The 72,089-nt window shown below is 35.6% G+C and overlaps 1 protein-coding gene across 1 annotated transcript; it reads left to right on the top strand.

Annotated features, from left to right (window-relative positions):
• The first annotated feature begins 39,454 nt into the window (after positions 1–39,454).
• On the top strand, positions 39,455–41,764 carry LOC149554657 (late embryogenesis abundant protein At5g17165-like). The gene is made up of 2 exons (XM_089828718.1): positions 39,455–39,588; positions 41,177–41,764. The coding sequence occupies exons 1-2, from the start codon at positions 39,509–39,511 to the stop codon at positions 41,427–41,429; spliced, it is 333 nt and encodes a 110-aa protein (XP_089684844.1). The 5' UTR covers positions 39,455–39,508; the 3' UTR covers positions 41,430–41,764.
• The last annotated feature ends 30,325 nt before the right edge of the window (positions 41,765–72,089 follow it).

Genomic DNA, 72,089 nt, shown 5'->3' with positions numbered 1-72,089 from the left:
GACGCACATTGCGACATTTCCCTTTACAAGGTAAAGTGCCCCCATTGGCAATCATGACTTCAAAGCTAGAGCAGGGATGGATAAAGCAATCAGCCTGTTTGGCTATTCGTGGATCAATGAAGTTATGAGTGCTACCAGAATCAATGAGTATAGTAAGAGGGATCTTCTTGAAGAAACCCTGGACCCGCATGGTTTTTGGAGTAGTGACTCCTGCCAAAGCATGGACAGATATCTCTGGTGGAGCTTCTGGTGAAGGAGGTTCAGGCTGGTGAGGCGCAACCTCATCATCCACTGTTTCCTGAGCATCTACATATTCTTCCAGTTCCGGTGGAGAATCCACATCCAAGAGATAGAGCTTTTGCTGAACACATCTATGGCCCCGAGACCATTTCTCATCACAATTATAACAAAGCCCTTTGTCTCGCCTGACTCGCATCTCTGTTTCAGACAAGTGCTTGATCGGAGTAGTTCTGGGAGCTGGTATGACTGGAGGGTTGTGAGAACCTATATTTCTGAATGGAACAAAATTAGATCTGGAGCGTTGTAGAGCACTAATTTTGTCTTTCGCTAACTTAGCCAACCCAAGGGCTTCCATCATTGTAGTAGGTCGAAACATTTTGACTTCGGAGCGAAGTGTATCCTTCAGACCACTGACAAAACAACTACGGAAGAATTCATCAGACAAGCCCTCTGTGTGATTAGCTAATTTTTCAAACTCTGTCTGGTATTCTCTTACAGTGCCTGTTTGACGCAGTTTAGTGAGTGCTCCTGTGAAATCATCAAAGGAACTAGGGCCAAAGCGCTCCAAAATGAGGGTGCACAATTCTCTCCATGTTGGGCCTACATTAGCCTTGATGTACCAACGGAACCATTGAAGAGCTTCATGTTCCAAATGAAAAGATGCAAGGGGGACTTTGTGGGTATCCAAAGTATTATGCAAGCTGAAATACTGCTCTGCCCTATAGATCCATCCAGTCGGATCAGAACCATCGAAGCGTGGAAAATCAAGCTTTGGTCCACGGAAATTGCCAGAAGAGGACCCAGTATCTCCTGAATGGTTTCGGCTCATGGCGGACTGCTGAAAGTTAAGACCCAGAATTTTGTCATCCAGATCTTGAAGTTTGGTTTTGAGGGATGCCATTTCTTCTTCCATGATTTTTGCTCCTGTACGCGTAACAACCATAAAGCAAGGGGCTTTTTTTTTTTTTTTTTTTTTTTTTGATTTTTTTTTTTTTTTTTGAAATGGGTAGAAGATGAGAAACAAAAACTTTTTTAGTTACGGCAAACTTGGATTTGGGTAAAACTCAGATAGGAAATGGGTGTTCGACGGGTGGTGGGAGACTATCTGGGGACAAGGGAAACAGAAAAATGAGGGTTTCAAGGGTAGGGAGGCGAAATGAGGCGAACAGTCCAAGAGGGATAAGGGAGCAAAATGAGGAATTGAATCTTGTGGCTCAGTTTGGTGGCGATTGGATGAGAGGTGAAAAAGATAGGGCAAACCCTAAAATTAGATAAATGAGGGATTTAGGGCTTTGATATGTAAAATTTGGGGTTGGGTCGCCAAGGAAGGAAGTATGCGAAATGATATTGCAGACGTTCTGCGGAAGTATGAGCAGAAACAGAAAGCAAACAAGGAAGCTACGACTAAAAAACAGAAAAAATTTTACTCTTTTTTTTTTAAATTTTTTTTTTTTGAACAGTCGACTTAGAAAAATTCACTCATAGACAGAACAACTGAAAAGAGTTATTGCAATAACAAGAGATATTAGAAGTGAGAGGAACCTGAAGGCCACGACAGAAAAAAAATTGGATGTAATTTCCACCCAGCGAGCCCAAGAGAGTGCTCTGATACCAGATGTGATGAACCTCCTTATAGCAATATCGTGAGAATGCTCGAAATAACAGAATACAAAGTGATAGTAGAACTCAGAATGAATCTACTAATCGCAGGCCACTTCGAGGGGGTAACCTCCTTTGAGCAAGCTCAATACAATAAATTCGTCCGTGCCCATCAAGGGCCTCAACCTATTCTTATATACTGAGTACGATCTAGAAAAGTAATACTACCTATGCATGTGGGATAATAAAATATACTCACGGAATGACTTACAAAGCATATCCGTCCAACAACACTATTCTAACAAAATAAACAGAAGGAACACACAAGTTCCTAACATTTGTGTTCAATGATGTATGGTATAAGGTTGTGGTGACTATACAAGATCATATTTTATGACTCTATCTGTATGCAAGTTGTAGTAAGTTGTAAATCCAATAAGGCATAAAACGCCTATTGGTGATACACCATTTTTCGTGCCATAGTTGTACAACTAGTAAACAATTATAAAAAGACATTTCAGACTAAGCCAATGAGACACTTTGAGTGGCACTAGTCCCTAAGAGGGTTTCCACTAAGGAGATATTTTGTATTTAATTCACTTTAGTTGTTGCATAAAATTAGGTTTAAAATTTGATACATTGTTTCATATCACTAATTCACACATCCCCCTTCCTCCCCCCAGTAATATTGTACTCCAACATAAATATATTCCAAAAATCTTTGATGATTATTTACATTGGAAAATGTTCTTTTTGAATCTATGAGGCATATTATTTTAATTAATATATGGAAAAGCATATGCATGGTTAGGTTTTCAAACCATGATACTCATCAAGGAGGTGAAATGCCAAGATTTTACTCAAAGATTATATTTCAAATTTTTTTTATAATCAATCACTTGGATATGATCAAATTCCAACTTCTTCAACTTCACAATTATGACACTTAATGTTCCAGACAACTCCAAGAAATGTTAAAAATTAAAATTTAAGATGTGATAGTATTTTGTTGACTCTTTTTGAATTGTTTTTCTAATAGATACTTCGATGTCTAAGGTGTAACTTTGTACTTTGTATGTTTAAACTACTTCAAGAATTCTTAGGATTAGGTTTGATGGCTGTTGTAATTTTCAGACTTACACGTAATTGTGTTTGTCATTCTATATTATAATTTTTGTCAACAATGCTTATGATTAGGTTTAATGGCTTTTGTAATTAGCGTGATTGGCTTTTGTAATTGTCATGACTCACACATAGTTGTATTTTCCCTTCTATATTGTCATTGTTGTTTGAACTCTTAAGTTGGTCAACTAGTCCTATATTAGCAACAATTCAGTTTCCTTTTAATATGTAATTTATTTTCCTTTACTTTATTCAAAAAAAATTAACAAAAAAGAAAATTTGAACTTTAATAAATTAGGTTGATTTTAAAATTACTTTCTCCCCCCATCTAATAGGAAAAATGTACCACTAACTATTATAGCTTCATGCACTCATACAATGTGAAGTATACCCAAGATTTCAGTGACTATTTTGTTGTCTTGTATGATATATGCCACTTAGCTACTATATTTTATTTTCATTTTAGCTCTTTGGTATTAGAGAAACTCCCATAGAATTTGATAAATGGTAAAGGGTCAAAACGTGATTGTGTCCTGGGCGAATTTGGCAGCGTGGATGCTCCTTAGTCCTTGGCTCTTAGCCAAAAAGGTTTCAAGCACGCATGGGCCTATATCAGGTACCTAAAACTTGTTTCTAGATGACCTCCATAAAAATAAAATAAAAAAAGTGATCATTTAAATGCCACTCAATACATACTAAAAGATATCTAAAAATCATACACTTAAGATTGTAAATTTAAGAATTTAATGATGAACAAATAGACTAATTATGAACCAAAAAAACTAAAAATTAATCAATTATTAGTCCCTGCCTTATATAAGGCAGGGAACTAATGTTCCCAGTGACCCCCCTCTAATTAATTTATAAAAAAAATAAATGTCTTGTCCAAAGTTTCTAAAGTTTGATCTTTAAAATGAATTATTATATACTAATTTTGATTTTGTGATTGGTCCATCACTAATTTTTCAGGGTTTATTTGTATTTTAGTCAGTGGAAAATAGAAAAATTAAAAGTCAGTGCTCTAGAATCTTCCATCGTGCTTCATTTTTTAAAGAGATTCTAGCATCTTCCCTCTTGCTTCATTGTTTCTAGAGAGAGCAGGCATTGAAGCCATGGTATACCCTCAACCTTATGGATTTCAAGATTGCAGACTATGCATTAACAAGGTGTTGGTAAACAGATTTGTCATAGTAGAATATGCCCAACGGAGTGTGTGGCAAACCGTTCACAACAGTTGGCTAGGCCCTTGATATTTGGCCTTCCTCTGCATTTAGAGGGGCAACTCCCTCGTAAGATAAAATTTGAGCTTTTTCAATAAAGATAAGAAGAACTTAGAAAATAGTAAGGAAAACCATTGATAGCAAATGCACCACACACCTTCAACGTCTTCATAAAAATGATGTAATGGTTAATGAGAGCAATCAAATTTGGACCATAGGGGTGTTTCTCTAGTCGGCTCCTTAGGGTTTTTCCCTAGTCGGCTAGTAAGGAGGTTTTTAAAAAAAAAAAAAAAATTGTATATAAATATGAGTTTCATTTTTTACAATTTGCATTTATGTGAAATCAAGTTATTGGCTTTTGAATTGGGAAGAAAAAAATATTTGACAAACTTCAACCTATTTTTTAATTTTGGAGGAAGAATTTACGACATGGGAAATAAAGATAAAAGAGCAAGTAAATATGCACGAAGAAGAACTAAAGAACAAGAAGATGAAAATTGTCAAAAAAATGCTAGCAAGATACTATCTTAGATCAAGTACACATGCACAATCTTTTTTCCAATGTATTTAATTAGTTTATTTAGTTAGGATTAGGGTTTAAATCCAATTAGGAATATGATATTTATCTTAAATTAGCATTACTAGATTAACTTAATATTAAGAGTTTATTTGAAATTATGTTCATATTTAGGCCATTAGGGTTTATTCAATTATGTCTATATTAGTCCTTAGGGTAAATATTACATTATGAATAAATTTAAATTATGAATTTATTTAGTATGGGAATTACCTTGTTTATTCAATTATGTTAATAATTTATAGTCCATTAAGGTTTATTAGATTATGATTAAATTTAAATAAATGAATTTATTTAGGACGTAGTCAACCAGGACAACCTACCGACATTGGAGAAGGTTCATCCCAAGTTCAAATAGGTACATGTGCATCTCTTACAAGTATATAATATAGATCTCTCTAGAATTCTAGGTCTCTATCAAACTTTATATCTTTAATTTTTAAATTTAGTGAGCCATATTTCCCCTTATAAACTTACTTGATTTTATTTGTTATATTGTGCACATCCAACTCTAGTAGATGATGAAAATGTTGAACATGAGGAAATTGAAGATGAAGCAATGGATATTGAAGAAGGACCATCTGAAGGTTAGATAATTTAATCAAGTACATAGTATTTCACTCAAGTTAAACATGTATATATGTATGTACATATATGTCCCCTAAAGAGAGTGTATCTTAAGACTTTGTTTTATTTTTTCTTGTGCAGCTCGAGATCAAACAACAAATGAGAATGTTAATTTAGCTCAAAGATTGAAGAGAAAAATTAATCATAGAAACATAGATCATTTAATTGCAATGGATGTGGAAAAATTGAGAGAATATGCTAATCAACCTAAACATACTACGAAGAGGAAATTGAATAAAAAGTCTAAAGACATAATTGCACAATTTGAGAATCTATCAACAGTGGAGAAAACTCAACTATTATCAATTTCACTTCTTAAAGATGAATTAAAAGAGCCACTGAGACTATTGGGTATAGATACAAGTATAAAAAAGAGGAGGACTTCTAAAGTAGAAAAAGATATTGTTGAAAGTGTTAAGGAAGGGTTACATTCCATTGGGAAAAAAACTAGATCTGTAGATAAATCCATTGCACGAAGAGTGATACTGACATCTATTTTAAATAAGAAAACATCCCAAAATAGACAGATCTCTTCATTATCATCTCATTTCGAGTATAGTCAGAAGACAGTACTACATTATTTGAAAAGGAGAAACAATTTGAATGATAGCACATTAGAAGGCAATTGGGCACTAATGTGTAGAGCTCCTCAATCTGACGTGATTGGGGAAACAGTTAAGAACTTAGTTATTCAATTTTGGATTGATAATACTCGTCCTTCACCAAATAGAAGAGATATCATCAAGCAGAGGATTGGGCCTAAGGAATATATTCAACATGCAAAACATTGGTTGGATGTCACTCCACATGAATTGTATCTCTCATTTTATAATTTAAATCCTAACATAAAGATTGGACAAACAATGTTTGAAAGATTGAAGCCCTATTTTGTGAAGATAAATAAATCTTTTGAAACATGTTGTTGTCGATATCATGTTGAATTTGATCTATACTATGAAGGGTTTCGAAAGATGATAGAAGAAAGTGGTAGAACTTCTCAAAATACTTTTCCTAAATGACTGAGTCAATTCATAACATCAATCTTCTGTGACAAACCAAATGATTGTGGAATAGGTGAAATAGATTGCATAAGAGGAACTTGTGAAACATGTGGTAACTTGACTAAATTTCCTTTGAGAGAAGAAGATGCTAATATGACAAGGATGGTAAAATGTAAGAGATATAAGTACATAAAGTCAGAAACAAAAATTGGAAAAGAATCAACAAGGTTAGAATATGTAGAGGATGAGATATCGGCTGGAGAATTTAGGTCAAATTTTCGTAAATTGATTCAACCATATATATGCCATGCATTTTTTGCTAAGTGGCAAGTAGAACAATTTCAAACACTAAGAGAAACTTTCCCACTTGGAACAATTCTATTTGTTGTTGATTTTGCAGAGAATTACTCTTTCGTATCTCAAAAACAACTTCAAGCAGAATACTACTATACATAGCAGGTTACTATTATGGTTCGAGTGTCTTATCAACATGCACAAATTGATCTGGATGGTGTGGAAAGTACAGATCAAGCACGAGTCATTAAAAAAGAGTAACACTTTTATATTAGTGATGACAAAGAACATGACACACATTTTGTGGAACATTGTTTTAAGACATTTTTTGAATATTTGAAAAACAAAAACATTAAAATAGAAAAACATTTTGTATGGTCAGATGGATGTGCAGCACAATTTAAATCAGCTAGATCATTTTATGCATTATGTAGATATCATCGATACCTTAATATACCACACATTTGGAGTTTTTTTGAGAGTGGACATGGAAAGGGTGAGCATGAATGTGTAGGAGCTTGTATCAAACGTGATTTAAGAAAGTATCAAATGGACTATAAAGGATATCACATTAATAATGCTCATGATGTGGTTGAGTGGTGCAAAACACATTTTTTGGTGCCAACAAATATAGATAACACATCATCACAAGTGGATCGAGTCATACCATTTAGAGTGTTTTGGAAGGTATCAGGTATATATAAATTAATTTGTTCATATTTTTAAATTGAATCTTAAATTTATATTTAATATGTTACCTTAGATGATCTCTAACTAAATTATGGACCTTGTGTACATTCAGGTGTTGATAGAAGATCAATGCATGCATGCAAGAGGGTAGAGAAGACACAATCTTTGCATTCAGTTATGAGTACAAATAGTAATGTGTGGTCATTGTACACAGGAGAATACTCATGTTTTTCTCCTAATTGTATTGATTAAGACTATGGTGGTTGCATTAATCAGGAACATGGATATGTGGGTGAATGGACTTTGGTGCCACTAGTTGTTATTAATACGAATGACTTTGAGGACGAAAACTGTGATGATATTCCATTGATTTCTAGTGATTATAACCATATTTCAGGATTGAACAGAGTTGGTATGTATGAACTATATATATACCTGGATCATGTACATGTATACATTTTTCATAGTTTTGGTTAATTTTTATTATATATATGTACTTATGTAAATGACGTGTATCCAGAATTTTGACATATATAAGTTTGTGTAGGAAATGTTTATGCAGTCATGGAAAAATCAAAAAATGTAGAAGGTGTTAGCTATTATTTATTACGTTGCACCATGGAAAGAGAGAAGCTAACAGAGACTGAAATAAGTGATGAAATTATTTTTCCCACAGGTTAGTATATAGTTGAATTATGTATATATGTATGTCAAGTATCTACATGTTTTTAATGAATTCAAATTCTTTGACTTAAATTCAAGATTGTTGTATTTTTTAAATGTGTACATGTGCAGGTTTTGTTGTTGTACAAGGAACATATTTGAAGCAAATAAAAGTACTTAAAAATGGGATTCATTTCACTGGTTATCAACCTAACAATAAGGTATATCAATATAGTAACCATGTTATTGCCACTAGTCTAACTCTTCATCCAGTCAAAGGACCTAGAATACGTAAGTGGAGGCTCCATATTGATGATCATGAGAAAATATTAAATGTTATCCAAGAACGAGCTGATCCACTTGATATGAGATAGAAACAACTCCTAATTTGAAATGTAACTCAAGAACAATTTGAAATTTGGTTCAGACTATTTGAAATTTGGTTGAATAATCATTTGATCAATTTAAAATTTGGTAAAATAACTAATTTTCTAAATTGAACTTTTACTCTTTCATTTTGAATTTTCTAAAGTAACTACTTATAGAAATTATGACCTTATATGTATGTGTGTACACTAATTACCTGACATGTGCACCTTGAGGGAAAGAAATTCGAACACCACTTGTCTTAAGGGGATGAAATTAGGAGTTTGTAAAATTAATTATATTATATTGAACTTTCTATTTCACTTAACTTCTCAATTTTAGGACACATGTACGCTTTCAATTTAACTAATTAGGACATGTGCTTTCAATTTCAGGGCATGTGAGCTTTCAATTTTAGGACATGTGAGCTTTCAAGTTCAAATTGTAATTTGTTTAACTAAATTTTGAACATGTACATATTTTAAGTTGGACTTGAATTAGAACATTGGGCTTAAGGGGATAAAATTCTAGGATACATGTGTACTTGAATTAAAAATTTACTATAATTAAAATTTGAAATGTAACTCAACAACAATTTGAAATTTGGTTCAAACTATTTGAAATTTGGTTGAACAATCATTTGATCAATTTGAAATTGGGTGGAATAACTAATTTTATAAATTGAACTTTTACTCTTTCATTTTTTAACTCAATGTCTTGAATTCATTTAACTTTCTATTATATTGAACTTTTTATTTCATTTAACTTGTCAATTTTAGAACACATGTACACTTTCAATTTAACTAATTAGGACATGTGCTTTCAATTTAATTAGGACATGTGAGCTTTCGATTTAACTAATTACTTGACATGTGAGCTTTCAAGTTCAAATTGTAATTTGTTTAAACTAAATTTTGAACATGTACACATGTTTTAAGTTGGACTTGAATTTTAGAACATTGGGCTTAAGGGGATAAAATTCTAGGATATGTGTACAAATAAAAGGGATGAGTTCTATAGATTTACTCGAGTTAGGAATTATGTACAACTAATTACCTGATACTTGAGCATTTAATACATGTGATATATTACCAAACATTTAAATTACATGAACTATTTATATATATATATATATATATGTATATATATATATATATATATATGTATATATATATATATATATATGTATATGTGTATATGTATATATGTACATATATATATATATGTATATATATACATATACATATATATGTATATACATATATATATATATATGTATATGTATATATATGTATATGTATATGTATATATATACATATACATATACATATATATATACATATACATATACATATATATACATATACATATATATATATATGTATATACATATATATGTATATGTATATATATGTATATGTATATATATACATATACATATATATATATATATGTATATATATATATATAAAACATGCACGTACACATCTAAATAAATAACTTACATATCTTAGATAGAAACAATTTATAATATACTAGATCTAGATCTAGTATGTACATATTAGATTCCACAACATAATATAACATGTATCAATCATCTCGAGAACAAATAACAAAAATATGTATCTATCTAGAGATCTATCAGAAGATAATATCAAATATAAATAGCGTGCACACATGTAGACATGTAAATCTAGGTACATCTATATCAAATCAAATATAAATATAACATGCATTATGTGTGTATATAAAGTGTCTATCTAATATATATGAATGTCTCTCTAGATGAAAGTCTACAACAAATCATCTAGATAAAAAAAAAACTATAGATCATCAAGTGCAGGACTATCATCGCCACGCCTCCTCACAACGCACTCTAAAGATCGACTAGTATCAAGGTGCTCACTAAGATGTGCTGACCCCTATATATAAATTCAAGAGAAAGTGATATCAATACATACATACATTTAATCAAGAGAAAGTGATATTGAAATACATGTACACATAATCAAAACATAAATAAACATTACCTGTCCACTACTGACATCATCTAATGAGTCTCGACGACGTACATGATCTGACATCAAAGCTGGAGTAAAAAGAGACATGTCCCCCTACATTGTACATGTGCATGTGCAACATATCAAATTAAAATTTCTCTACAAGATTACATTTGAATCTACGTGCATGATATACATACATGTGCACACATGCACATGTCTAAATTAAATTAGTTTGAAATGATTGAAATTTTAACATGAACAAAAAAAAATTTACCGGTGTAGATGGTGGCATCTGATAATACTTGGACTGCCTAGCATCAATCGTGTCCACTAATGCATCCAGATTTTGCTGCGTCGCATCAAGGTCAATCTCTGCATCTACGCGAGCCCCATGACTGGTGATTGGTACATGTCCTAATAATGATGAGCCAAGTGGACTGTGTAGATGAGATGGCATAGAAGTAGACTCATCACGTGTCAACAAGTCCATCCATCCTGTGGTCGACAAGCTCAAATCAACATCATTAAGGCCCACACCTAAACTCTGAGCCTGCACTGTAACACTGGCTGAAGGGTCTGTGGTATGTATATGTCTCTCTAGAGAAAAAGAGTGGTCAGTAGATGGATCATCACGTGCACTACCACCATGACCACTACCTAATCAATGAGAGGAATATGGCTGAGGATGTGTCCTAGTACTACCATGGACATGACCTCGAACATATGATATGGGTATGCTAAGATGCTTTGATACAAATCTATATGTATCTAATAGATCCTCAGCCAGACCAATCATAGTATCTCGTGCCAACACTCCAGTGAGACCCTCTAAGCTAGCCACTGAAGGGATGCCTGCTGCACTTTACAAGTCTCCTAAAGATGAAGCATAGGATGATGATCTGGAATGCCGACGAGACATCAAATACTGACCAACCTCATCACTCGAAATAGATCTAATAGCTGCTACAATCTCTCCAACTCCCTGAAGGACCCCACGTAACTAAGTGCTACGCATGGCCTCATCAGCTGATGGACCTAACGAAGGGGAAATAGCAGGTGCCCTCTCTCTGACAATCGATCTATGTGCCAGTAGGGGATGAGTTGGTTGCCTATCAACCAATCTACCATGCTTGTATCCTAAATGTCCTGGTAAATCTATGTAGTTCACCGCCCTACGTAAGTGAACCTCTGCATAAAGCTGTCAGGCAAAATAGAGTGGAATTTGGTCGTTATTTGGATAACGACCATGGTCAGAAAGGAAGCATGGGTATATCAATTCAGCCATCTGTGGATCTGTACACTTAAGGGGAGAATACCCCTTCACATACTTTTGTGAAAGATAATGAGGGAAACATTCCCTCTTCAGGACATCTTTGGGCACCAAGCCCTGCACCTCCTAGAGTGAAAGACCAGAGGAGACCTCTCGTCTCTTACTGTTAAGGACAATCTGTATAGTATGTGCAGAATATGGGGCAGTTCCATGAATCTCATCTCAAATAAATTTCAGGCTGCGTAAGATACTCTGGCATGTACGACTATAAACACTAGAGCATGTGCCACTAGTCAGGGATTCCTAAAGTCTATGAATCTCCTGGTTAGTGCGATCATAGAGCTCCTCAGGTGGGATAGGTAGCTGATCACGGGGGACATAATACTGCTCAGGGAGCATAGGTTGCTGCTCAGGGCCAGGGATAGGCTGCTCGGGCCCGGGTATAGCTTGCTCGAGGGGGATAGGCTGCTCGGGGGGGATAGAAGGTTGTTGATCAGCCATGTCAATGTATGTAGGTGCATGTATAATGTGTAAACCTGAAAATTTAAATTAAAATGTATGGCATTTAATAAACTTGAAATTTATATTAACATACGTATTTACAATTTGACAAAATTAAAAAACTTGTATCTAAATTGTTTTAATAAAATTAAACATGCACGTACATGTCTACATGTATATAAAAGTCCTAAAACATAAATGAACATATACCATAAAAGAAAACTAAATTTTAAAACACACATGTTGTTATATATAATGTTTGTAACTCAAGGACCTTTTAAGAACTACATGTGTGCAAGTTATATTTCTATCTAAGTTAGATTGAATGTTCAAAAGTTTTAGACATACATGTGTGCACATAAACTTGTCAAGTGTACAATTTAGGTCCACGAAGTAAATATGTGTGCATATATATGTATATATATCTATATATGCATATATGTGCATGATATGTATATTTGCACATATATCTATCATGCACGTGTGTATATATGTGCATACGTGTGCATATATATACACACACATGCAGATGATATGTGCAAATATACATATCATGACACATATGCATGTATATAGATCTATTTATGTACATATATATATATATATATATATATATATATATATATATATATATATATATATATATATATAATGCACATTGTATCATTTTGAGACTTTGATATCAATGTTTAATTAGTTTTAAGATTAGGGTTCAATTTGGTTTGTACTGTTTGATTAGGTTTACATGCTTAGGTTTCAATTAGGAAAAGAGTTAATAAATTGAATTAAGTTTTAAAGTGCTAAATTTGGATTTCGATATAGAATTATAGTTAGAGCTTTTAGATTAATTCAAAAAAGTTAGGTTTGAATTTTGTTTTAATAAAGTGTTGACTATATTATTGAGTTCTAGTTTGTTGGAAATGATTGAAAAGATCTTGAGAAAAAATGCTGAAATAATCATATGGAACTGGTAAAGAATGTTCTCAATCATTGTTTTGTCATTGATGTCAAACTTGCTACTTGCAGGAATGAAAATTGCTTTAGTGATCCAAATACTATTAAGTGGTTGATTGACAAGGAGGAGGCAATCAATAAGCTGTAACTAGAACACCTAGAGAAAGGTTGAAGTTATGATGTTGTAATGAAGTACAAGGATCAACTAAGTCATTGATAAAATAGTGTATTGATGACATAGAGGATGGGCACACTGAAACATATCAAAGATGTAAGGTTTTAGCTAAGACATATGTAAAGCTAAAGTTCATTAGAGAGAGGGAGCCGAGCAAGCTAGTAGGTGCCGAACAAATTCCTAGTTGAAGCCGAGCAAGTTCAACTTCAGATGCCGAGTGAACTTCAAGTGTTGAGTGAACTTCAGATGTCGAGTGAACTTCAAGTGCCGAGTGAACTTCAAGTGCCGAGTGAACTTCAGGTGTCGAGTAAAAACAAATGCCGAGCAGATACAAGTGTCGAGCAGAAACGGATGCCAAGTATCAGAAAACCAATAGTGCTGAGTAACACAAAGATGCTGAGCATCAGTAAATCAATAATGTCGAGTTGCTACATTATTTTGAAAATTGAAGATTCACCAGATCCAAGCCAACAAGGTTGTTATCTAGAAATTTGTGAATTAAATGGAAGATAAGAATGATGAGTTGGTGGCACAGAACACCATGTAGAACATTTTTGGAGATTACAACTAGAGTCTAGACGAAGTTTCTAGATAAGAGCAAGATATAGGGTAGATACATTGTATCCTACCTAATCCATTTGAAACCCTAAAGTTGGAAAGGGAGAATCGAGCGGCAAAGGAAAACCAAATTTTTATTTAATAAGTCATAAGGTTATGAAGCAAATATAGAGGAGAAGGTGGTTGAGCATAAAAGCATGAAGTGCTGAAGGAGGTGCTAAGGAAAAAGAGAGCACAGTTACTCTATTTTGATAACAAGATCCCAGATATGATTGCATTGGCATGATGAGTAAGAAGACTCAAGGAGATGAAGCTTGAGAGGAAGACAAGCTATCAGAGCTGAAGTGATTAAAGCCAAGCAAAAGGATAGAACTGAAGAGTGATCTAAAATTTGCAAAGTATGTTGTAAGTTGTATCATATCAACATTTCATTATTGTTACTCTCTAGCAATTGTAACAGTTAGTTTAAATCCTATGGACTTAGGTTGGTTTAATAGCTATAAGGTAAATCCTTTAACATGGTGACATTCCAAGTGAATGTTCTAAAGTCCTTTGATCAGGCTCATTCCTTACAGTTTGGTGAAATCCTCTAACAAGGTCACATTTAACAGTTTGGTGAAATCCTCTAACAAGGTCACATTTAACAGTTTGTTGTAAGCCTTTAACAGGGCATCACTTTAGAAGAGTGAGAATCAAGTAGCATGTTACTGGTGGTTTTTCCCAAATTGGGTTTCCACGTAAATTATTGTGTCATGTGTTAATCTTGCATGTTTTATTACTTCATGTTGATTTACTGTAACTTGCTAGTATGGTTGAACTAAGTTTGGATGGATGAAAAGTGTATGGACTCATTAAAACTAGTGAAAAAGTATTATTAGGGAATTTGGACCTTGGATAACTGATTCACCCCCCCCCCCCCCCTCTCAGTTATTCTAAAGAATTCTAACATAGTTTACGTAGGTGATTTGGTTTAGTCTTAAGGTCAACGTTTAACTTGGTTAAATCTTAGGGTAACGGTTCAATTTGGTTAATGGTTGGGGAAAGAATTTAACAGGGCATGCTTTTAATAGGGCATCACTTTAGAAGAGTGAGAATCAAGTAGCATGTTACTGGTGATTTTTTCCAAATTGGGTTTTCACGTAAATCATTGTGTCATGTGTTAATATTGCATGTTTTATTACTGCATGTTGATTTACTGTAACTTGCTAATATGGTTGAACTAAGTTTGGATGGATGAAAAGTGTATGGATTCATTAAAAGTAGTGAAAAAGTATTATTAGGGCATTTGGACCTTGGATAACTAATTCAACCCCCCCCCCCTCTCAGTTATTCTAAATAATTCTAACAATTGGTATCAAAGCTTAACTGTTGTTTCAGTTTAAAGGGACTATAAGCAGGAAAGATCAAAATGTCTAAGAGAGAAGTCCCCAAGCTCAACAAAGACAACTTTGTTACATGAAAAAGTTTGATGAAGCTAAATCTTCGATCCATAGGAGATTATGCCCAAAATTCAATTATTACTGAACATGTTGATCCAACTGGTACTCTTACTGCAGAAGATATGAAAAATAAACAGGAACACAATCAGACAATGCTGAAAATTGCCTCCACACTCAATTATGCTGAATTTGATGATATCAAAGGATGTGACACTGCATTCAAAATGTGGAATGCCCTATCAGACATCTATGGAGGAGATCAGAATATCCAAAGAGCAAAAAGAGAAAGTCTCAAAGGAAAGTTTGATGATATGAAAATGGAGGAAAATGAGAATGTTGCTCAGTATGGCGCAAGAATAAAGGAAGTGGTAAGTGCAATAAGATGTTTGAATGGTCAATTGGATGAAGATATTGTTAATAGTAAGTTCTTAAGAACCTTGCTCCCTATCTATGCTATTAGAGTATCTGCAATACAAGAACTAAGATGTGTACCAGGAAACAATCTAAGTTTTGAAGGTATAGTGGGTAGACTCACTGCATTTGAGTTATCTAACTTTGACAACTACAAACCTGAGAATGTTGAATCAGCTTTCAAGGCCAAGCTATCATTGAAAGATGCTGAACAGGTAAAATCAAAAAAGGGAAGAAAGATGAAATATGTGTCCAGTGATAGTAGCACTGATGAGGAAGATGTGGAACAATTGGAAGCACTACTTGCTAGAAGATTTCACAAAGGTAAAGGAAAACTCAAAGGTAAGATGCCTATCATTTGTTTTAATTGAAATGAAGTAGGTCATATTGCTAGCAGATGTACACAGAAAAAGGATTACAAGGAAGGAAACAAATACAAATATGGAAGAGAAAACAATAAGAGAGATTACAAAGACAAAGGCAAGAAGTGTTATATTGTTGAAGAAAATTATGATGATAATGATGATGAAGTTGTTTATGTAGCCATGAAGGACCAATTTGATGAAGAAGAGCCTACAGCACTAGTAACATGTATGAAAAAGAATGACAGATGGATCATAGACAGTGGATGCTCACATCACATGATAGGAGACAAAAGTAAGTTTGTTAACTTTACTTAGTATGATGGAAATAGTGTTAGATTTGGTAATGATGCTCCATGTCAAATAAAAGAAAAAGGTTCCATTAAGCTTACAAAAAAAAATTCATGTGATAATGCATACTATGTTGAAGGATTAAACTACAATTTGCTAAGTGTCTCACAGTTAGGCAATATAGGATGCAAAGTAGAGTTTGGAAACAAAACTGCAAAAATCTATGATACTGATGGTAAACTGATAGGAAAAGGAGATCAAACAAGAAGTAATCTGTTTTACCTTGATATGGATAATGTCTCTTGTTTTGTTGCAAAATTTGATGATGAATGGTTATGGCACAAAAGGCTATGTCATGCCAACTTTGACAATCTGGTCAATATTAGTAAAATGAAGAAAGTCAGAGGTTTGCCAGAATTGAAGAAGCCCGATAATAACATGTGCAAGCAATGTCAGCTAGGAAAGATGACAAAGTCAAGTTTTAAAAGAAAAAACTATACATCTAAAGAAGTACTTGAGTTAGTTCATACTGACTTATGTGGTCCAATGGAAGTACAAAGCTATAGAGGAGATAAGTACATAATGTTATTTGTTGATGACTATTCAAGGATGATGACTATTATGTTCTTAAGAAAAAAATCTGATGCCTTTCAAACATTTAAGTGGTATGTGGCTAGAGTTGAAAAGGAAACATGAAAGAGCTTGAAATGCCTGAGATTAGATAGAGGTGGTGAATTCACATCAAAAGAATTCGAGATATTTTGTAATGATAAAGGAATCAAAAGACAAACATCAGCTCCTAGAACTCCCCCATAGAACGAAATTGCTGAAAGAAGAAATAGATCTGTGATTGACTGCGCCAGAACATTAATGATGGAAAAGACTGTTGCTTTAAAATACTAGAGAGAAGCTGTAAGTGTAGCTATTCATACACTGAACTGAGTACAAGTCAAGAAAGGTACAAATAGAACACCTTTTGAATTATGGTATGGTCACTCACCCAATGTAAAACATTTCAAAGTGTTTGGTTGCAAGTGCTTTATCCTTAAAGATGCTAGAAATGGAAATTTTGATGCAAAAAGTGATGAAGGCATATTTCTTGGTTACTCCACTAGAATTAAGGCATACAAGTGTTTGAATACTAACACTAACAAAATTGTGGAAAGTGCAAATGTAAACTTTGATGAGCATACAGAAGTCCAAGTTGAAGAACCAAAGAGAATGAATGAATACAGAACCTTTGTGTATTCTTATGAAGGAATGCCTATCAATCAAATTGGAACTCAACAAAAAATTACAGTTTCAGTCGAGTCATAACCAGTGAATGCCGAGTTGCATTCAGAAGCTGAGTTGCAGAGTGAAGAAAATGCACAATCTGATTCTGAAGTCAGTACACATGAAATAGATGAAGAACAACCTGACAACTCAGTACATAGTGACCTTGAATCAGAAAGATCAAACATGGAAAGAAGGACAGAACCAAGATTATCCAAATATGTAAAAAGACATCACCCTGATGAATAGATAATTGGTGACAAAGATGCAAGACCAATGACAAGGAACAGATTGAGAAATGAATCATGTCTGATTAGAAAATCTGAACCTAAAATAGTATATGGTGCATTACAAGATGATGACTGGTATAAAGCTATGGAAGAAGAGATTGATCAAATAAAGAAGAACAAAACCTGAAGTTTAGTTCCCAGACTAGTTGACAAAAATGTGATTGGCACCAAGTGGGTATTCAGGAACAAGCTAGATGAGAATGGCGAGATTACTAGAAACAAAGCTAGACTAGTATGCAAGGGTTATGCTCAAGAAGAAGGACTAGACTATGGGAAAACATTCGCTCTTGTTGCTAGAATGGAAGGAGTAAGAACTTTACTTGCATATGCTACATATAAAGATTTCAAAGTTTATCAGATGGATGTAAAGTCTACTTTTCTAAATGGTATACTAGAAGAAGAAGTCTACATTGAACAACCAGAAGGATTTGTTGATGAGAACAACAGGGATATGGTTTGTAAATTGCATAAAGCACTCTATGGTCTGAAACAAGCACCTAGAGCATGGTATGAGAGACTTCACAAGTATCTAGTGCAAATAGGATTTGAAAGAACAGATGATAATAGCAACATGTACATCAAAGAAGAAGAAGGTAAGGATATTATTGTATCTGAAATCTTTGTGGATGACATAGTGTTTGGAGGAAAGGAAGTACTTTGCAAAGGCTTTGCTGAAAAAATGAAACATGAGTTTGTGAAATGTCCTTTTTTTGATTTTTTTGATATTTCCAACCTCTAATCAGATTTTCAAGATCAAACAACTAATATCACAAAGATCCACCAAATTTCTCAAGAAACCCCAAATCGGGTATGCCAGAAATTGTGCCAAAAGCTTCACAACTTCACCTACTATTAATAAATCTGAAAGTGGAAATTTTTACAAAACTTTCAGCAGCATAAAAGCCTACAAAATAAAATTTCCAGATCCATATATCCTTTACACAATAGTTCTCAAATGTAGGACAAAAACTATGCTCATCAGGCTCCCGAAATTAACACAAAAATGCCCGGAAACACCACAAAAACACTAATAATCTATCTTATAATTTTAATCACATCCCAATACATATATTCAGCTCTATTTTAACACCTTAAAGTCTGAAATATAGCAGCAACCCAAACTGATATGAAATACTCAACTGGAAACACCAAACTCATACAAAAAACACACCCGAAAACTCACAAATCTACACTGTTCAGCACAAAGGCAAACTCTGTATGAGCATGCACATGGAATGGCTTCAAACTCCCATCCTTAGCCTTCTTGGAAACCTAAAAAATTCCATTCTTGGGTCTCCTTGGAAACCTACAAACTCCCGTTCTTGGGTCTCCTTCTCCATAGGTTTGGCAGCCTCTGAAGAATAACAAAGAATGAGCAAAAATCAAGTTCTGGAAATCAGCTCAAAATGCCTCCAAACCCCCTAAAAGAGGGCATAACTATAACTCACGTCCAAGAGAGGTTAATGAAACATATTTTAATAATAATTTTCATTTATTAGTCCAACGGTTTCCAAAGATTAACCCCCTTTTTCTGAAACTTCATTTTCTTGAGCCTGCCTGCCTTAGCAAAGATTATTAATTTTTAATTATTTGAAAAGGGGACATGACAAGTCCTCCCCTCCCAAACATTGCTTGTCCTCAAGCAATGGCTGAACAATAAACCAATCAATCCACCTGGATCCCAAATGTAGTCATGAACTATACTACTACCAATTAACATAGGCTCTTGCAATATCCTCTGCAATATGACCAAGAGGAATCCATAATCAAACAGACAATTATAGCTCAACCAAACTCCAAAATCACCACTACCACAATCAAAAACCCATGAGACACAAACTCTTAGAACATCAAAACCCAAGTAAAGTGGACAAATAAAACTACCAACACAGTAAATACCATCAACACATCCCACTGGCCTATACGGAATGTACAATCCAACTCTGCAACAATGGTGAACGCTCTCGAATGAAACTGTACCAAGTATGGATAATCCACACACTGTACAACTCCTGCAGTCAACACAACTCTTCAAATCACTGGCCACTATCTCATAACCATAACTCCCGTGCACTGCTGATGGTGAAAAGAAATTACAAGATAAAGAGTAAGAAATGGAATCCAAACCAAATTTGCATGCCATCAACTCCTCAAAACAAGGATCAAATGCTAACTGATGTACATACCCTGCAATATAATGTTGATTAAAAAAACCAACCTCAGTCAACAGCTCACCATGAACAAGTGATACAACCCACTGTGACTGATCACTAGCTAAGTCAGGAGATGTCATAGCCAAAGGAGTAGAATCAATAACAACACCCATTGAAGCATCACTCCCAAACTCCTGCTCTACGTCACATATTATCAAGCTATCAACTGCAGAACCTATCACCATGTCATGCCCATCACAACTCTCATCTTGAGGCATCAAATTGTCCCATAACTGATGATAAGCACTAGGAACCAAAGTACATCTCTGTATCATTATCTCATCAACATGGTCATCAAAGGTAAATTGATGAGCATACCTCACAATGTAATGCCAATAGAATGCGCCAATCTCAGTTAGTGGCTCAGACTGTAATCTAGATGAAACTAACTGCAATTGATCATTAACGATGTTGGAACTGACTACTACCTCCGAAGATATCACCAAGGGAGTAGTATTACTAGCAGGAACCATGCCAATTGTCGACTCACCAACATCACACATGATCTTTGATACATCTCTAGTCTCTATGCCATCAATACTAGAGACCACCACCATGTCAGGCATACAACAATCTTCTACAACACCCAACTCAATTGAACCTGACTCTAGTGGGAATGAACCTGATATGCCAATGTTAGTATCAAGAATGGATACATCCCCATCTCCACTATCTCTGACAATCTCAGCCATGGACATCCTCGGATCACCAAACACCATAGCTTGTGACTGTATAGAATCAGGTAAAGATTGTAGTTGCTCTAACTCCATGGTCACCTTAGCCAAATGAAACTGTGACTCCTTGAAAGCCAACTGTGTACTCTCAAGAATCTCAGAAGTCACCTCAAGCTACTTAGTAAGCTCACTCACCTCATCTTCCTTGGCCAACAATGCATCATATGTTGTACTGCCCCACTTCATAAGATAATCTCTGTTAGCTACCAAATGCATATAATCCTGTCTCAGAATCTGGATAGCCTCCCATAAAGAGTGGAACTCTGTCAAGGAAAGATAACTGCCTCCCTGCTCATCACTAGTAGGAGAACCCCATCCATAAACTGCTAACAACTAACTAGCAACATCGAAATGCTGGCAAGTGATAGCGATCTCTCGGTCACTAACTCTCAACTGATTAGACACATGATGGCACTGGTTTGACTGTCTCCTACAAACCTCCTCTAATGCACTATTTAAAGGAGTATCCTCAAAGTTACTAGTCTCTAGAGTATTACCATCAATATCCTATGAATCAAATCTAAAACTCATATCAACATACAAAGTATCAAAAACATTAGCATTGCTGTCCAACTCCTCTATACCCAAGGAAACTAAGTCTTCAAAACTGCCCACTGCATCCTCCTGGATGTCATCAATGCCAATATGATCCTGGGACTCATCTATACACATTGCCAAATATGAAATTTCATCAACACATTCCAGCAAGTATGGTCAACTGGATATATGAACAAAACCCAACATCGGTGTATAAAAACTAATACCAACATCAGACAAAATACTGGCACAAGAAAAGACAACACTGCGTAATCTGCTAATCAAATCCATGATAGCACCCAAACAAACACTGCTACCAAAAAGTGTTAAAGATCTCCAGTCTACTGAATCCCAAATGCCAATATAACAATCTCAAGTCAATATCCATAAACTAAAATCAACTGGTAACTCAAAAAAACTCCTCACCTGAGTAATATGACCAATACCAACTAACTCCACATACCTGTCATGATGAGATAATGAAGTCACAATACTATCTTTGTTCGCCTTCAGCTGGCTGGACAAATCATGTGAAGTACTACCAGCCTCAATCTCATGTGATGAAGCATCTAACTGTGCCTGGTACTCTTTCTCAGCAAAGTCATGAATGCTCAATGTCTGCTCATCTCTACCAGGTATCTCACCATCCTGCACAACAACATCCTCATAATCATCATCTGAACCCACTACATTGTAGTCACTGCCTGTTGTAGCTATACCATCCTGAATACCTGTGGCATCACCCTTTGACGACCTGTAAACAATTGTCTCAATTTGAGTATCAAGTTGACCATTACTATCAATTTGTGTAATATCCTTTCCCACCACCTCTTGTGGCAGAGTAGAATCTGAGACCTCTACCTGGCTATCCGTTAGTTTCTCAAACTCCTCATGCAAGTTCTTGGGAATTGTGTCATCTGTCCTGTGAGAAAATTTGCCAAATAGAAATCCAGTCAACTTATCCACCTTAGCTGGGTCGGACAACATGTCATTCATTATACGGTGGTGCTCAACCAACTGTTCAGACATGTCATGGCTTATTTTCATAAGTTTATCTCGAATGTCTAAATAACCATCCTTGCTACTGTTTTGACTCTGGATATCAATTGTCCAAGATCGTGTCCTCTGAGACTCTGTACTATACCTGTCCATTCTGGATAAAGTAGAATGTAACCCCAATAGGATATAACTTCTTCAAACACCAAGAACTAACATGCAAATGATTAGAAGTAGCATGAAACCATAGATTTTGACATGCAACTGATTAGAAGCAACATGCAACCACCAAATTCACCAAGAACTAACATGCAAATGATTAGAAGTAGCATGCAACCATAAATTTTGACATGTAGCTGATTAGAAGCAACATGCAATCATAAATTATGACATGCAAGATCTGGGTAGTTGTCAAAACTGACATGCAAGATCTGGGCAGTTGTCAAAACTGACATGCAAGATCTGGGTAGTTGTCAAAACTGACATGCAAACTTTTACAACCACCAAATTCACCAAGAACTAATATGAAAATGATTAGAAGTAGCATGCAACCATAAATTTTGACATGCAGCTGATTAGAAGCAACATGCAACCATAAATTATGACATGCAAGATTTGGGTAGTTCTCAAAACTAAAATGTAAGATCTGGGTAGTTGTCAAAACTGACATGCAAACTTCTACAAACCCTCAGGCTGGCAAGATCATGGCTCTGATACCACTGAAATGTCTCTTTTCTGATTTTTTTTGATATTTCCAACCTCTAATCAGATTTTCAAGATCAAACAACTAATATCACAAAGATCCACCAAATTTCTCAAGAAACCCCAAATCGGGTATGCCAGAAATTGTGCCAAAAGCTTCACAGCTTCACCTATTATTAATAAATTTGAAAGTGGAAATTTTTACAGAAATTTCAGCAGCATAACAGCCTAAAAAATGATATTTCCAGATCCATATATCCTTTACACAACATTTCTCAAATGTAGGACAAAAACTATGCTCATCGGGCTCTCGAAATTAACACAAAAATGCCCGAAAACATCACAAAAACACTAATAATCTATCTCAGAAGTTTAATCACATCCCAATACATATATTCAGCTCTATTTTAACATCTTAAAGTCTGAAATACAACAGCAACCCAAATTGATATGAAATACTCAACTGGAAACACCAAACTCATACAAAAAACACACCCGAAAACCCACAAATCTGCACTATTCAGCACAAAGGCAAACTTTGTATGAGCATGCACATGGAATGGATTCAAACTCCCATCCTTAGCCTTCTTGGAAACCTGCAAACTCCTATTCTTGGGTCTCCCTGGAAACCTGCAAACTCCCGTTCTTGGTTCTCCTTCTCCACAGGTTTGGCAGCCTCTGAAGAATAACAAAGAATGAGCAAAAATCAAGTTCTGGAAATCAGCCCAAAATGCCCCCAAACCCCTTAAAAGAGGGCATAACTATAACTCACGTCCAAGAGAGGTTAATGAAACATATTTTAATAATAATTTTCATTTATTAGTCCAACGGTTTCCAAAGATTAACCCCCTTTTTCCGAAACTTCACTTTCTTGGGCCTGCCTGCCTTAGCAAAGATTATTAATTTTTAATTATTTGAAAAGGGGACATGACAGTTTGAAATGTCTATGTTTGGAGAGATCAAATTTTTTGTTGGATTGAAAGTGCATCAACTAAAACATGGTATATTTGTGACACAATCAAAGTATATCAAAGAAATACTCAAAACGTTTGAATTGGAGGAGTCCAAACTAGTCAACACACCAATGGGGACAGGAAATAAGCTATCCAAAAATGATGAATCAGTTGAAGTCAATTAAACAATGTATAGATCCATGATTGGAAAACTACAATATATTGTACATAGCAGACCAGACATAGCATTAGCAGTTGGAATAGTGGCTAGATTCTCTGCTAATCCCAAATAAAATCATCTCATAGCAGTAAAAAGAATAATGAGATATCTTAAAGGAACTGATAACTTTGGTCTATACTACAAAAAGAATGAAAAGTTTGAACTTAATGCATATACAGATGCAGATTGGGGAGGCAACATTGATGACAAAAAAAGCACAAGTGGAGGTGCATTATTTTTAGATAAAAGGCTAGTTACTTGGACTACCAAGAAACAAACATGCACATCTCAGTCGACTGCAGAATTAGAATATGTAGTAGTTGCAGTCAATTGCACAAACATTGTGTGGCTCACACACCTATTACAACGAATGAAAAAAGAGGTAACAAAACCTGTGATATTGTATTGTGATAACACAAGTGCTATAAACATATCCAAAAATTCATTAATGCATGCAAAAACCAAGCATATTGCAATCAAGTATCATTATGTCAAAGAATTGGTAGAAGACAAACAAGTGAAGTTGGAATACATTCACACAAAGGAACAAACTATAGATATCTTCACTAAACCATTGCCCAAGGATACTTATGAATATCTTAGAGGCAAGTTGGGGGTAATACCCCTAACTCAAGCAGTTTAAAGCAACAAAGATGTTGTCCTGCATCAACAGAAAAAAATTATTGAAATATTAGAAGAATGATGCAGAAGATGACAGCAGGAGTAGAAACTCCAAATCAGTCACAAGAATGGTGATAGAGGGAGAAAACATGAGATGCAAAGCTTATATTTTGCATTATAAAGATGCTACATCTTTGGCATTTATGTCAAAGAGGGAGAAATATGTAGAAACCTGATCAATACAAAGCAAGAGGGAGATATATATGAAAGAAGGAAATTAATGAAGAAACTGAAAGATATATATGAGATCAGTAGTAAAGATGTAGCAGCCAGGAAAAGTAGCACACAATAGCAGACAACGTATACAATCTTGGTGGTAATTAAGTTGATCAATTGATCAGTTTAGTTTTGCCATCAATGCCAAAGAGGGAGATTGTTGGAAATGATTGAAAAGATCTTGAGGAAAATTGTTGAAATAATCATATGGAACTGGTAAAGAATATTCTCAATCATTGTTTTGTCATTGATGTCAAATTTGCTACTTGCAGGAATGACAATTGCTTTAGTGATCCAAATACTATTAAGTGGTTGATTGACAAGGAGGAGGCAATCAATAAGCTGTAACTAGAACACCTAGAGAAAGATTGAAGTTATGATGTTGTAATGAAGTACAAGGATCAGCTAAGTCATTGATGAAATAGTGTATTGATGACATAGAGGATGGGCACACTGAAACATATCAAAGATGTACGATTTTAGCTAAGACATCTATAAATCCTAACTAAAGTTCATTAGAGAGAGGGAGCTAAGCAAGCTAGTAGGTGCCGAACAGATTCCTAGTTGAAGCCAAGCAAGTTCAACTTCAGATGCCGACTGAACTTCAAGTGTCGAGTGAACTTCAAGTGTCGAGTGAACTTCAGATGCTGAGTGAACTTCAAGTGCCGAGTGAACTTCAGATGCCGAGTGAACTTCAGGTGCCGAGTAAAAACAAATGTTGAGCAGATACAAGTGCCAAGAAAAAATGGATGTTGAGTATCAAAAAACCAATAGTGCCGAGTAATACAGAGATGTCGAGCATCAGTAAATCAATCATGCTGAGTTGCTGCATTATTTTGAAAATCGAAGATTCACCAGATTCAAGCCGACAAGGTTGTTATCTAGAAATCTGTGAATTAAATGGAAGATAAGAATGATGAGCTGGTGGCACAGAACACCATGTAGAACATTTTTGGAGATTACAACTAGAGTCTAGATGAAGTTTCTAGATAAGAGCAAGATATAGGGTAGATACATTGTATCCTACCTAATCCATTTGAAACCCTAAAGTTGGAAAGGGAGAATCGAGCGGCAAAGGCAAAGCAGATTTCTATTTAAGAAGTCATAAGGTCATGAAGCAAATATAGAGGAGAAGGTGGTCGAGCATAAAAGCATGAAGTGTTGAAGGAGGTGCTAAGGAAAAAGAGAGCATAGTTACTCTGTTTCGATAAGAAGACCCTAGATATGATTGCATTGGCATGATGAGTAAGAAGACTCAAGGAGACGAAGCTTGAGAGGAAGACAAGCTTTCAGTGCTGAAGTGATTAAAGCCAAGAAAAAGGATAGAACTGAAGAGTGATCTGAAATCTGCAAAGTATGTTGTAAGTTGTATCAGATCAACATTCCATTATTGTTACTCTCTAGCAATTGTAATAGTTAGTTTAAATCCTATGGACTTAGGTTGGTTTAATAGCCATAAGGTAAATCCTTTAACAAGGTGACATTCCGAGTGAATGTTCTAAAGTCCTTTGATCGGACCCATTCCTAATAGTTTGGTGAAATCCTCTAACAAGGTCACATTTAACAGTGTGTTGTAAGCCTTTAACAGGGCATCACTTTAGAAGAGTGAGAATCAAGTAGCATGTTACTGGTGGTTTTTCTCAAATTGGGTTTCCACGTAAATCATTGTGTCATGTGTTAATCTTGCATGTTTTATTATTGCATGTTGATTTACTGTAACTTGCTAGTATGGTTGAACTAAGTTTGGATGGATGAAAAGTGTATGGATTCATTAAAACTAGTGAAAAAGTATTATTAGGGCATTTGGACCTTGGATAACTGATTCACCCTCCCCCCCCCCTCTCAGTTATTCTAAAGAATTCTAACATAGTTTACGTAGGTGATTTGGTTTAGTCTTAAGGTTTAGTCTTAAGGTCAACGTTTAACTTGGTTAAATCTTAGGGTAACGGTTTAATTTGGTTAATGGTTGGGGAAAGAATTTAAGGTTAAATTCAAGGTTTCTACTATTAAGTTGGGATATATAATTAGGTTTATGATCATGGTTTAATTCAATTTGGTTTATAAGTATAATATTAATTAGTTAAGGGCCAGGGTTACCTTTCAATCTAGTTTGATAGATTCAATTTGGTTTATGGTTAACCCAGGGGTTAGTTTATTTGAGTGTTAAATATTAAGATAGAATGCTTTGATATCACTCATTTTTTGATTTTTTGATATGACATCTGGACATGTCGTAAATGACATTTCTACATGATTCTTTTGATATGATATGCATGGATTATATATATATATATATATATATATATATATATATATATATATATATATATATATATATATATATATATATATATAAAATAAAAATTTTAAATCCTTCCTATGTAATAAATGATGTAATTAGATATGTACAAATGTTTTTAGATTCACATATACATGACATGTAGATGTAGATATGATGCTCTTCTAGGATAATTTAGTTTAAATCATAAATAAGGTTACAATTTTAGGGTTTGACATTTATAAAATTAGTACTCAAGGTAAGATAGGAAAGTTATTTAATTATTTATATATTACTTGGTGTAGGTTTTAGCAAATTAAGATTGAGGTTAAGATGATAGTAAGGGTTATAATTAGAGTTAAATTCAATACAAATTGACATATAGTTAATCCTAAATGATGCTCAGCCAAGGGATCCAAAGAACTAATCAAAAGTTTTACTAAGCAAGCAATAACATACGTACAATTTAATTTACATTTATAAAAAACATAAGTGATTGCATTCCTTAATGAGCACATTTACATTTCATTTTTAAATAATTATAAGTACTAAAAGTAAAATAAATAACACATCCACATGAAAGAATATTAACTACTTCAGTTCAATCCATTTAAATAATTTATATACATTTTTTCTGAATGCCACTTGGCAAATTAATTTTGAATGCGCAATCATCCACTGTACATGTCACAGGGTATGAAAGGCTGAAAGAATATAAATTTATAAAATAGTTTACATCATCCATTTTCAATCCATGAAACAAAATACAATACAATTTAAGTAAAATCATTTTAAATACTAGAAGTTTTTTGTTTGGATCCCTTGGCAAGTTGTTATGTGATTAAGTACTTAGTTATATATGTTTAGAGTTTTATTGTACATAACTATATGGTTAGGTCGAGATTATAGTTTAAATAATGAATTTAGGTCGAGGTTATATGGTTCTAGGTCAAGGTTATATTTATTTGTAAAATTACATGTTTAAACAATGAATTTACATCTAATCTAATCATTCAACATTGTAATAAATGCATACATTAAACACATTTCAAAACATCTAAAATAATAATTTTTTAAATAAACATAAATAAACTTTAAATTAAAAGATAATATTATATATTTAGATCTAATATGGATGAAAAATTATCTTTAAAAAATATCTTATTTGTGTATTTAGAGATTCACAATGACATTAGAGGCTTAAGCATGAACAGTAAAATAAAATATACAAAAAAGCATATATTTAAATACTAAAAACATATAAATTTTAACTAAAACAATAGAAAAAGGAAAAAAAACAAATGTTTCATACCTTTTTCGACTGTTGATAAGGCGGATGCCGGTCTCTCTCCAACTTTTGATCGAAATAATGAGGTGAGAACCGGCTTCGCCCATATATATGCTAGCGGATTAGGGTTTCGATCGAAACTTGAATCACAAGTTACTTTCAATAGAAAGTAAAAAATTTCAATCGAAACTTTCACGATAAGTTTTGATCGAAACTTTACGGATAATTTTTCGAGTCCGCACTTTTTTGGAGAAATTTTTTCCTCCGAAAAAGTGTAACCCACTATTGTGGGTTCACCCATCAACAACTACACTTGAGAACTTTCACCAACACCATGCTAATTTAACCATTCATTAGTACTCTCACCATACCATGAAAATACTTATAGATGAATTAACACCTCAACAATTCAGACCTTTGAAAGAGAACACCAAATGTATTTCTTTTATTTCCTTGCACCAAGAAAGTAAGGAAATAACTGATTACAAAAACAACGATTGTACACACTTTTCAAAAATTACTTTGTTATTAGAGCATAAGTGTTCCCTCGTATCTAGTTCCAAAAATTCCCTTATTACATTGATTTTTAGGAATTTATAGCCAATCTAGAATAACCAACTTTTTGGGTTCATAACTACCCAAAAAGTTAGAGTTTGGACTACTTGAAGATGCTTCGTAACCAACTCTCACCCTTAAAGCTTAACTACAGTTAGAAAAACCAAAACCAAAGATAACTCTAAAGTTGACATTTTTTACGAAATATATAAATAAAATTTTAAGACAACTTTAGACAAATATACTTCTAACTTTTAACTATGCCCATTGATATTCCCTGAACTCGTCCTTTGATTTGTAGGTGCTGTCAGCAACTGAGTTAAGTTTGCCTTGTATGCTCTGAATGATTTGATGACTTGAGCCAAAGTTTTGTTCTTAATGATAATTAAACTTTGCATCTTCAGCTTACATAGCTCATGTCTCTTTCTAATTTCATCCAATTCTGTGAGACAACCTAGCAAGTTTTGAGTACAGGAGTTCAATGCTACTGAGAGACTGCTCAATCTCGTCATAACACTAGCATCTGAACTTTGTTTACTGCCAAGTTCGGTGCTGATTTTTGTCTCTATGCATTCCAAAATGGAAGATATGTCTGGATTTTGAGTGTGTTCACTAATAGGAATACCTTCTACGATCATTGGTATATCCCCCAAGGCCTTCTTTTTCAGTAACTTGCATGAGTTTAATAATTGTTCTCCTTCACTCAATTGTTCATTCATACTATCATTCTTCCATCGGATGTTTTCCAGCCATATATCAATTTTCTCTTCTTCTCCAGTGCTGATTAACTTTAGTGACTTAACTATATTGCTGTCCATGCCTTTAATCTCTACTAAATTGGCATCAATTTCTCTCCAGAATGTTTGTTGTTCCTTAAGAGTTGTTAGTTCTTTTTGAATGCTTTGTTTTATATGATCCACTTTGGTAAATGTATCTTGAACATCTTGAAATAAGCTTGATGTCTGTTCTTTCTTGCTTTTTACCCACGCTTTAACCATCTTACCATAAGTTTGGCATTCTCCTATGTTTTGAATGGTTTCTTCATCAAACATCTTCTTCGAATCTTTTGTACTTTCTATGGATGAACTAAGATCTGGAAAGGAGTCACCAACCATCAATCGGAATATCTCTCCTTGATTGTTCTATAAGGACAGTAGTTGACACTTGAAAATTGTGTTCTTTCCCTTCACGGGTAGTCCGGCCTAGATATACTTTAGTAAAGATAAAATCAGATTTATTTGCCTCATTTATGTCCTTCTCTATGACTGTTTGTGCAATTTCAACAGATAAATTACCTAAAGTAGGGTTCACTGCTAGTCTGGAATCCATTTTAGTTTTCTTTATCTTTGTACCTCTGTGCATTAAGTCAGCTACAACATCTAGATTGGGTGCTTCCAATTGAATCATCCTTTTCTTTTTTCTCTCTAAACTTTGTTGTAACCAAGATGTTGAAATACTAGCAGATGGGCTGATTATTTTTAACATACCCACTGCCATCAAATGGAAAGCGACTGTAGAAAAAGTGTAGAGTTATGTTCACCATGGATCTCTCAATATTTTGAGCATCTGAAGAAGATAAACAACTATAATGTCCAATGCCAATTGGGAAAGGGATTGATCTTTTGTTCCTGCACTTTTTGTTTACTTGACCAATTTTCCTACAGACTGAAAGTACCAACGTGTCATCTACGAAGCAAGGCAACATGAGAGGACAATCTTGAAAACCTCCAATACAAATGTAAGTGAATTGAGGGTATTGTATGAAGAAGCTACCATAAATACTAATGAGACTGGCTGCTTTAGGAGAAATTTGAAGTCCTATATCTCCTTATAGCTCCCTGGCAATGAGCATAGAAAAAACATCATTCACCCTGTAGAAGTGTGCATTGCTCTATTTTAATTGCAACTGGGGGTAATAATTATAAATTTGAGTGGTTAAGCTATACTCCCCATAAGGATTTAGACCAGGCTATGACTTCATACTTGCAATTGCGTACATTAGATACGAGGACATGTAAAATCTTTGATTTGCATTGAATCCTATTAACTAGTTATGGAGGGCATCGCTAATCATTTCTCCCCAATCTATAAATTGTTTTCTAGTGGTGATAGTATTAATATACAAAAACATCCAATCCTAAAAATCTTCAGCTATGATTTCCCACCACTCTATTAAGAAGAACTATCATATCAGAAATGTCTGCATTAAAGATATTCTTGCATAACATTCTTGGCAACTGCGACTGTCCTCATCTAGGTTGATCAAGCCAACTTCTAGCAATGACATTGAGACATGTTTTCTTATTCTAATGGAAATAACCTTGGGTACCTTCTTTAGAAATTTCTGTGAATTCCTCTCTTACTGGCAATCTGAATGTGATGGATATAGATACTGGGTTCAACCTTGCCACAACATTACCTCCTATAGTCTTGATGTCTCTGGAATTCTGATCATATGCCTTGATACATTCTAAAACCAATTCCACACATTGAACTGTGAGCAAATGTCCTCCTGTATGGGCTAGGCCACTTTCCAGCGTTCGATGTGCTAGGGGTGATTTATCTTCTTTGCTCATCAGTTTTCAGAAGTTCGCAACTTCTAAATGCCCAATCTTTGTGTCAGATATTTTGAGAAGCGTGCTTTTTAGTATCGCAGGGGGCTCTTTACCTTGAAATTTATACCTCATATTGTCACCTGTCAAGGGTTGTCCTGGCGATAATGCAGAGTCAATAATCACTTGGTTTTGTATCAAACTTGGTGTGGTATTTTCTTCAGGCAATCATAAAACTTCATCAAAATCTTTACTTCGCTTGAAAATCCAACTTTTAGATGCAGCAGAGGCATTTCATCGAACAATGTGAGCACACTTTTGACTTGGCATTTTGTCGAACAACTTTCATGCATTCGATATTTCCAATGAGCCGGCTACACGCTAGGAAGATGTGAGTTACTTTATATTCTCTATTTAAGAGCATTGATTTCTCAATGGTTTCTCTAAATATTCCATCCTGCATGGCTACTTATCAACTATGGAGTGTGTAAAAATGACATGTTCCCCCTTGATTTCATGCTAGCAATATTTCAGACGTAGTGAGAATTACTTAAAAGCTCCACTCTCCCCCTGCGGCTTGTTAATGTATTCTTCAAACCATTATTGTGTTTGTTGTATCTCAACACCATCTATGAGTATATATGTGAGATACACCCACACTAAACGTCAGTATTCCCTCCTTACTGTGTGCAGGATGAATGAGGACATTTTCTCAAACATTTGGAAACTTCCTTTGCTCCTAACTTTCCTTGCTTGCGGGTTTATCCTTGTATCATTCTCACTTTAGCTATGTTGTTTTGGATTGGTTGCTCTTCACTAGGATCAATAGATAGAATGTTGGCATGCTGCCTTGCCGTCATTGGAGTTTCCAATAGAAACAATCTTACATTTTGGGGTAATGATTCCACAAGCTTTCCCATTCACTATGCGCATAAGTGAGAGACATGATAACTTCATTCCAATCCTTGTGAGCAGCGAATGTTATCTTTTGTGTTCTAGTATGTGATCTTCATTAATGATTGTAAGATCATCATAAACATGTTCGAAAATCTCCCTAATTGCATTGTGGTAAAACAGTTCACGTGTAAAGAAGATGCTTTCGATGTGATGTTCCAGTGAGCTCGAGAATTCCTCTCGTGCATGAATTGCCAAAGCGATGTCTTTGAAAATTGATAATCATCTCTAATTATATGACTTTGGTTTATTACTTTGGATTTCTCACAAGGTTTATAGCTTCAAAATGCATCTTCGTAACACCTGCAAGAGTATTGTTGATATAATGGCTCCCATGAGTTTTTGTGAAGCTTTTGCCAAATGTGCCTCTTGATTTATGCCTGAGATTGAAAGTTACATTTTTATTCTGCTTTGGTAGCTATCCATAGATATTTTCACGGCACATTCTTCCTGTGTAATGATTTCCAAAGCCTCTGTTAGGAACCAGTTTTAGATTGCATCTTTCAACTTTACTTCCAGTCGGCAGTTAATTGGAAGTTGGGATTTAAGTTTGGGTTAGGATTAGGTTAAAAAGTTGGAGTACGAGGAGAGAGAGTACTTTAGTACGTGGAGAGAGAAAAAGTGAAACTCAAACCCAAACCCAAACTCCGTACTTCTCTCTAAAAGGAAACGGGGAATGAAACTCCAACTCAAACCTCATACTTCTCTCTACAAGTTTTAGTACGTGGAGAGAGAAAAGTACGAGGAGAGAAAAAGTTTGATTTTTCTTGAGAACTAATCTCTCTCTTTTTGATTAATTAATATAATTTAAAAAAATCTTTATAAAATGTTTGGGTAACATAGGGGAAGTTGTAGACGTCGTAGGTGGATTGTTTTGGCTGAGTTCTCCATTTCAAAAGAACATATGTTTGCTTTGAAGCCCAGTAATTTTTCTTTTGAGGAAGCATGGACAGTGTGGTCCGGCGATCCAGCATTGGTTTTGCTCCTAAGATTCACTGGAAAAAATTCAGACAATTCCATCTTTCGAAATAAAAAATAGTGATTGTCTATAGTACCAACATGATTATACACCTATATTTGCCTTCCATCTATGATTCTCCTATGTTATTCTCGTGGCCGCCAATTCGCTGCCTTTGCAAAGCGATTCCAAATCAAAAATAAAATTTCAGGCGGAATACAAAATTTTCAAATGTTTAGTACTCGTTAGAACAGAGCACTGAATTTGCTGAAACGTAACTGTGCTCAAACAAAATGTAACTGTGACTCATTCACTCTGAAATTAATACAAATTCTTCGAATTATCAAAGCATTTGGATTAGAGTGTGAAATACGTTTTCCCCCTCTTTCAGATCCCAATCTTATCTATCTGGATGCCATGGAGTAAAATATTTGTAAGGTATATGTGCTCTACTTGTTATTAATTTCACCAAATATTTTCCCACAAAAGTGAAACATTTCAATTGCTTATAGCCAGATTAATCAGTTTCGGTTTGTTCCTCTTGATTCTTGGCATTTGTTCTTCCTTCAAGTCATCTTCTTCCAAGATGCTAATTGATTTCTACATACATAATGTTGACCTAAGATAGAGATTTCAAAACGTATGAAAGATCTTAAGCCCTAGAAAAATTACACAGCAAGACGAATAGCTAGATGATTTGGTTTATAATACAAAAGCCAAAAGTGAAAGAAAAAAACAAAAGATTTCATGGTATGGATAATTGGTCGAATAAATTCATTACAGAGAAACTAAAAATATAGTCTAGAGGACTAAGATTATATATCGCTAACAACAAAAAAATCACTGCATAGATGTTGGTGTCAATTACTTTATAGTAAATAGTTTTTTAACACAGTCTCCACCATAAATGTTTTAAATTTTTTTTTAACTAAAAGAGGTGTAAAAATTTTATTGTATATCAAAGAGAGTTGAACAACACAAAAAACAAAGAGAATTACATAGCTTTATCCTGATCCACAAGTTGAACCAGCATCTAAGATAAATCAAGGGGAAGCATCCTATGATCAAAAATATTCCAAGCCGGCCCCTGCTCCGAGGCCCATTTAGCTAGACAATTAGCTACACCGTTCCACTCACGAGGGATATGCATAAAAGACACAAAATCTAGAGAATTGCATAACTGAATGATCTGCTGAATAACCAAACCCAAATGCCAATCCACATGCAGAAGGTTCCTATTATGCAATAAGTTCACAACCACCTGCGAGTTAGTCTCACAGATGATTCTTTTCCAACCACGTTGACAACACTGTTCCACTACAACCAAGATAGCCAGGGCTTCCATGAGGTTATTAGTATGGTGACCCTTGTATTTAGAAAACTGAAATTGAAAAGCACCAGAACTATCCCACCCAACTCCCCCAGTCCCAACTAGACCAGGATTTCCTTGAGAAGAACCATCAGTGTTAATTTTAAAAGTGCTCACCTCAGGAGGAGACCAATGTCCTTGACGATTAACATGCTGAGAGTGTTGCTTAGCTCTATTCCTAGAGCGGGTGTGGGAGACCGAGGGAGTGCAACCCTGAAAATGAAAGGAGAGACGAGAGTAAATACCAGCATCAGTAGGATCCAAACCCCCACCGATGTCACATTTAGCTAGGAGTGTTTCTTGAAGAGAATAAAGAATTTTTCCCCACAAGTGCTTGATCTCAAACTACAAATCATGAAAGATCCTCCTATTCCTCTCAAGCCAAACATGCCATAAAATAAGGGAGGGGCCAATAGTCCAAGCAACCTAAAAAAAAGAAGTCTTGGAAGGGGAATGGCCCAAACGGTCCCAGAATTCAAACAAAGAGGAAACATGTCAGGACGTGCATCCCCACACACTCCACTAGAAGTGCCAAATCTGGTTGGCAAAGGGGCACTGGAAAAAAAGGTGAGATACAGTCTCATCACTATTGCGGCAGAGAACATAGATGGAAGGCCCCTGGAAGCCACGCTTGCAGAGATTATCCCAAGTAAGACAACGATTGTAAACCAAAATCCAGAGGAAAAAGTTACACTTAGGCCATGAAAAACTATTCCAAACTTTCTTCCACCAAGGGACTTCCACCTCACCAAAAAGTTGCTTTGTTAACGCAAGGTACCCAGAAGAAACATAATGCTTGCCAAAAGAAGCACCTCCCCAAGCCAAAACATCAGGTTCCTGCAACGAGCTACACTCTCTAGAAGCCAATATCTGAGATAGTTCCAACCGATCTCCCAATGAGCCACCCGCAGGCCAATCAGAAGAATTCTTCCATCTATAACCCACAGCAAGGCCCAGGTTAAAAGCCTCCTTATAATGAGCCACCTTATTCCATCCAGCAGAAAGGAAAAAATCAAAAAAGAGCCTGCACGTGAGGATGAGAGGAAAGGAGAGGAGGATGCCCATTCCAAAAATCACTCCAAAATAGAGCCTCAGTGCCTCTGTTGCAGATCCAAAATAAACTTCTATTCACCAAGTGAGCACCAATCTTGAGGGTATTCCACACCATAGAGCCTCTTCCCTCAAGAGAAAACTTGGAAATATCTGAAGGTTCAACACCAGGTAAATACTTGTGTGACAGGATACAGGCCCAAAGCTGAGACTGAGTAGTACACCAACGCCAATAGAGCTTGGCAGCAAGAGCTTGACTGCACAAGACAATAGGCCAAAGGCCAAGGCCTCCTTCCTTTTTTGGCTTGCAAATAGTATCCCAATTGATGAGGCTCCATTTGGTATGTTGCAAATTGCCACTCCAAAGAAATTGGCGGGAGAGGGCATCAAATTCCCTAAGAAAATATACCAAGGCAGCCTGAACCATGCTTCTATATATGGGAAGAGCCTGAATTACAGATTGAAAGAGTGTCACCCTACCAGCAGTAGAGGGCCACCTGTGAGTCCAATGATTGAACCCTTGTTGAAGTTTGTCAAGCAAGTTTTGCCAGAAAAGCCTAGGCTATCTACCCACCACAATAGGGACCCCCAAGTAAGTCAGAGGGAGAGACGCAATATGAAATCTCAAGATATTAACAATCCTCCACTGGATTGGCTGAGGAGTGTTGAAGACAAAAATAGAGGACTTGTGGTCATTAATTTTTTGCCCAAAGATAGCCAAATAAGTATCTAAGGTGACCCGAAAGGCTTTAGCTTCCCGAATCTGAGCTCTCCCAACAAGGGCAATATCATCAACAAACTAGAGGTGAGAAAGAGTAGGCAAACCATTTCTCCATTGCCATCCTTGAATCAAATTTTGGGAAACATGAAACTTGATAAGTCTACCATGTCCCTCAGCCACAATGATAAACAAATTTTCAAAATAAATCCCAATTGACTCTATCATAAGCCTTAGCCATATCAAGCTTAATAAACATAGCACGTTTCTTGGAAGTACATATAGAGTGAATAGCTTCAGAAGCAATAACCACCCCATCCAAAATTTGTTTTCCTGCCACAAAACCCCCTTGTTCCTTGGAGATAACCATGGGAAGGCAAACTTTAAGCCTCTCTACTAGGAGCTTAGTGATGATTTTATAGACCACATTACAAAGAGCAATGGGCCTAAAAAAGTCCACCTGATTAGCCTCTTCCTTCTTCAAAATAATGATTAAGAAAGTAGCATTCAAGGCTCAAAGCATTTCTTTGTTTGAATAGGACTCTTGAACCACATACAAAAGGTCATGATTGATAATATCCCAAAATTCTTGAAAGAATTCAACAGGGAAGCCATCAAGCCCCGGAGCTTTGCCCTTAAAATCTCCTTATTCTTAAATAATATGTACTTAGTATTCACTTGTTAATTATTAGGAAAATTAAAATTAATTTAAAAATTAATATTATTTTTCAATAAGAAGAAACATTCTAAAATATATTAGGAAAATTGAAATTAATTTAAAAATTCATACCATTTTTCAATAAGAACAGTGATATGAATTTTAATGAACCACTAACTTTTACTTAATAAAATCTCTAAAATATTATTTAATAAACTTGAAAATAAATAGCAATAACAAGATATTAAAATTTGCTAAACTAAAAAATAATACTAATTTAAAAAAATATTTAAAATATTTAAAATGATTTGCAGCTCCAAACTTAGCTTATATTTTTTACTTTCATTTCTATTCCTACCATAACAGAAAGCAGGAACTCCAGCTTTCCAAGAGCTCTTGTTAATAGTTTAAAAAAAAATTTAAGGCCCCACAATAACCTCTTGATTACACACAACAAAAGTCACTTCGCCCACAACATATTTATTGATTTAAATTCCACATTGCTGAACGGTCAGCAACCTTCTAATGAAACGACCCTTCATATCTACCCCGTTTTTAAGTTTTGTATTCTATTTGACTTTGCATCTCATTCAATCTTTGAATTTCACATGGGTTTCTGTTCACGGTGGCAGAAAGATGGCAAACAAAAGACGCAGGATATTTTGGGGATAAGATTTCTTTCATATGATTAAAACATAAAAAGACTCTGAAATACAATCAAACAAGGAGACATTTGACTGTGGGGTATTAATAGTAGTTGAAAGTTTAGATGACTTAGCACGGATGGTATATATGGATTCCACATACTTAGGAAAATAGTTATATTTCTATTTTTTAAAAACATTTTATTTATGGCATACGGAAAAATCACTGTTATAACTATTATTCATTATATTAAAAGTTCATTAAAAGTGGCACTATCTTTGGAGATTTCGAACTTCAATATTAAAGGTGATTCTCAGATTGTTACTTCAGCATTGTCTTCAAAGAAGATTGTTAACAAGGATATTCAGTATGTCATAGGTAAAGTTTGGAAGCTACTGTCAAGATCTCAAGAGTTCAAAATCAGTCATTGTTTCACGGAAGCCAATCAATTTGTTGCTTTTTTAGCCAATTCGGGGGCAGGTATGGAGTTTGGTTCCAAATTGTTTGATAGGAGTAATCTATGTGGTCTATTTAAACGTTGTAACCTATTAGCTAAGTTGGCTGATGAACTTGCAACTTCAATGTTTTGACATCTTTTTCAGGCTAGAGTAGCAAATAGTTTTGGTGTATTCTTACACGGATTCATGTGCTATTGTACTGTGATGTATAAATACTGTAATCGAGCAAGGACAGGATGTTTTCTTACTGGCTCTTTCCTCCTTGAACTATTGAACCAGTTTTAGTTTCTTAATAATTTTTTATGATGGCTTACCACTTCTACCTTAAAAAAAAGTTCACTAAAAGTAGTCTAATAACTAGATTAATTCTGCATTTTTATTGATATAATGATATTTGTATCTAAGTTCTAAATCAGTTGTGCAAAGTCCTTGATTATCAAGAGAAAGAATGATGAAATAATATAAAATATATTTTAGATGTCACCTTGATATAACCAATTTTTAACTCTTGCAATATAACAAATTTTACAATATTTCATTTTTACTATCTAAAAACGAAAATCATAAACAAACATTTAAAGATGTACATACAAAGACAACCCAAAAAAAAATCCTAAATTAAAAAACTTAAGATAGAAAAAATTAATATAACCACCCCTGATACTCTTTCCCTAGAAGACAATTCATTTTAAAGACGATTAGGTGAATGTTTAACATAGGTAGGTGGCACTCATGCCCATCTACTTTTTGGGGATTTGAGTTGTATAAAAACTGAACAAAATTTGGAGTGATGAATATGCAGGAAAGCTATTATAGACTGTTTTACCTGATATACAGAGAATTATATGGCTCTCAGTTTGCTGATGCCACGAAGCTCCCTTTTCAAGGCTTGCGGGCTGATCAGCAATTCTATTCCTGCTTCAAGGTACAATTTTGTTTATCTTTTATTCCCATTTAAGACAATATACATTGTAAGGAAAGAAACTGCTGGTAAAAGATTGTTTTAGTTTTGGATCACTGTGCTTTTCATCCCCTATATCTTTGCGATGGCTCATTGGATCCTAATATTGATTCAAACAAATTAAGTACTTGTTAAATGTTTGTTTCATAATATTAAGAATTGGGCATATATTCAATAAATACTCTTATATCTATTGATAGAAATTTCTTCTGTTTAAAATCTTATGTGATCTTGTATCCTTCAGCCTTTTTTTGAATTGTATTCTTAGTATATTATTTATTAATAGAAAAGGACTATTCATCAAAAAAAAAAATTATTCATTAAATTTATGCTCACAGAACTATTTCTTCTAAAAAACTGATTCTCTTTAGCAGTGAAGCAAAAGTTATAAATTAAACTTTATCTTGCATTTCACTACAGATTTTAATTGATGAGTTTGACAAATTGTAGTGTAGTTGCAAATTCTGTCACAACTCAAGAAACAAAAGGTGTACTTTAGTCAGACTGGGATTCATCTCAAACAGAAACACTCATGACAACAACAGATCTGAATTTTGGAAAAACAAGACACTTGTTTTTGGCCCCTCTGGATTTGAGAAACTAATTCTCTTTAACTGTGAAGAAAAATTGTAAATTTAATTTAATCTAGCACTGCATTAGAGATTTCTAATTGATGTATTTAACAATTACAAATTCTCTCACGCCCAAAAAACAATAGAAGTCTACTTTAGTCATCTGAGATTCATCTGAAACAGAATTACTTAGGGCAATAATGAATCTGAATTTTGATAAAAATAAATAATTTTAACATTTTTTTGGCCTCTGGATTTATTGTGGATGCCTTGGAAATTGAGTGGCACTAGGATACCTTTATTAGCCTGCAATCACTGCTCATGAGCTTTAACCTACTCAGATTCTTAATCAATTACTGATATTAAATTATTTTTGATTTATCATCACTGAATGATTGTATTCTGTTTGTAGATTTGATTAAGTGATTATTTTTTACATCAACGTTTTAAATCACACTTGATGATTTATTATCATGAAAGAAAGAAAAATGATAATAGTATATTTGAAAATATTAATATCCAAAATATACACAATCAAATCTTAAAACAACATACAATTATCTCATAGATTATAGAAATCTACATACTCTAATCACTGAATGAACCATCTAATTCTGTTCAAGTACAAGAGTTACAGACTTCCACAGACTATTGCAAACACCAAAGTGCAATTGTATATGTTTAAAACACAGTACAACTGATTAGAATTTCATGAGCATATTGTCTTAACCAAAGTCTATTTTCTACTTCCACTTTATAACTAAAAAACGGGGTCACAAGCAGTTACGAGCTTTGATTGATGTAATTCAGCAAAGATCTTGTAGATTCTGGAATCATAGATGCCATTGCATTATTTTCATATTGTTGACATCCATGAATTTACAGAATCAACTGCACTACAGCAAGGCCAATCAAGTGTATTGATATTCATGTTAAAAGTATGCAATTTATTGACAAACAAGGTATTGTTTTTTTTGTAGGTTTTGTATACATTCATCTGTATATGAGAAAAATGAAGAAGAAGTTGTTGATCTGATAAGGGTTGCAGAGCATACAACGAGTAAGAAGTGGTGGGCACCGCATCCAAAGACAGGTGTGTTTGGTCCTGCCGATGAACAAAATTGGGCAGGTGGAATCCATTGCCATTCTCAAGGAAAGAATGGGGACTCTAGTCTTGATCAACAAGTCTGGTTTAGGCCCCTTGAAGATGTTCAGAGACAACCTTCCAATTGATCAATGAATGCAGGCCTCATAAGTAGATGACTTGAGTGCTTTGTCAAAATCCCAAGTTTGGTATTTGTGTTGAACCCATTTCCACAAGTAATAAGTTTTATTTTGTACTATAATAAGATGTCCTGAGGCAGTTTGGTATTTCCGTAGAGGATCTATATCAAGAATCCAAAATTATGTTCAAGGGGTTTAGCTTAGTTGGTTGAAGCAAATTCTTATTGTAGACATTCTGGTTCAAATACCAAGAGGGACATCTTTGTAGAATTCTAAGTTATGACTCTTAATCTTCTGTTGATTGTATTCATTTAGTTTATAAATTCTACTATGTTTATCATAAACTGACTTCCAATGGCTTGCTAATTCATTCATATCCAACAAATTCGTAAGGGTTTTGTTATGTATCATTACATGTTGTAAGGGATTTTGCCCTGTATCATTAAAAGTTGTCTAGCAGCAGTTTGGATTTTAGGTTGGAGACCCATGTTTACAAGGACGAAGTTATGTATTACGGATTGCCTAGCAGATGGATAGATTTTAGTGGAATTGTATTTAATGTATCATGACCTTTCAATTTCCTACGAAGAAATTGCAGAGTCTAGACATGGTATGATGCATCGATAATGTGTCGTTTTTGTCTGTACATTAATCTGTAAATCACTTGTATAAAGTCTCTGAGTTTAATGAAATTGGTTTGTGAGATAATACCCTCATATGCTTTAATTACCAGATGAGAAGGTCAAGTATTGCATTTGTCTGTATTTTGTGTTTGCTTGATTAAGGGAAGGGAATTGCAATGCAAGGATTCTGTATTTTCTTTATATTCTAGTGTAACATGGTTACATTTATAAACTATCACTTGGATTATTTGTAAACTTGAGAAATTGAGTCATACATTATCTTAGGACAACTGATAGTAAATCTAAATTGTAGATGTGGGTATTTATGCAGTCAAGAGGGCCTAATGGCAGGTTTGACCTTCATATTGCTTAAAAGATTTCATTAAGTGTAAAATAATAATTTTAATGATTTTGAAAGTTGATTACAACTTGCATACAAATTTAACATGTTATGTTACAAAAGAATTTTACTTTTTGTATTCTATTATCTCACATTGTTGGGCTTTGCTCAAGTCTTTCCTTCTCATTTCAATTTCCCAACTTCAATCAGAAGGTATTGGCTAAAACCCAAACTAAACTGTAACACATAACAAGGCATGTTTGAAAAAAAACCTAACTATCCCCTTGGTAAGATATGTGTTTTAATGAGTGTTTAGACATTGCCCAATTAGAATATATTCTTTCATCCATAACATTATTACAAACTTTAAACAACATTTAAGTTCCATAAGTTCATCTTGTATTAGATTGTGAGAGACCTAAACCAACTTGCTAGCATTTAGTAACATAGTTGTACAAGTTCAAAATATTTCTAAACAATAAAACCTTTTCTCAACGTCCCTTGAGAAAGGAAGTTGCAGTTTCAACAAGGCACACCAAAAAAGAAAGACTTTGAAAGTAGAACTAGCAAACACTTTTGTTGTACAATCTCAACAAATTTAAAACTAGCAAACATTTTTGGTGTACAATTCTAACAATCCCAAAACTAACAATCATTTTTGGTGCACAAACCCACCAAGTATTTTAAACTAAAACTAACAACCATTTTTGGTGATTTGGGATTGTTCATGAATTTGGATGTTCCAACATTAAATGTGTTAGATAAGATTTTTTTTAGAGTGTGGGTTCAAAAGATAGATTTAAATGATATAATCAACTTTCTAGACAATGAATTGCATAAGAAAACATTCTATCATTAAATCAAGTGCATTATACAATTTCTTATTTTCTCTTTTCTATTCTATTGATGAGACAAACCTTGTTCTTGTAACATTTAAATTTAGTTGTGTTGACCTTGCAGTTTTCTAATTCTAGCCTTTTTATGTGTGAAACTATTTGGACACTACTCTAATGCATTGACATCCATGTGACATACTATTGTCTCTTGATAGTTTGTTATTTAGTAGTCCTTTTCAACCATTTCACAACATATCACACAACCAAATCAACGAGAAATACTCTAGCACAAATTTGAATGGCTTTCCAATTTTTATATTTTCTTGCTTGTCATTTTAAATCTAAGACACAAGTCTTTCATTCAAGCTATCTATTTTCCATACTTCCAAGCTCTTTACAAATAGTTTATAGCTTTCAAATACAATTGTTTGGCATCAATTCCTCCCATATGAACACTAAAAATACTTTTACAGCCTCCTCTTTAAAAGCTCTAGCATTTTACAATAGCTTATCACTCTTGGCTTATTGAAGCTTGCGTAGTGACATTGGTCTTATTTGCTAAGCTCTTACCTTCTTATTTTCAATTATGTTATTACTTAATCCTTTTGTTTACATTTGGCTTCTTGAAATCTTCATTTGTTTCTAAGACCTCATTTATTTATTCTAGTTTACATTCCTTGTAGTTGCATCTATAGTTTTGGCATTTTTTTTACCATTCTAGATACATGATTAAAACACAACTTTTATTCTATTTTTCATTTCAGCTATGTGTGGAGATTAAAAAATCAAAATAATGATTTGATGATTCATTTTGATTCCCATAGCATACCAAAGATAACCAAAGTTTAATGAGTCTATCATTACCCTTGAGCAATACACTAATATTTTCTATATTTTTTTAATTTCATTTTGTTATATTGGTACTCAATATGCCTTTTCTAACCTTCTATCTACATAGGAACTATTAACTTAAAGATTTTTTTTATGAATAGTTACTCAACTCTAGATATTCTTACTAAAGAATATTTGCATGACATCATCTTCACTATGTTCAATGACAAAGCTCATAGCTTGGACAAATTATCATGTGAGTTCTATAATACATTTTGGGAACTGTGGTTGAATACATTCACAAGGTATGTTTGGATTTTAGTGGGGATTATTTAAGAAACATAATCCATAAAGGAAATAGTAGATTCATACTTGAAAGAAAACAACCAAGAGGAAATAAGAAAATAGTGACATAATTTAAATGTATCTTACCAAATCATTTCCAAATATCTTGCTTTTAAGCTTAGGCAACTCTCCAACTTATGAGACCTAATGAAAATTAGTTTTTCAAGTATAGTACATCCTCAAAAGTTTTACTAATATTTTTGGAAGAAATGGAATGATAATGACATGCTAGGATTTTTCTAGAATCAAAAAGTAAGGAGAGGAGGTAAGAATGTAGGAGATAATGGTTGATTAGCCTTCCAAACATGAGATAATTGTAAGATTGTTTGGCAAGTATGCGAGCAAGTGGAAATTGTGTATGCACTATGTATCTCACTCATTGAGGAGACATAATTAGATGTGGTTTAGAAAGAATACTAAAGTCCTCTAATTGGAGATTTAAGTAAAGTTGATATGATCCCTATAGGTGGGTTACTAGGTAACTAGTTTGATAAAGTTGTTATTCACACTAACCCCCCTAAGTACAACTTAGGGAGTAATATATAATGATAATGACTGTTGGATACAATTGTCTAATTTTGTGTTGTCTTTGATGTTACACAAATGTCATATTAGTTGGCAGACACTGCTTGCCAAGCTCAGTTGATCAACAAGGCAATTTACTATGTCTATCGAGCATTCCTGGAAATTACTCTACGTAGATAGTGCCTACCGAGCTCACTCGAGCATCGAAGGGAAATGTGGCAAAAAGTAGTGTTAACCGAGCTCTCATGGTTAATGAAGGAAAATCAGTGTTTACCAAGTTCACTTGATCTCCAAAGGATTTTTGTAGGTTCGTCATGTTAACTGAGCTTCTGTTGGTTAACACAGGAAATCATTTATGGATCAGTGTTTACCAAGCAGGGTCAACCAATGAAGGATTTTGTTGATTTGAGAAATGAAGTTTAATTATTTCAAGTATTGATTCCAGCCAACTAAGATAATGATTATTGATAATTGTAAGTTGTAATTGGGTTGACTTGACAATTTGTAAGTTATAAATGAAAGGTCAAGTTGAGATTCTAAAGAATATGAGCGAGTATGCAAGTGTATTGATTGTTTGAGAAAGAAAAGTGTGAGAGAATTTGAAGGATGGTCAAATATCCTTGAGGAGCATCAAAGTTTCATTTGACCAAGAAAGATCTAGTGTGAAGTAGAACAGAGATCTGTATCAGCAATTTAGTTGCATCTAATTCAGGTCATTTCATTGTTACTTTCTTATCATTGTAGGAGTGATTCCAGAATCTCTTAGTAAAGTTGGTTTAACAACCATTTGTAAATCCTCTAACAAGGTGACAGTTCCATTGAATTTTTCTAAAGACCTCTTGCAAGGCCACTCCTAATAGGGTGATTAAATCCTCTAACAAGGTCACACCTAACAATGTGTTTTGTAACCTTTAACCAAGTTGGCTCCTAATAGGGCTCACTTCGGAAGAGTGAAAATTAGTAGCTAGTTACTTGGTGGTTTTTCCCATATTGGGTTTCCGCGTTAAATCTAATGTCTCATGTGTTCATGTTATTTCTTTTATGCTTGCATGTTAATCACTTTGAATGTTTAAGATCTGTTAAAGTTAACGTACATTGCATTTACAGAGTTACAAAATTTTAAGTATGTTTACCGAGTGATAGCAATAAATAGTTTTATCAAACATTTAAGGGATCTGTGGATTTATTTTTGTGGTAACTGATTCACCCCCACTCTCAGTTATTCCATCTATATTTCCAAAAAATGATGAGTCCCAACTACTATCCATGGTAGGTATCCATTAAAAAATTTATTATATAAAATAAAGTAAAGAAGAAAACTTGGTGGGGATACAATGCCTCTCCAAGATCTCTACAGCTAGCCCATCTCATCCTTGGATCAGTTGAATATCTATATATCTATATGGAGGGCTCCCTATTTTATATATGGGGATGGAGATAGGGTTGAATATTTTTTTGACCCAACAAGAAATTCTCACTCCTTCCTAGTTGTGATTTGAGTTGATCATTCACTAGGGTCCCTTCCACCCTCACTCCCACCCTATAGTTACAATGAGGTTGAACTATATCTAGTTGGTAGGATGGTTTCTCTCTACTCTATTATCATTAGGTTCAAGCCCTGTATATTTTAAAGTCCAAAGTGGATTAATCCCCTTTCCTTGAATGTCGATGAGATCAAAGTATATATAAGTGACCCTATAACCAACATTTTCTACATAAAAGAAAAGGAACTCATTTTTCTTGATATGAGGTGGAAAAAATTTTAGTATTTATAAATGTATTGAATCGATTTTTTACTATGAGGTGTTACTAGAGGTAGATGATTTTTTTTGGAATAACAGTTGAAGCTATAACAATAATTTTTGTGTGATAGTGGTTTTTTTCATCATCAATCCAGTTATATGGATCCCCAAGGAGTTCTACCAATAATGGAATATGAAAAAAGTAATCATTCAATTAGAATCCATATGATGTAAGGAGAAATCAAAATAAAAAACTAAATTTACACAAATGAAGAAGATAGGGCATAGAAGGACTGACTCATGATGAATACATAAGGACTACTTCCACACATAATGTACAATTGATTTTATCCTTTTAAGAAATAAATTACATTATATAATCTCCCAATAATGTGATGCATGTAGGTAGATACTTGATATTGGATATTGATAATGATCCACACTCATTGAACAACACGATACTTTGTGCAGGATGACTTCCTATTTTGGATATGCAGGAAGTGGTATGAGTATTTCTAAATTCTGCACATGATTCAATGACTAGTATTTCCTTAATGGTTTAGAAACCCAAACTACTAAAACCTGGTATGCATATTTTGTTTCAAGTGACAAAACTAGTGCAAAATAATGATATTTTAATGCATGTCAACTTAGGATAACATTGTTCATATCCATATAATATGGTGATCTGATCAAACTACATTGCATAAGACTACATGTACACCTCCATATGGTGCTAAAAAAGGTGTTGAAGTGTTCATAGACATGACTCATGGGAGTGCACAAAGGAACACCTCAATTCAATCTAGTTGATTCAATATTAGATGACCCCCATCTTAGGAAAGTTATAGCATGGTAATTTTAAAATGTAAATAGGTCCAATGCATGGGTATTTTAAAAATATTGATTTTTTCAAGGAATGATGTTGGATTTTGAGTTAAAAAATAAGTAATTCTTGTAAAGTGGCTTATTTTAAGGAATTTTTAGTAAAACTTAAAATTGATGTCTAAGATTACCTCACAAATTTCCAACCAGACATTGGAATTACATGAAAACTACTTTTTAATGACTATAATATTTTGCCAAATTTCATTGTTGTGGATGAGAATTGGGACAAATAGAATTTTTTCAACTATGACTTATTTAATAAAGTCACTATTTACACTAACCCAACCTTATCAAAAACCATTAATATTAATTAAATTTGACTCATCTAAGGATTAAAAACACATTGAATGACCCTTTATTCTTTCCATATTGAAGGTACTTTTCTTTGGACACCTCTTTATTTAGCTTGTTAAGATATTATTTTCCAATGTGACACTTGGGATCACCATTACTGACCAATAATTTGATCCTTTTAGGACTTTCTGTCCTTTTTCCAAGGTTTTAGATTTTATCTTTTTCACTCAATATGAATTCTATTGAAGGATTTGACTATCTTTTAGCTCATAAAATATCTTGAAAGATAGTTAAATCTAAGACCTTGCCTAATTCAACTAGCTAAAACCATTCAATGGTAAATTTTTAATGATTCTATTAACACTCTTCTTGAAGATCAAAATAATAGTAGATATACTAATTTTTTTATACATGGCCTCAATCTTCAGTATTCAATAAATAAACACTACAAGAATTTTGCTAAGGGAATGAATGAAAATACCAAGATCTAGAAGCTCGATAAAAAAGAGAGATAAAATGATATGATCCTCATTTCATTGGAAACAATTATGATCAATAATAAAATAAGAATGGATGTCCACAATGTAGATATTTCTAAATATATAAGAAATGTATGATAACTAGTAGATATGCAAATTACAATCTATCAACCATACAAGATTTAATCACATGTCCAATAGAGGTGAACAATCATCCATTGCACAAAAAAGTAAATGAAAATATGCACAACAATGAGAGAATGAAAATGTGATAAGTGTAGAATTTGATGATGAACAAATTCATAGATCCTTGGATATCCTGCATGCAAATAACGTATTACAAGGAAGTAAGACACACACACACAGAGGTTTGCTCAATAAATAAGTAGATCAAATTTACTTGTACAAAATAGAATGAATAAATTTACAACCAATAAATCCTTATGAAGGAGATCGAAAACCTAAAAGGGAAACCCTGAGAGGTAAATGACATTTAATTAATTATTAAATGGAAATGCAAGTGCATAAAGGAAAATCTTAAGAAGGGAGTAAAGGTAATTCAATAAATGAAATTAAATTAACCTTTTACTCTAACACCCCCCTTAAGATTAGAAAAAATGCAGCTACAAACAATGCATAAAAAGAAAGGAAACTACATTGCAATGTTGAAAGCAAACTTGGGTCCCAACAGCAAGGCCTGATGAGGTACCCAATCAAAACCAAATCTATATGAAATGGAGAAACAAGCAAAACCACATGGGAAAAACCCTACTCCAAAAAGAGATAGCAAAGAAAAAAGTACAAATGATATGTCTCAAGAGACTCTCTCAAGACCATAAGTACAATGAAACCCCTCATGATAGATCCTTGAGACTCCATAGCCCCCCTAGAATGACAAAATTCCTGTGTCGATGAACATACCAATGTGGCTCCAATTTGAAAGAAACAAAGGCAATGGACAAGGAGGGTGAAACTCCTAAATGTAAGGTGAAGCTGGAAGTCCTAGTTGATGCTCAAAGGAGAATGCATGAGAATCCTGAAATAGAATCTCCAATGGAGGTGGGATAACAAGTGTGTTGAATTTTTCATCTAAGAGGAGATGTGTGTCCTCTGATATATCCTCAATAATTGTAGTAGTTCACTCGATAACTGGAGCTACAATGGTAGGCAATGTTAAATAGAAATCATGTGAAATACATGGAATATGAATAGGAGGTAGAGGTGTAGAAGTCACAACACTGATCTCAGGAACAACACATAAGTTCAAGCGACCTGACTTCATCTTAGTAGTTTCTTGTAAGAAGGAGACTAAGTATCTGATAGTGGGGATGGTGCACCAAAATGAGAGAAGACATATAGTCAGGAAGAATGATTAATAGTTCCTATACAAATAATATTTCTTGTGTCACTATCTCTAATGTGCACTGAATCTTGTGCAAACTCAACTATCTTCCCTATCCCATTGTGTGTAATCTAATAAATAGAGAGAAGGTTAGAGGAAAAATATGGAACACAAAGTACATCATTGAATGTACCATCATCAATTCTAGTAGAACCTTTACCACATAAAATTATAACAATGTTGCTCCCCATCAAAACATATGGAGTAATAGAAGCCTCAAAAGAAGAGAACAAATCCTGAGAAGATATCATATGTTGGGAAGCACCTGAATCTAGTAACTATCTAGAAGAGGGCGGAGTAGTAGTTGCACAAAGTTCATTACCATTTCTTATATCTTTACCATCTAACTGAAATGATGATGAGGAAGAAGATCTGTAAGAAGTAGAATGAATATCAATGTTGCTCTTTTGGAGGAGAGCTGTCAAATCTAAAGCCTGTTTGGCATAGCCATTTAACTTCTTCTCATAGTAACATGACTCGTCATGATTAGGCTTATTACAATAAGCACACTTCAGTCTTTCTACCTTTGGTTTAACCCCCTTAGGAGGAGGTAGCCCTGATGAACTGTGAGGGCTAGAATCAATTTGAGACTCTATAGAATGTGATTTTTGTTTCTTCTCCTTCATCCCAAAAGATGGTCGAGCTACCAATGCATAAGTTTGTGAGCCTGTGAGAGAATTTGACTGAGAGAGCTTATCTTGCTCTTGAGTCAACCAATCATAGAAAACCTCAAAGGATGGCATGGTAAATTGTCTATTACCCAAAACATCTTTGATGGAATAGAAGGTAGAAGCAAAAATATGAAATTTTCCACAAAGATTAGAAAGCATTAGGTAGATGCACTTAGTGTTAGCCTTGGTTTTCCCACAACCCTGCAATAAAGATCTCTTTTGTTTGAACTTCATCAAGAAGTCCTCAATGGAAGGAAAATAATATGTACAAAAGAGGCAAGCTCTACCTCAATCTAAAGTACCCTGAACTCATTCATAGTACCAAACAAGCCATCAAGCATGGTCCACATAGCTAGAGGGGTATTGCACCCATCAAGATGAAATTGTAGACTGTCTAATACCTATAAAAATCAACCCTATTTCCTCATCCATCTTGTTCTTGTGTTGCATGACCTCAAAAGGCCTTTGTAAAACTAGTTGTACTACATCTAAACAAGACAACAACCCTTTTGACTAGAGAAGCCATGTCATCAAGGTCTTCCATGTGGGATAGTTATGAGGGGTCAAAAGTTCCAGATAAGAAGAGGTCTTAGCCATTGTTTTAGAAGGTGTTGGATTTTTTTTTATTTTTTTTTACTGATGTAAATAAGAGAAACAATAATACAAAACACCCCCTATAATAAAAGAAATTGAACCCCAACTGCTAGAAGGAATGCGTAAACAAGAAGACAAAAAAAAGGCTTCAATTTGAGAATCACATGTACCTTTGAGAAATAATGATAAAAACATTGGAGACTCTATATAGGGGTCGAGAAGATCTTTTGGCACTTCTTTTAGATTAGAAAATAGAGTTAAAACAAGCAAGTTATGCCCCTGGAAGATTAAAGACATTATTAGACTTTGAAAAAAAAAGGCACCAAATTGGAAAAAATTCCAAAAAATACTTGCACCATTGTCTCCATCTTTGAGTCATCTTTTTGACACTTCTTTTGAATCGAACAAATACTGCCCCGTATGCTCAAGTTAGAGTGAAAAGACTGTCATGGCCTCTGTAAAACCTAAAAAATGACAAACCCCTTTAAAAAAATTGAAAAGGGGCTAATAGTTAAGCCCCCCGACCCTCCATGTGACCACCAGCTAGGAAGTGAAGGCCGAGCGGAGCTGTGGTGGCTTGTGGTTGGCGATAACATGACAATGCAGCGATGATTGAAGAAGGTGGTCAGTAGCAGTGACCACGATGGCTAGCCAGACCACTAGTGGTTTTGATAATCATTCCTATAAATTTTAAACTGCCAGTGGTTTAAAACTACATTTTTATTTTTATTTTTTGCAATTTTGATGAATTTTCTACCTCAAAGTGCATGCGCCTTCCAGGTCAACGTTATCTAAAATTGACAAATTATATATGAAAATGGGAGTTTTGATGCCTTTTAAATCCAACTGCAAGGTTTGCTAAAGTGCTCCAAAAATCAAAGACCTCCCTATTTTCAAAAAAGAATACCTGAAAAATGTCAGATATGTCCTGCCAAACCCTCATTCTTTTTTTTCTTCAAAGAAGAACAGGCAACCATATGCAAGGCTCTAATACCATGTAGAATTTGATGATGAACAAATTCATAGATCCCTTGATATATTGCATGCAAATAAGCTATTACAAGGAAGTAAGAAAGGTGGAGAGAGATGGTTTTTCTTAATAAACAAGAAGATTGAATTTACTTGTGCAAAACAAAATGAATGAATTTACAACCAATCAATCCTTATGAAGGAGATAAAAAACTTAAAAGGGAAACCCTAAGAGGTAAATGATAGTTAATAATTACTAATTAATTATTAAATAGAAATGTAAGTGCATAAAGGTAAATCTTAAGAAGGGAGTAAAGGTAATTTAATAAATTAAATTAAATTAACATTTTACTCTAACAATAAGATTAGTAAAGTTGGATCTCAAACATAAAGTGGAATGAGATAATAACTATCTCCACCTAAAATGTAATTCTTATACACCACATGCTAAAATGAAATGAAAACTCATATGTTGCTTCATGAAAAACTATTATGTAATGCATTATCCTACTTAAGCTTAAGAAAATTATAATTATATATAACTAATTAATTATACTAACCCCCTCCTCCCATTAATTGAAACTTGGGGAAATACACTTAAGCTCACAATGCTAGATGATTATACATGAGGGGTCCAAACTGCTAGGTCATGTTAAGTACCCAAGTACAAAATGAAACTTAAAAAGAAATCCAATGCAATCTCTCATGAAGAGAATAAATAGTGAAAACCCCGTGGAAACAAAATCTCTCCCAAAAAAGAGATATAAGTGATAACAAAAGATGAGGGATATACAAACCCTCATGTGGGGAAAAGGTTCTCCCTAGTGAGAAAGAATGGAGAAGTCAAGTGAACCCTTTAATGAAATATCCTGCACCCAAGAGAGAGTTCACTTCAAGATTCGGCTAGCATCTTGATTGTCCCAATGAATGATTGCATGTCATGGAAAGTTGAAACCAAACTCCTTCAAGATATACTCAAGTCAAATATTCTATGTATATGTATTAACAACGCCCCAATACTTAGCCTTGTTCAAAGAGAGGGAGAGAGAGAAATAGCATGTTAATTCTTACTTTTCCAACAAATGTGACCCGAGCGAAGATATATTTTTTTAAACCTTAAGTAGACTTATGACCACCAACATCTTCAACCCAATCTATATCTATGTATCCAACCAAGTCAAGTTGAGTACCTTCTACTTAGTGAATCCCATGTGTATGTGTCATATATGTAGTACTATAATTTTTTGGTTTCCTTCCAATGAAGTTGATTTTTCTCTTGCATGAAGTGAAAAATCATTTTAACTATAAAGGATATGACAATACATGTATGTGTCAAGTATACAAGGCTTCCAACAAGTTGTCTATACAATCTTGACACCTCAATCAAAGGGAGTAGATGTATCCTTGAAATCATTCATGCACAATAGAGAAATTAGATCAAGAGCCTCAATCTTGACACCTCAAACAAAGGGAGTAGATGCATCCTTGAAATCATTCATGCAAAATAGAGAAATTAGATCAAGAGAATACTTGGGTTGAGAAAGAGTGATACATACTGAGGAATGTGTGATCTCAATACAAGTAAATTATTAAAAAGAGTGCAACAACAAAAGAAGATGTAATTGTAATTGTGAAAGTGATTCAAAAAGGGAAGATGATAATAGTTAAAAGAATTGAACCTTCTCTCTAGAATGAAATACTTCATGATAGGAGGAAATTATTTTCCTAGGTATTTGATAGTTCTTCCTGGTCAAAGCCACCCCTCATCTTCACAAGGCCCTCTCCCTCACAAAAGAATTAGTTTAGACTAGCAATGGTAAGAAATTTAACCATTTTTTTTCCACTTGTGGTCCTAAGTGGAGAGGCCCATTGCCTTGACAATCACTTCCTTATTCACCTTGAAAGAGATCCCACCCATGGTGACCCTCCTGTCATCCCAAGAGCCTGTAAATTACTTCGATATTTTTTTTCAAGGCCATTTAAGACTTCCATAAGCTGACTAATACCACCTTACAAATGTGCCATACTATCCCATCTTTCTTCCATTAATTTTTTTTTGAGGCTCAATCCTAACATGGTCACCACCCATGGCAACTAAGAAACAAAATAACCAATTGTAGAGAAGGGTAGTAGTCATAATCACTAAGAAAAAAGGGTATAAAACTTCTACAAGATGAAACATGAAGAGGAAATAAAAATCAAGGTAGGATAAATTATGCAGAAAGGTGTAATTAATATAATTAAAACTGTAATCATGATCCAAATCAAGCCTATCAATCCACTAATGTGAGCATACATATGTGTGTAAGGTACCAAATATCACGCCTTTTAAAATATTATCTTTGATACAACTTACCAAAAAAAATTTAAAAAACATCAACTCCAACAGAGTTTAAAAAATGATGAGATCCAAATCTTTCCACCTTATGATTACTATAGACACTTGGCCCATTTAAACTCCCATGTGAGAAATTAAACATAAATCTAGATAACTGGAGAGTAAGGATCCCACCAAAAATCATTAGCTCCATGATCAACCATAATGACCCATATAATTGAAATTCATTATAAATAGAGGGGTTCTTTATTCATAAGATCAATAATTCCACTAGGAAGAGAACATGCTAATCTCCAACATCTTATATTGACCAAAGTGATAGTTGCAGAGGCAAGGTGGTTAGCCACAAAATTACCTTCCCTATAGATGTGTTGTAAGTTGAAATCTTCAAACCCATTTATGATAATTTGAGTGTCATCTATGATAGTGTATGAGAACCAGCTAGAGGAGTATAGACGAGTACGTACCTTTAGAGGCTTCAAAAATTAGCTATGAATCTCCCTTAATTTTAATATTGTGGATTCCAAGAGACAAAGAGAACTTGATCCCCTAAAGAAGGTCATTCTCTCATCCTAGCTATTCCAATCATAGTTAAGAAGATTTCTCAAATAATAAGTGATGAGGAACCTCTGTGATTTAATAGAATACCATCACCCAATACTAGCCTTGTTCTAGATGCACCATCAAAATTGAGCTGACTCGGGCGGGGAGGGGGGGGGGGACATTTCTAATGAGTGTTATCCTAGACCATTTTCTTTCACTTATCATACTCGTGGAGTTCCCATGGGAGGTTCTAGGAGGAGGCAAGTTAGGTGCCCTGTTGTGAGGGTGGAATAGGAGGGGATTTCTAATTATGGACAAAGAGACTCTCATGGATGATCTTTTAGAGGATGTGCAACACTTCTTAGCAGATTATTCTTGGTCCCTGAAGACCATGTTGTTCCTTTGTCTTCAAATACTCCAGAAAACATCAAGGGGAATATAAAGAAAGAGTTGTCTAAAAAGAGGGTAAAGGGAAAGGCATCTCCAATCCAAGATAAGATGATAAAGTTCATTTTGAACAACCCACATAATCCTAAGCTTCTAAAGAAACCATTTACAAACAATAGAAGGAAAATTGCAATGGCTAAATAGATGGATATAGATTCAAAGTCACGCTTGTAGAGGTAATAATGGTTCACGATATGGAACCCACATTTATTAATATTATCCAAGGTAACTATTTTCCCATGGATGGTGGTATGCCAAAAGAAGTGGATCTTATGGATGAGGTGGTCATTCCATGATGCAGAGGATCTAGAGTTCTAGTGTTTATCTTCTTCCAGCTAGGGTTTAGTGAAATGTCCCTTTTCTAATTTTATATGATATTTCAAGCCTCTAATCAGATCTTTAAGATCAAACAACCAATCTTTCAAAGACCCACCAATTTCTCAATAAACCCCAAATCGGGTATGCCGAAAATAGTGCCAAAAACTTCACAGCTTCACATATTATTAATAAATCTGAAAGTGGAAATTTTTTTATAGAAATTTCAGCCGCATAACAGCTTACAAAATGACATTTTCAGATCTGTATAACATTTACACAACAGCTCCCAAACGGAGGATAAAAACAATGCTCATCGGGCTCCCAAAAACAACATAGAATAGCTCGAAAACACCACAAAAACACCAATAATCTATCACATAAGTATAATCATGACCAAATACATATATTCAGCTCTATTTTAACATCTAAAAGTCTGACATACAGCAGCAATCCAAACTGATATGAAATACTCAACTAGAAACACCAAACTCTTACAAAAACACACCTGAAAACTCACAAATCTGCACTGTTCAGCACAAAGGCAAACTCTGCATGAGCATGCACATGGAATGGCTTAAAAATACCATCCTTATCCTTCCTAGAAACCTGCAAAATCTCATTCTTGGGTCTCCTTCTCCACAGGTTTGGCAGCCTCTGAAGAACAACAAAGAAATGAGCAAAATCAAGTTCTGGAATGAGCCCAAAATGCCTCCAAACTCCTTAAAAGAGGGCATAACCCTAACTCACGTCCAAGAGGGGTTAATAAAACATATTTTAATAATAATTTTAATTTATTAGTCCATTAGCTTCCAAAGATTATCCCCTTTTTCTGAAACTTCACCGTTTTGGGCCTGCCTGCCTTAGAAAAGATTATTATTTTTAATTATTTGAAAAGGGGACATGAAATTTAGCTCTTTGAACTATCCAATGGTTCCTTCCTTATATTTATTCTCCACCAACCTTGATCTCCAAGACCCTTAGTCCAAATTTCCTCCTAGGTATAGTTGGATTGATGCAAGAACAAAACCAACTTGTTTAGGGACTAGTCCTACTAGCCCTTTCTTACCTTGTTCCTTCCCCTAGAACTCCAAAAATTTTCTTAGGATCTTTCCCACAATAATCTTAGGTCCTCACTAGTGTATTTTTTACCTGCTAGTCCCTTCTAGTCTTTTCAAACACTTCTAGACATATTAGCAATCATTTTGTTATCGCTACCCACAAGTAGGGCTAATTAATCTTGATTTGCATTAGGCCTATTTTTGTTGTTTTGGTCATTTACCATAAATTATTTCACACAACCCTATCAAAGACCATATGATTCTAAAATCTATCACCTAGCACTTCAAGAATCCCAAATTAGAAAATTTCAAATCACCCACAACCCTGATTGCTCTCAGGCCCTAGTTTCTAGGCTATCTTTTAGGCCTCTGCACCAATCTCAACAAAAAACTTTCTAGAAGTATTCAAAATTCATACCAACCCCTACAAAAACTTGTTCCTTCAAGGAGAAATTATAGGGCTTCCATTCAAGCCATTGAATTGGCCATATCAGATCATGGGTGTGCTCTTCAAACACATCTGTACATTGTCCTCGCACACCTAGTCCAAGCAGTCAGCCTAAGGCATCACTCCAAAATTAGGAGATCATTTGAACAAACAAAAATGGAAACAAAAAATCTATGTACAGGACCTAACCTAGCATTCCACTAGGTTTCATTCATTTTCAACCATGGATGCTTAGGTTAGAGCCATTTTAGTGATAGCAACTCTACAAATGAAGATTGTAAACCCAAACACTTATTTTACAGTATAACTCTTCAACCTCCCAATTTGGAATCAAACTTGAATATGAAAAATAAAGATAAAACAAAACTCTACATTTTCATGGATTCAAATCATGTAGCCCAATCCATACATAGCCATACGAGAGTGCAAAAACATAGTAAATGCAAGGAAAAACACATAAAATATCCACATAGTCTGCTCACACGTGTGGTCTACAACTGATTCTCATTCTAAACTCCAAAAATTTTCATCCCATGCTAAAAAATCTGATCATGGGTGGTTACAACCACCCATTTCTTCATTTGCAACTTTCTTGCAAAAGTTGCTTGAGCGACTTTTGAAAGTTGTCAGCAACTTTTCGCATTTCTTTCTTTTTGGGTGTTTTGGGCAAGTGAGTGCTCCTAAATCTATCCTAGGGCCTTAATTAGGATGCTTAGGATCCTTTAGGAGACCAAGTACCCTATTTTCTCAATCTTAGAAAATTTTGACCCACTTGACAACATTTGACAATGTTTTGACCCTATGAGCAACTTTTTCCCTTATAAACAAATTAGGACAAGTTTTTAATCCAAAGACCATTAGATCTTATTAGACTGACACCAAGACTCCTAACTAGCCCTAAAAAACATCTAAGCCAACATTAAACCAAAAAGGGAGGTTCTCTACACCATTCCACACCTTAGACCAAGTAGTGGAGGCACCTATAAATTGAGTAGAGAAAGATAAGAAGACTTGATAGAGAACTCACTAGGGGTTGCAGGGACCTTATGAGTTTATCCTCCTTAGGGAAAAGGGGAGCCTAATCCAAGAGATAAGGAGCTGCATATCTGAGGCCAAAGGTTTAAGGTCACCTATGCTGTAAAAAATATTATGATAGATTCATCCATCCTCCTCCGTGACTAAAGAAATTGACAACAAAGGGGCCCACTACACACTTGGCATGGCTCATAAGAGGTAAAATGTTTGTGTCCACTAGAGGTTTTCTTCCCATCTAATTGTCATCCAAAAAACCTACATTTCTACCATTGCTAATGAGCTAATTATGGCCAACCCTCAACAAGAAATAAATCTTAATGATCTATAATTCCAAATTCTAGATCCACCTAGGAGATCAATAGAACCTAGGTATTAATGGAAGAGTTTTTGATGAAGGTATTTAGCTTGCATAATTTTGCACCAGTCGACATTTCCCATTACAAGATATCAACCCATCTTTGCAACAAATCTTTTTTTAGGGGTAAGTGCACCAAGTTGTGTTGCCAAAAGAGGGGTATAAGTGGACACCTTTTTCCTGAAATCTACAATTTTTGAACTTCAATAAGAATTTGAAGATAGTTATGCTCAAAATTTTAAGATATGACAAAAAAAAAGTTGTAGTCCTTTGAATCTAGTTTCTAAACTACTAATTTTTTTTCAAAATGGTTTAGTTTTAGGTCCTCAAAAAAGGGGTCTACAAAAAGTGGTACTTTTTATTCCAAAAAAGCATAACACAATACAAAGTGTGGCCCCCTTAAAATTTTAACGTTGTTTTTGAAATTTTTTAATCACTCTAGTCAAACATTACTTAACACTATGTAGTTTATCCTAGATTTTTTGGGTAATTTTATAATGTGTATTTTTTTTTTAATGAATTTTTTAACTAGACACATCCCAAAAACATGAAATATCTGTGTGCTCCCCCTAGAAATAATTGAAAACTAATCTAAAATCAAAAATTTTTTTTTCGAAGTGTGTAGAATGGAGTCCAGTTTCTTAAAAACTAAGTTGTTGCAAAATTCAATGAACGAGCTAAAATCTATAGCCCAATTAGTACATGGTGGTTTTTGACAAAAAATGAACATAGATTCAAAAGAAATTATAGATGAAAGGCTTGAAATAGTTCAAATTAAAAATAAATTATATGGTTAGATAGCTAACACAGAGACCTATAATGCTATGTAACCTAATCTTATTGATACCCAACCATGAGGAATCTTGAAGGGGAGCACACAAGAAAAATCAATCATTTTTGGTATGTTTGCTAGAAAACACATCTCAGACCTATTTATAAACTCCAAACCTTTGGGTTGGATCTCCAAGGAAAAACCAAGCCTTAGGCTTGGTTTTAATACAAATCTTTGAATAACATGTGCGCCCTATAGCGTGCACACGCTATTACAAGCATTTGAATTCTCAATAGTGCATGCGCGCTATACTGCGCACGCACTATTGAGACCTAAATCACAAACCAAGCGCAAGATAGAGCTGAAGGGTGGGGGGGACAGGGGAATGGCTATGTGTGTGTGAGAGAGAGAGAGAGAGAAAGAGAGAGAGAAAGTAGGGGATGGGAGAGGGGAGAGAGTACAGGATGGGAGAGAGGAAGTGAGAAAGAGTAGGGGTGGCAGAGAGAGTACAGGATGGGAGAGTAGGGGTGGTAGAGAGAGTACAAGATGCGAGAGAGAGGAAGTGTGAGAGAGAGTAGGGGTGGCAAAGAGAGAGTATGGGGTGGGGGAGAGAGATTGAAATTAAGGGATGGGAGAGAGAGGAAGTGTGAGAGAGAGTACAGGTTGGGAGAGAGAGAGTAGGTGGTGGGAGACAGAGTGGGAGAGGAAGAGCAAGAGAGAGGAGAATGGGAGTGCATGTGTGTTGAAGAGAGAGATTAGGGAATGGGAGAGGGGGAAGATAGATGGGAGAGGGAGTGGGAGAGGGAGAGAGAGGGGGTATGGAAATGTGTGTAAGAGAGAAAGAGAGAGAGAGAGTAGGGGATAGGAGAGAGTGTGAAAATGTGAGAGAGAGTGGGGGGTAGTGAGAGTGAGAGAGAGTGTGAGAGTGAGAGTGAGAGAGAGAGTGAGAGAGTGAGAGTGAGAGTGAGAGAGAGTGAGAGTGAGAGTGAGAGTGAGAGAGAGAGAGAGAGTGAGAGAGAGAGAGAGAGTAGGTAGTGGGAGAGGGGGAGAGAGTGAGAGAAAAAGTAGGGGATGGGAGAGGAGAGAGGGGGGATGGGTGTGTGTGTGAAATAGAGAGAGTAGGGAATGAGAGAGGGGAGAGAGAGATAGAGAGAGTAGGGGATGGGAGAGAAAGAGAGTAGGCAATGGTAGAGGGAGTAGGAAAGGGAGAGAGAGGGGGGATGGGAGTGTGTGTAAGAGAGAAAGTAGGGGATGGGAGAGAGTGTGAGAGAGAGTAGGGGTGGAAAAGAGAGAGTGAGAGTAGGGGATGGGAGAGAGAGGGAGAGTGAGAGAGAGAGAGAGAGAGAGAGAGAGAGAGAGAGAGTAGGCAGTGGGAGAGGGAGTGGGAGGGAGAGAGAGAGGGGGAATGGAAGTGTGTAAGAGAGATAGAGTAGGGGATGAAAGAGAGTAGGCAGTGGGAGAGATAGTGCGAGAGAGAGAGAGGGGGGGGGGGGGGAATGCCAGAAATGTGTATAAGAGAGATAGAGTAAGGGATGGGAGAGAGTTTGAGAGTTTGAGAGAGAGTAGGGGGTGGCAGAGAGAGCTCATACGGAGAGAGAGAGAGAGAGAGAGAGAGAGAGAGAGAGAGAGAGAGAGAGAGAGAGAGAGAGTAGGGGATGGAAGAGAGAGAGTGAGAGTAGGGGATGGGAGAGAGAAAGTAGGGAGGGAGAGAGAGTACCAGAGAGAGATAGTAGACGGTACAAGAGGGAGTGGGAGAGGGAGAGAGGGGGGGGATGGGAGTGTGTGTGTGTGTCTATGAAAGAGAGAGAGTAGGGGATGTGAGAGGGAGAGAGAGTAGGGGATGGGGGAGAGAGAGTAGGCGATGGGAGAGGGAGAGGGAGAGGGAGTGGGAGAGGGGGGGAATGGGAATGTGATGCAGGAGCATCTTGCATGGGAAAATTATTGAAAAAAAAAAAAAATTTGTGGAGGAGAGAGAAAGTGATGAAAATTAGAGGAGAAATAATAAAAAATAAAATAAATGGAAAAAGGAGAAAAGAAAGGAGAAAGGGAGAAATTTTTATTTTTGAGGTGCATAGGTGGCATAATAGAAAAAATAAAAAAATAAATGGTTGTCATTCAATTTATCGAGGTTTGTGGGTAGAATTCTAGAAAGTCGTGGATATTGTAGAAGGTTATGGAAGTTGTAGAAGGTTGTGGATAAGTCATGCATGGGGTGGTAAGTGCCTATTTAAGCAAGGAATATGAGCATTTCTAATCAAGCTTGAGAAGTGGAAGCTTGAGAAGGAGAAGCTTGAGAAGGAGAAGCTCGGGAAGTAGAAGCTTTGGAAGGAAAAGCTTCAAGGTGAGAAAGTTAGAAAGTGTGAAAGAGAAGGAGGAAGTAAAGAGTGAGTTTTCCTAATTCTTTGGACAGAGTGCCGAATGTGAGGCAGTTTACACTTGGATCTTGCATCTTGGAGAAGAGCTAGTGCCTACAGTTTAGAAACAAGGAGGTTGCTTGGTGGCTTGTGAGCACAAGTTGAGATCTTGGAGGTTTCTACCAGAGAGTGGATTTGGACTAGCTTAGGTTTGGATTGGATCTTGAGAGATCTTGTAGAAATGTTATTGTAATTGCTATTGGATTGTCAAGTATAAAAAAAATTGCTTGGGAAGTATTTTGTCATCTCTTTGTTTCCTTATTGTTGCATTCTTGGTTGTGAGTTGGTAAGGGTGGTGTGGCCCTCCATCAAGTGGCATCAGAGCATTACCTTCATCAGTGGTATTAGAGCAGGAGTTCCTGAGTGTACAAGCAGATCGTCGAAGTGTGAGGCAGTTTGTACCAGGACCTTGGTTGGGTGAAATTTATCAGAGCAAGAGTTCCTGAGTGTAAAAGCAGATCACCGAAGTGTGAGGTAGTTTGTACCAGGACCTTGGTTGGGTGAAGTTTATTAGAGTGGGAGTTCCTGAGTGTGTAAACAGATCACCGAAGCTGAGGCAGTTTGCACTAGGACCTTGGGAGGACATGTAGATTGATTGATTGATGCAGAGATGGAAGACTGAACTTGTTGAGGCATGATTGTGGAGAGCTGGTGGATTGCAAATCCATTGTCCTAGACTTGTGATGTGGTTCCTGATTGTTCGTGCGAGGTGGCAAGTTGTGATCTGACTTGCAAACAATTTGGTTGTCACAAGGAGTGTGGGAAGGATTTGTTGTAGAGGGTTTACAAAGATCTTGGGAGATGGCTCCAAGAGGATTGGACCCTAAGATGATTGCAAAAATCCATGATATAGTGGAGAGGAATTTTTCTAAGATGTTTTCTCGGTTGGATGCTAGATTGGTTGATCAAGCTAAGAAGGTCAAGGTGGAAGAGGATGGTTTTCCTGATCAGTTTGTGGAGCTTGATGCAGAACCTGTAGAGAAAATAGAGGTTGTTGCTGAGGATATTCCTAACCTTGCTGATGTTGGGGTGGAGATTGGTTTTCATGATCAGTTGGTTCATTCTGACATGGAGACTACAGAGCATTTGGTCATGGATGATCTAGTTGATGTTGGTGGTGACTTGTATGTTGCAGAGCACTTGGTTGTGGATGATCTGGTTGTTGTTGGAGGTGAGTTATGTATTGCAGAGCATCTTGTTGTGAGCAATGATGTTGCTAGTTTAGCATGTATTGATGGAGATCTACATGTTGGTGCTAATATGGAGTTTGTTGTTGTTGATGTGGGGTTTGTTGCTACTGGTGTGAATTCACTAGTTGCTGATGTGAATGAGAGTTTGTTGATGAAGAATTATGTTCAGTTTGTTCCTGGGAGTGAGCATGCTAATTGGATGGTTGAGATTCTGGTGTTTGATAGAGTAATGCAGATGTGGAAGATTTGCATGGTGGTTTTCTTGTCCCCATTGAGGTGGAAACCTTTGGTAAAGATGAAGATGGTGGTAGATCTTTCTTTTTTTGGTGTCAAAGTGTGGGGCACACTTTTCTATCTACCGAGGGAGTCTGATGCAGGAGCATCTTGCATGGGAAAATTATTGGAAAAAAAAAATTTATGGAGGAGAGAGAAAGTGATGAAAATTAGAGGAGAAATAATAAAAAATAAAATAAATAGAAAAAGGAGAAAAGAAAGGAGAAAAGGAGAAATTTTTATTTTTGAGGTGCATAGGTGGCATAATAGAAAAAATAAAAAAATAAATGGTTGTCATTCCATTTATCGAGGTGTGTGGGTAGAATTCTAGAAAGTTGTGGATATTGTAGAAGGTTATGGAAGTTGTAGAAGGTTGTGGATAAGTCATGCATGGGGTGGTAAGTGCCTATTTAAGCAAGGCATATGAGCATTTATAATCAAGCTTGAGAAGTGGAAGCTTGAGAAAGAGAAGCTTGAGAAGGAGAAGCTTTGGAAGGAAAAGCTTCAAGGTGAGAAAGTTAGAAAGTGTGAAAGAGAAGGAGGAAGTGAAGAGTGAGTTTTCCTGAGTCTGTGGACAGAGCGCCAAATGTGAGGTAGTTTACACTTGGATCTTGGATCTTGGAGAAGAGCTAGTGACTGCGGTTTAGAAACAAGGAGGTTGCTTGGTGGCTTGCAAGCACAAGTTGAGATCTTGGAGTTTTCTACCAGAGTGTGGATCTAGACTAGCTTAGGTTTGGATTGGATCTTGAGAGATCTTGTAGAAATGTTATTGTAATTGCTGTTGGATTGTCAAGTATAATAAAATTTCTTGGGAAGTATTTTGTCATCTCTTTGTTTCCTTATTGTTTCATTCTTGGTTGTGAGTTGGTAAGGGTGGTGTGGCCCTCCATCAAGTGGTATTAGAGCATTACCTTCATCAGAATGTGTGTAAGAGAGACAGAGTAGGGGATGGGAGAGAGTGTGAGAGTTTGAGAGAGAGTATGTGGTGGCAGAAAGAGCTTGCACAAGATGGGAGAGAGAGTGAGTGAGATTAGGGGATGGGAGAGTGTGAGAGAGAGTAGGGGATGGGAAAGAGAGAGAGAGTGAGAGTAAGGGATAGGAGAGAGAGAGAGAGAGAGAGAGAGAGAGAGAGAGAGAGAGAGAGAGAGAGAGAGTAGGTGATAGGAGAGGGAGTGGCAGAGGGAGAGGGAGAGAGATAGGGGGGATGGGAGTGTGTGACAAATCTAGAAAATAGGGGATGGGAGAGAAGAGAGTGGGGGGATAAGAGTGTGTGTGTTTGTGAAAGAGAAAGAGTAGGGGACGGGAGAGGGGAGAGAGAGAGTAGGGGATGGAGGATAGAGAGTAGGTGGTGGGAGAGGGAGAGAGTGAGAGTAAAGGATAGAAGAGTGTGTGAGAGAGAGTAGGGGATGGGAGAGAGTGTGAGAGAGAGTAGGGAGAGGGAGATAGAGAGAGGGGGATCAGAGTGTGTGTGTGTGTGTGTGTGTGTGTGTGTGTGTGTGTGTGTGTGTGTGTGTGTGTGTGTATGTGAAAGAGAGAGAGTTTGACAGTGAGAGAGAGTAGGGGGTGGTAGAGAGAGAGAGTACAAGATGGGAGAGATAGAGTGAAAGGATGGGAGAGACAGAGTGTGAGAGAGAGAGTAGGGGATGGGAGAGAGAGAAAGAGAGTAAGAGTAGGGGATGGGGGAGAGGGGGAGAGAGAGAGAGAGAGAGAGAGAGAGAGAGAGAGAGAGAGAGAGAGAGAGAGAGAGAGTAGAGAGGGAGAGAGAGAACTTGAGAGAGAGAGAGATAGTAGGTAGTGGGAGAGGAGGAGAGAGAGGGATGGGAGTGTGTGTGAGAGATCTAGAGAGTAAGGGATGGGAGTGTGTATTTACAAAAGAGAGATTTTAGGGGATGGGAGAGGGGAGAGAGAGAGTATCTTGAGAGGGAGAGAGAGTAGCCCGAGAGAGAGAGAGAGAGAGGGGGGGATGGGAGTGTGTATTTACAAAAGAGAGATTTTAGGGGATGGGAGAGGGGAGAGAGAGAGTATCTTGAGAGGGAGAGAGAGTAGCCCGAGAGAGAGAGAGAGAGTAGCATATGGGAGAGAGAGACTAGGTGGTGGGAGAGGGAGAGAAGGGTGGATGGGAGTGTGTGTAAGAGAGAGTAGGGGATGGGAGAGAGTGTGAGAGAGAGTAGGAGGTGGTAGAGAGAGAGAGAATTGGATGGGGGGGAGAGAGTGAGAGTAGGGGATGGGAGAGAGTGTGAGAGAGAGAGAGTAGGGGATGGGAGAGAGTGTGAGAGAGAGTAGGGAGAGGGAGATAGAGAGAGGGGGATGGGAGCGTGTGTGAAAAATCTAGAGAGTAGGGGATGGGAGAGAAGAGAGAGGGGGGATGGGAGTGTGTGTGTGTGTGTGTGTGTGTGCATCTATAAAAGAGAGAGTAGGGGATGGGAGAGAGTGTGAGAGTGTGAGAGAGAGTAGGGGGTGGCAGAGAGAGAGTATGGGATGGGAGAGACAAAGTAAATAGATGGGAAAGAGTGTGAGAGAGAGTAGGAGGTGGCAAAGAGAGAGAGTATGAGATGAGAGAGAAAGAGCGAAAGGATGAGAGAGAGTTTAAGAGAGTAGCAGATGGGAGAGAGTGTGAGAGAGAGTTGGGGATTGGAGAGAGAGAGTAAGAGTAGGGGATGGGGGAGAGAGAGATAGAGTAGAGAGGGAGAGAGAGAACTTGAGAGGGAGATAGTAGGCGGTGGGAGAGGGGGAGAGAGAGGAGGGATGGGAGTGTGTATCTGTGAGCTCGTGTGAGGTATGGATGTGATTCTAGTTCCTACAGGACCATGTTGTAGAGACCTACAATAACCTTTCTTTCTTTTCAGAGATCACACTCTATTTTCATTTTACAACGCCATCTTGAGTGATGTTGAAACTTGCAATGTTGGCCAATACAAAGTTACCAACTGTCAAATCTCTCTCACCTTTCATCATGGGATTGAACTATCCACTCTGTTAGCTTTGGGTGGCTGGGTAAACCCCATCCCCAACCTTTTCCTCTCCCCTTCAGTGCTCAAATGTTCTCAGGCATGCTAAACTAGAACATCCCTAAGGGTCACTAAATGCCATAGGGCTGCAATCTTTGATAGGGCATATCTCAGAGCTCATGTGAGGTATGGATGTGATTCTAGTTCCTACAAGATCATTTTGTGGAGGTCTACAATAACCTCTCTCACTTTTTGGAGGTCACACTCCGTTTTCATTTTACAATGCCACCTAGGGTGATGTTGAAACTTGTACTGTTGGCCAGTACAAAGTTGCCAACTACCAAATCTCTCTCACCTTTCATCGTGGGATCAAACTATCTTCTATGTTAGCTCCGGGTGGCTAGGTAAACCCTATCCCCAACCTCATTCTATCTCCTTTAGCGCTCAAACGTTCTTGGGCACACCGAATTGGAATGTTCCTAAGGGTCACTAAATGCCATAAGGATGCAAACTTTGACGGGGCATATCTCCAAGCTTATGTGAGGTATGGATGCATTTCTAGTTCCTATAGGACCATGTTGTAGAGACCTACAATAACCTCTCTCACTTTTTGGATATCACACTTCATTTTCATTTTACAACGCCATCTCGGGTGATGTTGAAACTTGTAGTGTTGGCCAGTACAAAGTTGCCAACTGCCAAATCTCTCTTACCTTTTGTCATAGGATCAAACTGTCTACTCCATTAGCTCTAAGTGGCCAGGTAAACCCTATCCCCAACCTCATCTTGTTCCCTTTGGTGCTCAAACATTCTCGAGCACGCTAAACCAGAACGTCCCTAAGGGTCACTAAATGCCATAGGGCTGTGATCTTTGATAAGGCATATCTCAGAGCTTGTGTGAGGTATGGATGCAATTCTAGTTCCTACAAGACCGTGTTGTAGAGGCCTACAATAAGATCTCTCAATTTTTGGAGATCACACTCCATTTTCATTTTACGATTCCATCTCGGGTGATGTTGAAACTTGCAGTGTTGGCCAGTACAAAGTTGCCAACTGCCAAATCTCTCTCACCTTTCATTGTGCAATCAAACTCTCTACTATGTTAGCTCTAGGTGGCCCAGTAAACCCTATCCCCAACCTTGTCCTATCCCCTTCAACGCTTGAACATTCTCGAGCACACCAAACCGAAATGTTCTTAACAGTCACTAAATGCCATAGGGCTGGGATCTTTGACAGAGCATATCTCAGAGCTCATGTGAGGTATGGATGTGATTCTAGTTCCTATAAGACCATGTTGTGGAGACCTACCATAAACTCTCTCACTTTTTGGAGATAATACTCTATTTTCATTTTACGATGCTATCTCGGGTGATGCTGAAACTTGTAGTGTTGGCCAGTACAAAGTTGCCATCTGCCAAATCTCTCTCACCTTTCATCATGGGATCGAACTGTCTACTCTGATAGCTTCAGGTGGCCAAGTAAACCCTATCTTCAACCTCATCCTATCCCCTTCAGTGCTCAAACATTCTCGGGCACGCTGAACCAAAATGTCCCTAAGGGTCACTAAATGCCATAGGGCTGCGATCTTTGACGGGGCATATCTTGGAGCTCGTGTGAGGTATGGATGCGATTCTAGTTCCTATAAGACTATATTGTGGAGGCCTACAATAAGCTCTCTCACTTTTTGGAGAATCACACTCTATTTTCATTTTATGATGCCATCTCAGGTGATGCTAAAACTTGCAGTGATGACCAATACAAAGTTGCCAACTGCCAAATCTCTCTCACCTTTCGTCATGGGATCGAATTGTCTACTCCATTAGCTCTGGGTGGTCAAGTAAACCCTATCCCCAACCTCATACTGTCCCCTTCAGTGCTCGAACATCCTCGAGCACACCAAACTGGAATGTCCCTAAGGGTCACTAAATGCCATAGGGTTGTGATCTTTGACAAGGCATATCTCAGAGCTCGTGTGAGGTATGGATGCAATTCTAGTTCCTACAGGACTATGTTGCAGAGGCCTACAATAACCTCTCTCACTTTTTGGAGATTGCACTCCGTTTTCATTTTACGATGCCATCTCGAGTGATGCTAAAACTTGCAATGTTGGCCAGTACAAAGTTGCCAACTGCCAAATCTCTCTCACATTTCATCGTGGGATTGAACTATCTACTCTGTTAGCTCTGGGTGGCCAAGTAAACTCTATCCCAACCTTATCATGTCCCCTTCTGATGTAGAGGAAAGTATGATGAGCCCTTTAAACAACTCAAAATGAGCAAAAGTGTAGAAGTGTTCCAAGAGACCCTTCTAGGTCTTGATTGGAAAAATATACAAATAGTCAACTCTAGGAGGTTTAAAGGCATCAATAGGTTTTTTTTGGCATATCTAACATGTTCCAATCAATACCTTTCAGTTTCAATACCTTCTAGGAAAAAATGCTCAATGCACCCAAATGTTGTCAATGCAAGTTTTTTCAATTCTGTGACAACAGCAAGACAAATTGATCAATAACTTTTGTTTTTCCCAAAAGAATCCTTGAACAAATGGATTTTTTTCCCAAAAGACTCCTTGAACAAGGTTAGTAAGCATGGTACATGTTAGAGAAGTGTCTTAGGGAGTATGGTTTTAGTTGTGCGATCGTATCTTTGGTGATTCTTACAAACTAAGTTGATTTTTTGAAGATCCTTTGTGTTATTGTGATATTTTAAATTGGTTTGAGATAGTTTAATTTTGATTTAAAGTGTTTAAGGCAAGTTTTCTAGAAACAATCTAGGAAAAGGCTTGTTAAGAGCTCATTCCACAAATGAAGGCCTAACTTGTATTTGAACCAGTGGAATTCTCTAAGATTCTAGAAAGGAGGGTATAATTATAGATGCCTAGAGCTCAGGAAGTGTCTTGATGGAAAAATCATGTTTGCATTAGTCCCTAAGTTGAATAGCTTAGTGTATTCAAGTAGGATTGAGACCAAAAAGATTTAAAAATGTTGAATTGAATTGATGGATAGTTTAGTGGTGGATTTGAGTTATTTTTGGTTAGTAGAGGAGGTCTGAGGCCATGCACCAATTCATGCACCAATTATCTAGTAATTACTTTGAAAACCAAACCTAGTGTGACCTTATTAGGTCTATGTACTTTACATGGGTTAGGTGCTACAGGAATGGAATTGGGAATCTAGGCTTTGGAGTCTTAAATAAATTCCAAAAGGGTGTCTGAATCTACCCATAGAATAGTTAGATTTCAACCTAAGAGGAATTTAAGTCTAGAAAATCAGAGTAGAAGACCTATAAGGAATTCTATGATAGTCAACATTTTGTATTGTATGACAATTAGAGGGTTAAACCAAGAGTTGATTCTCAATCAGTTCAACATAAGGAAGGTGTCCCAATAGAAATTTGGGGTTGGTGAAGCCATTGGTGAATAGTTACAGTTATTGGCTTAGAATAGGGCTAGTGTCCCTAAAACAAAAAGGTGCAAGATCTTGATTGGAGAAGTACTCACCTTGGAGGAGTTCACAAATGACCATATCACTTTGGATAGGCCACAAAAATGATATCCTAAAGGAATAAGATATTAGGAAGGCCACAAGTTTAGTTTGGTAGATTAGGAAGAAGCAAGTGCTTAAACCTCACTTCTTGCTCAACATCTCTACATTAGTGAGGGGGAGATAAAGAGGATAAATGGCTACATAGATATTAGGATAACAAGAGCCAAAACTACCAAATTGCAATGCTTGAATCCTTCATTAGAAAATTGACACCCAAATTTGAATACAAGTCTACAAAACAATATGTTCCTTCCACTTGTCATACTCTTTTATTTCCTTTTAAAGATGCCCTATGATTTTCCATAACATGCATTGTAAATTTGTTAACAAGTATAGCTCCCTCTTACAAGTATCTTATGTGTCATCTTAGATTCGTCCCCCTCTAATGTGAGATATCTCTCTTTCCTATACATCACAATTATTTATTAAACTTTTATTTTTACCTTAATCTAGTTACTATAGAATAATAACAACACATTCCAATCAACTGGTGATTATGTTGCAATCATTAATGTATGAAAACACATAAAACTATCAGTGATTATGTTACATTTATGATTTTTAAAATGACATTTTTTGCAAATAATCCATCTTTTCTCTACTATCTCGGACATTTTTTAATATATGATAAAGAATGGTGGTTATGTATTGAAGCTCAACAAGCTAATTGTGTTTTTTCTTCTTGTCTATATTCTTTTTGTAACAATGATTTTTTCTTCTACACAAACTTTGTGATCAAATTTTTATCTTATTTTTAACATAAATGTTTAGAGAACTTTTGATCTAATTTTGTTGGATAGAGTAATTTCAAACAAAGATAATTGTCAATAGGCCATTGGTCTATTGATGAAGTTGAAATCTCTTTAAGCGTCCAGCAAATATCAATTTTACTGAATGTAAGACAAAATTTTAAATGAAAAATCTTCCATCAAAAAATTATTTTCATAAAAGACTAAAACTCTATTATAACTAAATTATTTATTATTTATAAAGATTATAAAAATAAGTACTAGAGAAGAGCCACAAGTGACCATGAAGATTCATATTGTAAAAATGGTATAACTAAGCCTATAATGAAGAATATTTAGAGCAAAGTTGTATCCATTAAAATCTTTAATAATAAATTAAATCAAAATCAATACAATTTATTACTTAAAGATATTCATAGTTCCATCTAACCACCTCCCAAATCAAAACATCATGGAGCCAAGATTGCAATCAAGGGAAAAAAATAGACTTATTCAAAATAGCATCTGCATATGGATTGTCATATAGCATAAGACTGCAATGAGCTCTACCTTGGACAACCTTCATCAAATGTGTTGATGATTAGGATCATCATAATAAAATGCCCACTTATCAACCATTAAATCATCTTCAGCTTCCAATTTACAGTACACCCTTATTCTCACCTTCTCACCTCTCTTTGCAACATAAGCATGTTTCTTAACACTATCCCTATAACTCCAATGCTTGCTGAACATGGAGAAGATGCATAGAGATAGAGGGAAACAAAAGAAGGTGTAGGTAGACATGAAGATTAAAGGACATAAAAACATAGTGATAAATGAATAGAGATATAAGAAGAGGATGAATGTGAGATAAAATAGAGAGAATTAGGGAGACGTAGAGAGACATCTAGATGGTGATATAGATTCATAGAGATCATCATATTAATACTTAGTTTTCTCTAATTCAAAAAATACTAAAGATATCATGCTAGAACTCTCTTATTGATTTTGTATCAACTTCATACTTAATTTGTCTTCTTTAGGTCATCCTTTTTAGGTTTAAGTGTATGTGCATACATTAGTGATTATTAGCAATTGTAAAACTTGATCTTCTTCTTATATAAAAATATTTCTATGCGTAGATGAATACACTATTTATTTGATTATATATCTATAAAATTGGTTTGTACAATGAAGGCCACTGGTCTATAATCCAAGGTTTTAATTCAGCTAACAAATGGATAGCTTCTCAAGCTACTGATTTCTTTCATGGAGTTCCTAATAAATCTCAAGTTTCTCATTTATTTGACCAATTTCCAAGAGGTCCACAAATATTGCCTAATAAAGTTTATTGCCAAGAGGTCCTAATCAATCTTGACTGATAAAGTTTATTGCCAATCAATATTGTATCAAAAATTCAAACTAATTAGGTATTGAATTAAACTTGATAAACAAATGATAGAGAAGGAAAACTTTAAACATGAACAAGATCATAAATCATATGACAATGACATATTGCAAATGACTAACTTATGCTTAAACAATGATAAAGTTTATTGTTAATCAATATTCTATCAAAGGTTCGAATAGATTAGCTATTGAATTTAATGTCATACATGAACATATCTAATTTAATGTCATACATGAACAAACATATAATATAAAATGATAACCAATAATGTCATGTTCATTAACAAACACATAATATATTATGAT

Source organism: Cupressus sempervirens, chromosome 5, assembly GCF_028749045.1.
Source record: "Cupressus sempervirens isolate cs-2001-9-10 chromosome 5, ASM2874904v1, whole genome shotgun sequence".
Taxonomy (NCBI): domain Eukaryota; kingdom Viridiplantae; phylum Streptophyta; class Pinopsida; order Cupressales; family Cupressaceae; genus Cupressus; species Cupressus sempervirens.
The sequence above is the reverse complement of the archived record's forward strand: the minus strand, read 5'-3'. Positions and strand labels throughout refer to the sequence as shown.

Bases quoted from the DNA above. Each gene is read 5' to 3' on its own strand.
- LOC149554657 (XM_089828718.1), top strand. From the start codon at position 39,509: ATGGCTCTCAGTTTGCTGATGCCACGAAGCTCCCTTTTCAAGGCTTGC. The intron at 39,589-41,176 runs GTACAATTTTGT...TTTTTTTTGTAG, and splicing joins AATTCTATTCCTGCTTCAAG to GTTTTGTATACATTCATCTG.